Source organism: Jaculus jaculus, chromosome 17, assembly GCF_020740685.1.
Source record: "Jaculus jaculus isolate mJacJac1 chromosome 17, mJacJac1.mat.Y.cur, whole genome shotgun sequence".
In the NCBI taxonomy this organism is placed as follows: domain Eukaryota; kingdom Metazoa; phylum Chordata; class Mammalia; order Rodentia; family Dipodidae; genus Jaculus; species Jaculus jaculus.
In genome coordinates this window covers 41661568-41733656 of record NC_059118.1, presented here as the reverse complement: position 1 = coordinate 41733656, position 72089 = coordinate 41661568, and positions in this window count along the sequence as shown.

The following is a 72089-nucleotide window of genomic DNA, read 5'->3' as shown; positions in this document are numbered from 1 at the left end:
CTGGATTTCCTCCATTTTCTCTACCATCCCTAAAATATAACAGATTCTCCAAGTGTGAGAGCAGTTTGGGTTAAAGGGGGTATATAAAGTTCTTTAGGAGATTTTTAGTGTGCCAGCCCACTCTTTCCTGACCATGAGATTCTGACTTTGGTTTCTAGTACCAGATATGATTTCTCTCACACTCAAATGGCCTCATGTCCAATCAGGGTGCTAGGGGTCCAGGAAAGCCCTTGAACCTCACATCCTAGGATAATTTCTAATTTTAATCAAATTATTAAACAAAAAGAAGACACAGAAGGATAGTCATTAAATTGCTGTATTTATTGAGAGAAATACAGAGCCATGGAAAGACATCCATGTGGCTAGAGATCCCATGTGGACAGCCTGGGGAAAAGCATGGAAAGAAAAGAGCAAAGAAAGTTCAAGGAGTTCCTGCCACGAGGGAAGCTGGAAGAGATAAAGAAGCCCATGTGGAAAAATAAGGTCTAGGAGGCCCTCCCAGCCAAGGGAAAAACACCCACAGCTGGAAGTTCCTAAGTGGTCAGGAAGCCTGGCCTCCTCTTGCAAAAGTATTTATAATCTTTTAGTGGTAGGTTGTATTCAGGTTCAGGTGATCTAGAAGGACAGTTGGTTGGTTAGGGTTTGGGGCTTTCTCAGGAAGAGGCTAGCCTTGGCACCAAGTTCCAGGGGCTGAGCTTGACCAACCATAATGTTTAAATCCTATGAAAGACATACCTCCAAGGAGGAGTCCTTGTTTGAGGAAAATCGGGTCTAGGAAACTAGGCAAGAGATAAGAAGCCAGATCATCTTTGATTTCCAGAAAGTTTAAACTTTCCTGCCATTTTTACCTTCAGGGGTCCATTCACCTTAACTGTTTCCCCCTCCAACCCTCCTCTCATGACAAGACACTCTAGCTGTTGTTAGAGGACAAGGACAATGACATCAGGTCATGAATTATTTTTTGCTGAATGGGGCACAAAGTTGTTGCAGTCAGGGTCTCTCCCAGAGAGGGTAATGTCTCTAAAGGACCCTGAAAATTTAGGAAATTAACTTTAGGTAAAATTTGGTCTTTTTAGATCTAAATCCATTTTACATACATACAAGCTCATCCACATATTTTCATATTATGATGTAAGTTCTACTCAAAAACTCATTTTTAACAAGCATTTTATGCCCAACACTGAAAAATTCATTTCCAGTTTCTTCAATCATCTCATTTCAACCCATAATTAACCATCTTTGTTTTCTTTAAAATTTTTTTGTTTATTTTATTTATTTATTTGAGAGCAACAGAGAGAGGTAGAGAAAGAGGCAGAGAAAGAAAGAATGGGCATGCTGGGGCTTCCAGTCACTGAATACGAACTCCAGACACATGTGCCCCCTTGTGCATCTGGCTAATGTGGGTCCTGGGGAATTAAGCCTCGAACCAGAGTCCTTAGGTGTCACAGGCAAGCGCTTAACTGCCAAGCCATCTCTCTAGCCCTAACCATCTTTTTTTATAAGACTATTATGAGAAACTACATAAAATTGATAGAAATTTGTAGAGAAACAGCCTTAACAGATAGAGTGTGGGGCAACACACACTGTTAGAGACTTTGGCTTTACTAAGTTATCTGTTTAGTTTAATCCCCATGCTTGTATAAATACTTTGCTGGTTTTGGTTGAATATCTATATTCCTCAATTAAATTATAGATTTTGCCAGTAATTGGCTTCACCCAGTCACTTGAATAGCAAGCAAACTCAACACCCAGGGTTATTTCTGCTGTTTCTCTTGGAGTACAAAAGCTATACCTGGCACCTTAAACCTAAACACTAAAGATATATAACCTCGGATTTACATGGCTAAAAACACTGCAGATAATTAGAAAATCTAAGCATCAAATTACTCAAGATGTGAAAGTCTCTAAATTATAGTACAAGAAACACACACACACACACACACACACACACACACACACACACACACACAAATCAAGACAATACAATTCCACCAAAAATTATAAATCCATCAGAAATGACCTTCAGTGAGACTGCTTTAGCTGAAATTCCCAGCAAAGATTTCCAAAAAAATGATATATCTATGTTCAAAGAAATCAAAGAGGAAAACCAACTCCTAAAGGAGTCTCAAGATAACACAGGAAACAAAGTTAATGAAATAAGTAGGTTAATAAAAGAACATGATTAACAAAATGGAAATAATGAAAAACTACCAATCAGAAATACTAGAGATAAAAAACAATGTAAGTAAAATAGAAAACTCTGTAGACAGTCTCACCAGTAGAATGGATCTAGGAGAAGACAAATTCTAAACTAGAAGTCCAAGTGGAATATCTAATACAGTCCAACAAAGAGAAGGAAAAACTAATAGGAAGGAATGAATGGGAAGTTCAAGATAATTGGGACAGTATGAGGAAATTAAATGTAAGAATTGAGGGCATAGTAGAAGGAGAAGAAATTCACTCCAAAAATATAACAAATATTTTCAACAAACTCATAGAAGAAAACTTCCCCCAGGTAGGGAAAGTGATGCCAATACAGATACAGAAGTCTATAGAATTCCAAACAAACAAAATCAGGAAAGAACCTCTCACCACCATGTTATAATTAAACTTCAAACACACAAGCCAAAGAAAAAAACAGTTAGACAGAAAAGTCAAATCATAAACAAAGTCAAGCCCATCAGGATCACAGCAGATTACTCAACACAAACATTAAAAGCCAGAAGGGCTTGGAATAATGTATTCCAAGTTCTGAAAGATAGCATCTTTTAACCAGTATTACTTTATCCTGCAAAGCTATCCATTCAAATAGGTGGAGAAATAAGGACATTATACAACAAAAGCATGCTGAATGACCCAAAGAGCATTACAGAAAATACTTGAAAGGATCCTCCATGCTGAAGAGAAAGAAAAGCAAACACATAAGGAACCTTCTAAAAACAAACCATACTCAAATTCTAGTTAATACAAGAGAACAAAGGTAAAACTGGAAGAATTACAAAACAAGGAAAATGGAAAAAATAAATACATATGTTTCAATAATAACTCTTAATATCAACAACCTCACTGCCCCAACCAAAAGACACAGGTTTGCAGACTGGATTTAAAAGGAGGATCCTGCAATTTGTTGTTTCCAATAAACTCACCTTTCCACAAAAGAAGGATATTATCTTAGGGTGAATGGTTGGAAAATTATGTTTTAAGAAAATGGGCCTAGAAAAGAAGCAGGTGTCAGTATCGATTTCTTCATTGATCCATTTATCATTTAGTAGTGTATTGTTTTCCATGATTTTGTGTATCCTATAAAGCTGTTCTTGCTATTGATTTGTTTAATCCCATTGTGATCAGATACAGTGCAAGGAACTATTTCAATTTTCCTGTATTTGTTATGATTTGCTTTGTGTCCTAATATAAGGTCTATTTTAGAGAATGTTCAATGTGCTGCTGAAAAGAATGCATATTCTGCAGCATTTGGATGAAATGTTCTGTAGATTTCTGCTAGAACCATTTGTTCTATGACCTCATTTAATCCAGATGCATCTCTGTTTATTTTTTGGTGGGATGACCTGTCAAGTGATGAGAGTTGGATATTGAAGTCACCCATTACAACTGTGTTTGGTGCTACCTGTGCCCTTAGTTCTAATAGCATTTGATGAAATTGGGAACCCCCATGTTAGGTTCAAAGAGTTGGTTCTTTTAGAGGATAAACAAGATTGATAAGAATTTAGCAAATCTGACCCAAAGATAGAGAGAAGAGACACAAATTAATAAAATTAGAGATGAAAAAGATACTCCTTTAGCTGGCCCAATCTCAGTGATTGTAATTTCTCATACAATTGCAGCTTCAGAGGAAACAGTTTTGGCCCAATGATTTCATTTGCTCTGTATAATATCCCTCTGCTCACACTAATCCATTTCCATGCAAAGCAATCCTGCATGAGTTCTTGGGACACAGGCATAACAGCAAGCCTCTCACACAAATGGCTTCTACTCCAGTCCAGGCAAAACTCTCTCTCACCCTCACAAACCAAACCTCACAATCCATAGTTCTTACTGAAATCAGATCTTTCAATTCTGACCAGAATAGTCCATCAAGCTGTACTTACAGCACTGCAAGCCATTTCTTAGGCCAATGTTTCAAATCCTTCCTCATTTGTCTTTAAAATCAACTCCAAAAAGGCCCAAACCACATAGTCAGGTGTTTAGCAGAAACCACACCATCAGTATCAACTTTTCTGTTGCAATCAGGTTCACATAACTTGCAGAAAACACTGACCAAGAGTAGTTTGTGGAGAAAAAGGTTCATTATGGCTTATAGACTTGGGGAAAGTGTCACAATGGCAGGAGAAAATGACAACATGAGCACAGGGTAGATATTACCTCCTCACCAACATCAGGTTGACAATAGCAGCAGGAGAGTGTGCTGAACACTGGCACGGGGTATACTGGCTATAATACACATAATCCCACCCCCAAAATACACTACCTCCAGGAGGCTTTAATTCCCAAATTTCTATCAGCTGGGATCATAGCATTCAGAACACCTAAGTTTATGAGGGACACATAAATCAAGCCACCACACCAACTATTAATAATAACAGAAATATAAACATTTTATTACAATTCTAGTACTTACCACAATGAAGATCACATTACCAGTTATCCCTGATGTCATTACTATTTTGATACTTGTAAATATTAACTGAGAAATAAATTTCAGGTTTCCAATGATGAGTATTGAAAAATGTTTCCCCAGGGCTGGAGAGATGGCTTAGTAAGCACTTGCCTGTGAAGCCTGAGGCCCCCAGTTCAAGGCTCAGTTCCCCAGGACCCATGTTAGCTAGATGCACAAGGGGGCACACTCATCCAGAGTTTATTTGCAGTGGCTGAATGCCCTGGTGCACACCCATTCTCTCTCTCTCTCTCTGCCTCTTTCTCTGTCGTTCTCAAATAAATAAAAATAAACAAAAATTTTAAAGAAAGAAAAATGTTTGCCTAGTTAAATTTCAGTTTCTATGTACTTTTTTTGAAGTACCCTTTACTCCTTTTCCCCTCCCTCTTTCCCTTCTTTCTAGACTTCCACTTATGGTTGAGATTTTGTTTAGGAAATACATTTCCGTGGTTCTACTTTTAAGATAAGTGTGGTACTCATAAGTTTGGATACTATGTGCTGATGTTTCCTGTGGTTGACTACAAATAGGCCTATTCTATATGACTGTTGTTATGAAAGACAAGTGTAATTAAAAAAGAAAACTTTTGTTTTATTTTATTTGTGAGAGACAGAGAGAGAAAGAGAATGGGTGCACCAGAGGCTTCAGCCTCTGCAAACAAGGCGCATGCACCACCTTGTGCATCTGGCTTATGTGGGTCCTAGGAAATTGAACCTAGGTCTTTTGGCTTTGCAGGCAAGCACCTTAACTCCTAAGCCATCTCTCCAGCTGGAAAATTTATATTAGATATTTTCAGTGTCTAAGACATTTGAGTCTTAATATTTTTTTTCTTTAAAACTTCACAATCCATTACTGAGGTGATAGATCTTCATAGAAAGTTTAAAAGGAAATATCCTAGAATTAGAAAAGTGAAAAAGTTTCCACAGTTCATATATTACCCAAGTGTCTCTCAGACCAAACAACAAAAAAAAGGAGCCAATAAAATAGACAGAGCTGAAATATAGAGATAGAAATGGACAAAGATAATTTAAGAAATTGGCTCAAATAATAATTGGCCCATATAATTGTAGAGGTGGGCCAAATCCAAATCTTGTAGGGTAGTCCAGCAGTTTAAGAAGCAGGAAAAAGATGATTCTAAAATTTAGTTAGGAAACAGCTTGCTAAAGGACACTGTGAATAGATCAAAGAGACAGAATGGGAGTAATTTTTTGTCAATTACACATCTGACAGAGGATTAATATCCAAAATATACAAAGAATTCAAAAAACAGAACAATACTAAATCAAACAACCCAACTACAAAATGGGCTATGGAACTAAATAGAAAGTTCTCATTGGAAGAAATATAGATGGCGTATAAAAATCTAAAGAGGTGTTCTACACCCTTAGCCATCATGGAAATGCAAATTAAAACTACTTTGAGATTCCATCTTTCTCCTATCAGAATGTTTACCATCAAATAAACAAATGACAATAAATATTGGCAAGGATGCAGATAAAGGGGAACCCTTCTACACTGCTGATGGGAATGCAATCTGGTACAGCCATTATGGAAATCAGTGTGGAGGTTCTTGAGACAGCTAAAAATAGATTTATCATATGATCCAGCTATAGCACTCCTAGGCATATATCCTAACTCTTCTTACTACCTTAGAGATACTTGCACAACCATGTTTATTGCTTCTCTATTCACAATAGCTAGGAAATGGAAGCAGCCTAGATGTCCCTCCACAGATGAATGGATAATAAATATGTGGTACATTTACACAATGGAGTTCTATTCAGCAGTAAAGAAAAATAAAATTATGAAATTTGAGGGGAAATGGATGGATCTGGAAAGGATTATATTAAGTAAGGTAACCAAGGCCCAAAAGCCAAATGTTGCATGTTCGCTCTCATATGTGTATCCTAGCTACAAATGCATAGGCATGTATATGAGCTGGAACCAAAAATTGGCAGCAGAGGTCAGTAGGCTAGAGAAAGCCTATAAAGGAGGGAGGAGAAGGAAGAACTTAAGGGATAGTATTGTATATATGTAAGTAGAAGAACAGATTACATGGAAGGCAAGTACCTAAGTGAGACCAGGGGAAGAGGCTGTGTAAGAGAAGGGTGGAGGGGAGGGTTAATCAAAATCCAATATATTTTGAACAAGACATATGAAAACCTACTTTTTTGAATAATGGCACATCCAGAAGTCACAGATTATTATCAGAAAATTTTCAGTGCCAGGGATATGATACCTTCTAGTGAGTTCTTAGCCAGGCCAACATACTACAACATTCTAAGTATTATATACTGATTAATTTGAGTCTGTCTAAATTCTTCCATAAAGTACAATCTTTAGTTGGGAAATCAAAATTTGAAAACTTTTGACCACATGGGAAAGAGAAGTTCTATGTTTCAGCCAGTTGTTGACCAAGACATTATAAGCTATTGCCAATGTCCTTAGCTTCCCTTGAGAAACAGATGGTAAGACCCTATTGCCGAAGACTTCACATTCCTGAGCAGCAAAATTGCTGAGAAATTAAGCTGGTGCTGAATAGAAAACCTCTTCCCTAAAGACCACCTATCTGAAAGTTGGAAAAAGTTGCACTATTTGCAGCCCTATGAGAAACAGAAGTCATCAGTGGTGAAAACAGTGCACACTGGAAGCCTCAAGTTTGGCTACATAGGCCAAATGACCGAATGAGTGCAAAAGTGGCACATCTGCTCTGGGGAAAACCAGCTGCACTCTAATTGGACTGAAGGCCCGCTCTGTGGGAGGGAATACATACCTGGTACTGAAAACCTAATCAAAAGCCTGTGGCAGGGGAGGTCATAAGCTTCGGGGGTATAAAGTCTGCTTTTGTCAGGCTAAATGCACATGTTATTCTCACCAAACTGTCCTGAAAGCACTACACTTAATGTTCATATTCATATATTGATGCTACTCTTACTTTTGGTTAGAGAAGCTTCTCTTTTCAATGGGTGATGACCACTGGGTAACCCGAAAGGCAACATAGTGCTGAGAAGGCATGGAAGAGTATCCAGCACTGAAACATCTCTATCACACCCTCCAAGGCTCAGGGTCCATTGTGCAAGAGGTGGCAGAAAGAATATGAGAGCCAATGGGAGGGTACCACTCCTTACAATGTAACTGTCCAGACAGAAATTAGCCTCAATATCCATTCCCTCACAGTGCCTAGCAATACCTATGCAAGACCCTCCTAATAAATAGGATAAAAAGATGATGACATCAAATTAAAAGAGAGACTAATGGAGAGAGGGAGGGGATATGATGGAGATCAAAGTTGTGAAGGGGAAAGTGGGGGAGGAGAGGGAAATATCATGGTTTATTGTCTATAATTATAGAAGTTGTCAATAAAAAAATTAAAAGGAAAAGAGCTTACTAGCTGGAAACCCCCTGTGTTTGCAGAGGTCAGTATTTTCCTGTTAAGGTTTTCCATTAATTGAATGAAACCCACTTGTGTTAGGGAAGGCAGTCTGCTTTAAATAAGTCTCATGATTTAAATGTTAAGCACATCTAAAAAATGTCTTTACAAAAACATCTTAAATAATGCGTGATTAGTTATATGGGTACTATGGCCTATGTTGATACATGAAACTAAATATCCAAGTTCACAGTTCAGTTCTCCATCCCTCCCCAATTCTAAAATGCATAAACAGTTTTTAAGTGCAAAACTATTATGAAAACATTGGTTGGGGATCTCTTTCTCAAGAGTAAGGAATATTCAATGATTAGGAGTCAAAATTCAATATCAATAACTTCTGTCATTAGCTTAGAATAGACTGTCATTGACTTGTATGAAAGTAGTTACACATTTCAGTTGTTCTAAAGAAGTGTGTGTCAGTTTTCCCATTATTAAGATATAGTATGTAGCTCAGATATAGTAAATAGCAGATACTCTGTAGCAGATGGTCATCCCTTTGCCAGATGACTTCTAGGCAAGATGCAGGGAATCTGATATTGAATATAATAAATGGAACCCTGGAGAGTAGGAGCTAGTTCTAAATTTACAGAATAATAACTAAGCAGGTTATAATTTGATCAAATGATTACTATTTGTTTTCAACAACATTTAGTCCTAGAAAAGCCATAATCTACAAACATTATGCAGCATTCTTTGTTATATTCCTAAGTATTAAACACCAATTAATTTGAGTCTATCTAAATTCTTCCATTATGTGCAATCTTTGATTGGGAAATCAAAGTTTGAAAACTTTTGTCCACTGGGAAAGAGATGTTCTAGGTTTTGGCCCTGTGCACAGACAGGTGGCCATCTGAAAAGGGTCCATGTATATGGACCCCATGTATATGGACATGAAGTGAAAGTCCCCCAACCTATTGATAAACAAAGTACTGAAAATACTTGTTAAGGAACAGGTGAAAATGTGGGTCATATGCTCATAACCCTGTACATGAAAGATGTTACACAGATGGTTGCATTCTCTCATTGAGGCCTGAGAGTGCTGTTCATGGGCATAGCATGTTCACTTGCAGAAGCAGAATGCTGTGTGAGCTGCATAGGAAAAGAAAAGGTATGATATTTCAAAAGAAAAAAAAAGAATAAAAAATGATAGGAAAGAAACCAAAACCATTTTGCTTCTCTCCTCCTATGGTGATAATAACGATTGCAATGCTAAAAATGGAGGCACACACTTTTTAAAGAAACTAAATGTGGTTACTTGCCCTCCCACTCATGAGTGAGCGCAGGTTCAAGAGCGTATTTGAAAACTGGTACTTGAGATACTCATTTTATGAAACAGTAGTTACAATACATGGGGTGTTACCTTAACTTTTTTCTTTTAGTTATTTTTAATGAGTTTAAGATATTATAACTTTGGAAATTAATTCAAGTGTATAATCATAAATGTTTTATGTACACCATTACATGTAGTAACATTTAGATATCAAATATACTTCACTTAAAATCAGCAACCACAGGTAGTATTTGAATACTTTTATAATTGAAATTTTAGGCATTGACAGAAAGATAATTTAGTTCTTGATAAAACAGAACATCAAAAATTCAAATAAAGATAGCACTACTTTGGTGCACAGAAGACATTGTGAATGTTGTAAATATTTTGAATTCCTACTGTGAAGCTAACTATGAATTCCTAGCATGCATCAAAATCTTGCAAAGAAATTCTGACACAAGAGAAAATATCCCAGAAAATATTGAGTTAGTCCCATAAAGGAAATAACCATACTAGAAATAGAAATTGGTTTATTTCCAAGTCAATTCATTTTTGCAAGAGACATGGTGATCTAATGTCTTTTCTGCAGTGATAAAAAAGTATCTTCAATATAAATGACGAATTGAACCGTTACCAATAATAAATATTCCCTAAATGATGGTTAATTTTCATAACAGAAATAAATGTGGTTTCTGCAATATAATTTAATCAAATACCATTATTTTTTTCTAGTTTTAAAAAACTGACCAGCATCCAATTATCCCTGTGTGGGGTGTCTCTGCACAAAGGAAAGATCGTTTCTCTAACACATTGCCACCATGACCCCTGGGGATATAAGAACTATTACAATCACAGCTACTACTTGGATTAGCCTGGGAAAGTAATAATTTGGGAACTTGTTATCCCACTGGATAAAATTTTCAACATTTGAATAACAAAGTTGATCAGGATAATTATGAAGATGACTCTTATTGTATGCTCTGCAGCTATTACTGTCCCTTTCCGTAGTGATTCTGATATGTCTTCACAGTAAAATGCCTATCACAGATGAGGCAACTTGACCAAGGAAGTTAACTAACTTCTCTGAAATCCCATAGTTAACCATTGTTTGTATTACTAAGAACAAGTGTCTGTGGTCTAAGATTATGTTCCTGTTTTCTGTTTATAATGCTGTTTATATAGATAAATGCTCATCATGTATCAAAAATTGACTCACTCTATATAAGAAATTATAAAATATTTTATATTATATAATAAGTAATTTGATGAAAAAGGGGAAATTAATTAAATTAAAATACTAAATAGCATCAAATTGCTATATTCTTTTATTTACCTCAGCCATTCTCTAATGTCATAACTAGAAACAATCAATGTGTCATGGTGGGCAGTGTTCTCAGGTATCTATTTCCTGAGCAAGTGATCTGCATTTTAGAGAGTTACATACTAGTGATAAATATTAGTAACTTTTTATAGCAAAATAGATGTTAGATGCTTAACCACCATCCAGTCATCCCCACCCCCCAAGAAGTGTTTGAAATACTAAAGAAAACTTCCTTCTGTTTGATTCAAATTGGTTTTCCAGATGTCCAGGGTCAAAGGTGGGAAATAAAAGTGTCAAGTTTTAGCCTGCTGTGCCCGGATGACATGCTTTTCCAGAGGCTATCCTTTTGTACATTTTTGTTTTCTTGCGCCTCCTGGTAACAGGTCTAGTCAGCTCTGCTGAGTTTGAATTGTGCTTTTTTAATTCTACCTTGTGGGTAGCCTAAGCCTCTAAAGCAATGATTGAAGTATAACCCTTAAAATACCTGTTATAAATGCACACATTTTGCATGCTGATCATTCTCTTCTTTCTGAGTTTGATGTGCTATTAAGTAGTCAGTTAAATATTACCAGTCATGGAGCACCTTGGGGCTGGAACCCTCCTTCATAACCAAGAGCCTGTAAAACAAAGTACTAGAATTGCCAGACTGTAATCACTATTAAAAAAGTGGGATAGCTCTTTTTCAAATGACTAGGTAGTTACTAATAGATGTCTTCCAGAAGCCCTGAGCTTTACAAGAAGGCTCTACAGCAGGAGGATTTCTGATCAAGAACAAGCAGATTTCACTGCTCCTCATATTAATCAACCCACATTGGCCTGTCCCTCAGGAAATACACTCCTCTCCTGAGAGTGCATCATACTTCATTCTAATAAACTTATGCCTGTTTTCAACACTGTGCTGATGCATTTCATCAGAATTCTTTCAGCAGAGATAACAAAGACTAGGAACACTTAAAAAACCAGTGGAGTCCACAGCATGTTCCCAGTGACATTATCAGTTTTCATTAGGTAATATAATTGTCCTCCTCTTTGTTAATACTAGTATAAAATGAGAAAGAGAGAATAAATCAACTTAATTTTGTTTTGTTCTGTTAAATAGTTGAGACTTAACAGTTGCTTTATTATGCATTTATTTATTGCTGCCTATATTATATTAGTTACCTTTTCAAAGACATGACTCATTGATTGATGTTGAATATTCTTTTTGTTTCTATCTCATTAAATGCTCTCTTAAATTTTTATTTTTTGCTATCTTCTGCATTTTTGGATTGGTTTCTTATTTTTCTAGTACCTTAAGTTGCTTTATTAGGTTGTTCACTTGAACTGTTCATGTGAACACTTATATCTATTAACTTTACTCTTAGGTTTGCCTTGATAATATGTCTAAAGATCTGGTAGGCTGTATTATCATTTTCCTTCATTCCTAGCAATTTTTGGCTTTTCTCCCTGATTTCATTCAAAAGTGTGTGTCAGTCTCCAGTTATTTGTGTAGTTGCTAAAGTTTTACTTGCTATAGGTTTCTAGTTTTATTCCATTGTGGTCTGATAGAATACAAGAAATTATCTTCATTATTTGTATTTCTTAGGGCTTTCTTTGTGGCCTGTGATGTGGTCAATTTTTGAGAAGTTTCCAGGCACCACATAGAAGAATGTATATTCCTTCTTAGGTAGAACATTCCATAGATATTTGCTAAATACAGTTGGTCTATGGTATAATTTATCTCTCAAGTATTTTTACAGATTTTCAGTTTGGAGGACATATCTAAATATAGAAAGATTTGCTAAGATCCCCCAATATAATTGTTCTGGGCCTATGTAACATTTAATGCCTTGTTTTATTTTTTTAATTGGGAGGCCCACTATTTAGTGCATAAATGTTCCTTTGATTTAGTTATCCTTTTTGCCTCTTCTGGATAATTTTAGTTTGAGGCCTCCAAAATACCAGATGTAAGATAATATAAGCTATAAAAATAGATATAAGAATATATAAGATATATAAGATGGGAGAATATGTAAGCTGCAAGAATAGCTAAACTCACCTTTTAGATGGGATATATTATTTATACTTAATAAATATACATGATAGCCCAGCATATAAAGCCTAGGATGTAGTTGTTATATGAATGAATTCACTGAATAGAAGCATAACAACATATATTTACAATTTTAACAGTTTGTCTTTAGTATAACACATGTTTGGTTTGTATTGCTGAATAGTGAGAGTCTGAAATAGCTTATACATAAAAATTATTTGTTAGTATTTTTTATTACTTTTATAAAGGTAATTTATGTTGTTTTCCTTATTGTATTTCTTTTTAATGTTTATTATTATTAAGATGTTTAGTATGGATACATCATGTGTTGGTACGTTCTTTTCCCTAGTACCTACCTACATTCCACTGGGGACACTCCTCAGTAGGGTTGCAGGTATTCTCCATGGGGTTGTAGTTTATGTTTTGTAGGAGCAGTTGTCAGTTACTTTTTCTAGGAGGGAATGCCACTGGACATGATGTTTCAAACTGTTGCTCTTAAAATCTTTCTGCCCCTTCTTCCACAAAATTCCCTGAGCCTTGATAGGTGAGTTTTAAGTCTACTTCAGTGATGAGCTCTTAGGAGCCTCTGAATCTGGGAGTTACAGATCAGAGACAGAAGAAAGAAATTTCTTTTAAGCATAGGCTTCATCCCACACTCACCAGAGCCCTACTTTTCAGGTGGTCCCAGCTTACACTTTTTGAGGATTATATCTTTTAGGTTATCTCCAAAGATAAAGATTTCTATGCTATAAGCTCATTTTGGGTTTAATTTTGTGTTTGGTTTTCCTCCTTCTCTTCCCCTCCCATTCCCCCAAACCCTTCCATCCCTATTGTTTGGGCATTGATTTGACTATAAGGTATTATAGCAACTCAAGCAGGTCTAGGTTAGGAACCACAGATGAGTAACACCATCAGAGTTTGTCTTCCTGTGATTGTGTGAGTTCCAAGTCTGTCCTTTTTTCTACAAATTTCATTGTATCATTTTTTCTTACTGTAAATGTATCATGACATCCATTATCCATTCATCCAGTGATGGGCATCTGGGTTGATTCCAGTTCTTAGCTATGATCAATTGAGCAGCTATAAACATGGTTGAGTAAATTTCTCTGTATTGATGCATGGAGCATTTAGGATAAATGACCAGTGAGGGAATGACTGGGTCTGTTGGTGGGTCTATGTTCATCCTTTTCAGGAATCTCCAGATTGATTTCCATAATGGTTGTGCAAGTTTCCATTCCCACCAACAGTGGATGAGTTTATAATTCTTCCTCGGAGAACTTCCTATTCACTTCTCTGTCCCACTTTTGGAGTGGGTTGTTTGAGTTTTTATTATTTAGTTTTTTGAGTTATTTGTAGATTATTTATTATTAAATTACCATCCCTAATTTTATGAAAATAATAATTGCTTCCACAGCCCACTAGCATGTTTTGATTTTAGGTATGCACTTCGTTTTTTACTGTATTCTTTTGTTTTCCTTCTCTCTCTTTTCTTTATATTTTTTTTGTTCTTTTTTTTTTTTTTTTTTTTGAGGTAGGTTCTCATTATAGCCCAGGCTGACCTGAAATTCACTCTGTACTCTCAGGCTAGCTTCATACTCATAGGGATTCTCCTACTTCTGCCTCCCAAGTGCTGGAATTAAAGGCATGTGCCACCCAAGCCAGCTATTTTTTTGTCTTTCATCTGTTATATTCTTTTTTATGTTATTATTATTATTATTATTGACAACATATTTTGTATGGATTTATTATGTGTTGGTACCCTCTTTTCCCTCATCCCTGTTCCCACTCCATGGGGACACTCCTTATTGGTGTTTTAGGTATTCCCCATGGGGTTGTAGTTTATGCATTGTAGAATCAGTAGTCAGTTATTTTTAGGGTGAGAGAATGCCTCTGGGCATGAAGTTTCAACCTGTGGCTGGCTCTTACAATCTTTCTGCCCCCTCTTCCACAAAATTTCCTGAGCCGTGGTGAGTTTCAAGTCTACTTCAGTGTTGAGCTCTTAGGAGCACCTGGATCTCTGGTAGGGGTTGAATATCCTCAGGTGCTGATTATCAGGTTCAGCATGAAAGCATCACTCATGCTAGTCTCCCCAGTTCCTCTGTGGTTTCAACTGAGGCTTGGCTGAAGTGTGTGTGTATGTGTGTGGGGGTGGGGGTGGGTAGTTTATCTCCTCTGGTCTTGCTACATTCTTAAAAATAAAAGATTATCTAACGAAGAGTAAAGTCAACATAGTTTTAGCTGGATAAGCTTCATTAATTTAGGGGGATATAATGTATGAAACCCCTCATTTAGCCAAAAACTAGTGATAGCTTGACACTGGAGAACATAATCTTTGTCTTTATAGGATTCTAATATAATTCCCAATTCCAGATATGGGATGCTTTACACTGCAGGGATCTCTTATCCAATCAGAAAGTTGTTGGTTACCCACTAAGGCTGTGGCACTATTGCATTAGTGTGCACATCCTGTCAGGGTGATTGGTTCTGAGTAGCTTAGAGTTCTTATTGCTCAGACCATTGTTGACCACTTTCCCCCAGTAGCTCATGTAGTGCTTTCTGTCTGGGGACTGGTTTTCTTCTGAATTCAAGCCAAGTCACTCAGTGCTCTGTGTCAGCAGCATGTGGTGTCTTCAGCAATAGGATCTTAGCTTTTGCCTCAGGCAGGTCATCAAGTGCTTTGACAGAAAGTTGTCTTGATTTGGGGACCTCATAGGTCTCTCCCATCAACAGTTCAATGTGTGTAGCAACCAATCTCTGGTATGGGAGTTACAGGCCAGAGACAGAGAAAAAAATTTCTTTTAAGCTTAGACTTCATCCCACCCTTATCAGAGCCCTACTTTTCAGGTTCTACCCCTTTACTCCTTTTGAGGGTTATATCTTTTAGTTATCTCCAAGAAAAAAAAAAGTTCTATGGTATCAGCTCATTTTGGATTTAATTTTGTGTTTATTTTTGCCCCTGAATTGCCTGTCAGGTATGTTAGCAACTCAAGCAGGTCCCGGTGAGGAACTGCTGATAAGTGACACCATGTGGCATTTGCCTTTCTGTGATTGTGTGAGTTTACCAAGTATTATCTGTTACAATTCTGCCCCCCTCTTTTTTTTTTTTTTTACAAATTTTATTTTATCATTTTATTCTTATTGCTGAGTAGAATTTCATTATGTAAATATACCAGAACTTCATTATCCATTCATCCAATGATGCACATCTGGGTTGATTCCAGTTCTTATCTATAATGAATTGAGCAGCTATAAACTTGGTTGAGCAAATATTAATGTATTGATGCATCAAGCATTTAGGATAAATGACCAGTAAGCAAATAATTAGGTCTGTTGGTAGCTCTATGTTTGTCCTTTTCAGGAATTTCCAAATTAATTTCCACACTGATTGTACAAGTTTACTTTCTCACCAACAATGTTAAAGAGCAGTGGTGAGATTGGACATTCCTGTCTTTTTCTCAATCTCATTTGGAACTCCTTTTGTCTTTCCCCATTAAGTTTCATGGTGTATTTTGTCAAAGGACTTCTCTGCATCAATTGAAGTGATTATGTGCTTCTTATGGTTAAGTTTACTTCTGTGGTGACCAACTTCTGTATTTTTTTTTTTTTTACTTTTTATTAACATTTTCCATGATTATAAAATATATCCCATGATAATTCCCTCCCTCCCCACCCACACACTATTCCATTTGAAATTCCATTCTCCATCATATTACCTCCCCATTACAATCATTGTAATTACATATATAAAATATCAACCTATTAAGTATCCCCCTCCCTTCCTTTCTATACCCTTTATGTCTCCTTTTTAACTTACTGGCCTCTGCTACTAAGTATTTTCATTCACACACAAAAGCCCAGTCATCTGTAGCTAGGATCCACATATGAGAGAGAACATGTGGCGCTTGGCATTTCTGGGCCTGGGTTACCTCACATAGTATAATACTTTGCAGGTCCATCCATTTTTCTGCAAATTTCATAACTTCATTTTTCTTTACCGCTGAGTAGAACTCCATTGTATAAATGTGCCACATTTTCATTATCCACTCATCAGTTGAGGGACATCTAAGCTGGTTCCATTTCCCAGCTATTATAAATTGAGCAGCAATAAACATGGTTGAGCAGGTACTTCTAAGGAAATGAGATGAGTCCTTTGGATATATGCCTAGGAGTGCTATAGCTGGGTCATATGGTAAATCAATCTCTAGCTGTATTAGGAACCTCCACACTGTTTTCCACAATGGCTGGATCAGATTGGCATTCCCACCAGCAGGGCAGAAGGGTTCCTTTTTTTCCACATCCCCGCCAACATTTATGATCATTTGTTTTCATGATGGTGGCCAATCTGACAGGAGTGAGATGGAATCTCAATGTAGTTTTAATCTGCATTTCCCTTATGACTAGTGACGTAGAATATTTTTTTAGATGCTTATATGCCATTCGTATTTCTTCCTTTGAGAACTCTCTATTTAGCTCCATAGCCCATTTTTTGATTGGCTTGTTTGATTCCTTATTATTTAACTTTTTGAGTTCTTTGTATATCCTAGATATTAATCCTCTATCAGATATATAGCTGGAGAAGATTTTTTCCCATTCTGTAGGTTGCCTCTTTGCTTTTTTCACTGTGTCCTTTGCGGTGCAAAATATTTGTAATTTCATTAGGTCCCAGTGGTTAATCTGTGGTTTTTTTTGCCTGAGCAATTGGGGTTGTATTCAGAAAGTCTTTGCCAAGACCAGTATGTTGAAGGGTTTCCCCTACTTTTTCCTCTAGCAGTTTCAGAGTTTCTGGTCTGATCCATTTGGATTTAATTCTTATGCCTGGTGAGAGAGAAGAATCTATTTTCATCTTTCTGCAGATATATATCCAGTTTTCAAAACACCATTTGCTGAAGAGGCTGTCTCTTCTCCAATGAGTATTTTTGGCATTTTTATCGAATATCAGGTGGCTATAGATACTTGGGCTTACATCTGGGTCCTCTATTCTGTTCCACTGATGTACATGTCTATTTTTGTGCCAGTACCATGCTGTTTTTGTTACTATGGCTCTGTAGTATAGGTTAAAATCAGGTATGGTGATACCACCAGCCTCTTTTTTGTTGGTCAGTATTATTTTAGATATGAGAGGTTTTTTGTGATTCCAAATGAATTTTTGGATTGTTTTTTCTATTTCTGTGAAGAATGGTTTTGGAATTTTGATAGGGATTGCATTAAATGTGTAGATTGCTTTAGGTAAGATTGCCATTTTCACAATATTGATTCTTCCAATCCAGGAACAGGGGACGTTTCTCCACTTTCTAGTGTCTTCTGCAATTTCTCGCTTGAGTGTTTAAAGTTCTTATTGTAGAGATTCTTTACTTCCTTGGTTAGGTTTATTCCAAGGTACTTTATTTATTTATTTATTTATTTACTGATGCAATTGTGAATGGGAGTGATTCTCTGATTTCATCCTCTGTGTGTTTGTTGTTAGCATATATGAAGGCTACTGATTTCTGTGTATTTATTTTGTATCCTGCTACATGGCTGTAGGTTTTGATCAGCTCTAACAGCTTGCTAGTAGAGTCTTTAGGGTCCTTTATGTATAGAATCATGTCATCTGCAAATAATGATAACGTGATTTCTTCCTTTCCAATTTGTATCCCTTTTATGTGTGTCTCTTGCCTTATTGCTATGGCTAAGACTTCCAAAACTATATTAAATAGAAGTGGAGACAGTGGACACCCTTGTCTTGTTCCTGATTTTAGTGGAAAAGCTTCCAGTTTTTCCCCATTTAGTAATATGTTGGCTGTAGGCTTGTCATAAATAGCCTTTTTTATATTGAGATATGTTCCTTCTATTCCCAGTCTGTGTAGGACTTTTATCATGAAGGGATGTTGGATTTTGTCAAATGCTTTCTCTGCGTCTAATGAGATGATCATGTGATTTTTGTCCTTCAACCCGTTTATGTAATGTATTACATTTATAGATTTGCGTATGTTGAACCATCCCTGCATCTCTGGGATAAAGCCTACTTGGTCAGGGTGAAAGATCTTTTTGATATACTCTTGTATTCTGTTTGCCAATATTTTGTTGAGAATTTTTGCATCTATGTTCATGAGGGAGATTGGTCTGTAATTTTTTTTTTTTTTTTTTTTTTTTTTTTTTTTCCTCTTTTTTTTTTTTTTTTTTTTTTTTTTTTTTAATTTAATTTATTAGTTTTCTTTTCAGTAAATACAGGCAGTTTGGTACCATTATTTAGGCTCATCTGTGATCTACCCCCTCCCATTAGACCCTCCTTATTATTGAAAATGGGTCATGCATTGTGGAGTTAGCCCCCAGTTATTAGTATGATAAATGTCTCTGAAAATCATGGACCCAACATGTAACTCTGACATTCTTTCCGCCCCCTCTTCCGCAAGATTTCCCTGAGCCATGTTGGGAGGGCGGGGAGGGAATCAAAGGGTGGAAAACAGTAATCCGGACCCAAACGGCAATGGTACCATAAAATTCTACTTCCTAAAAGACAGACCAAATGACTGAACCTTCACTAGTCCCTTACAGGAAACACCTGAACCACAAGACACTGGAGAGGGTAGGATCAAGACTGACCTAATTTTCTTTTTTTGTTCTATCTTTGCCTGGTTTTGGCATCAGGGTGATGCTGGCCTCATAGAAGGAGTTTGGTAGGATTCCTTCTTTTTCTATTTCCTGGAAAAGCTTAAGAAGCAATGGTGTTAGCTCTTCCTTAAAAGTCTGGTAAAATTCAGCAGTGAATCCATCTGGGCCTGGGCTTTTTTTAGTTGGGAGATTATTGATAACTGTTCGGATCTCCATGTTATAGGTCTATTTAAGTGATTAATCTCATTTTGATTTAATTTAGGTAGGTCATATAGATCAAGGAAATCATCCATTTCTTCCAGATTTTCATACTTTGTGGAGTAAATGCTTTTATAGTATGTCCCTATGATTTTTTGAATTTCTCTGGAATCTGTTGTGATGTTACCTTGTTCATCTCCGATTTTATTAATTTGTGTCGGTTCTCTCTTTCTTTTGGTCAGATTTGCTAAGGGTTTATCAATCTTGTTTATCCTCTCAAGAACCAACTCTTTGTTTCATTAATTCTTTGGATTGTTCTTTTTGTTTCTATTTCAGTAATTTCTGCCCTAATCTTTATTATTTCTTCCCGTCTACTGATTTTTGGTTTACCTTGTTCTTCTTCTTCCAAGGCTTTAAGGCGAAGCATTAGTTCGTTTCCTTGCAACCTTTCTAATTTGTTAATATAGGCACTTAAGGCTATAAATTTACCTCTTCAAACTGCCTTCATTGTGTCCCAGAGATTTTGGTATGTTGTGTTCTCATTATCATTTGACTCTATAAATTTTTTGATTTCCTTCTTGATTTCTTCATTGACCCATTCATCATTTACTAGTATATTGTTTAGTTTCCATGATTTTGTGTATGCTCTATAGCCTTTCTTGCTACTGATTGGTAGTTTAATTCCACTGTGGTCAGATAGAATGCAAGGAATTTTTTCAATTTTCCTGAATTTGTTAAGATTTGCTTTGTGTCCTAATATGTGGTCTATTTTAGAGAATGTTCCATGTGCTGCTGAAAAGAATGTATATTCTGCAGCCTTTGGATGAAATGTCCTGTATATATCTGTTAGGTCCATTCCTTCTATGACCTCATTTAGTCCAGATGCCTCTCTGTTTATTCTTTCCCTGGATGACCTGTCAATTGATGAGAATGGGGTGTTAAAGTCACCCACCACCACTGTGTTTGGTGTTATCTGTGACCTTAGTTCTAATAGTGTTTGTTTGATGAATTTGGGAGCCCCCATGTTAGGTGCATATATGTTTAGGATTGTAATGTCCTCCTGTTGGAGTGTGCCCTTAATCAATATAAAGTGACCTTCCTTATCTTTCTTGACTAACATTGGACTAAAGTCTACCCTGTCTGATATTAGGATAGCAACCCCTGCTTGTTTTCTAGCCCCATATGCTTGAAACACCGTTTTCCAACCTTTCACCCTAAGATAATGTCTATCCTTTGTAGAAAGGTGAGTTTCTTGGAGACAACAAATTGTAGGATCCTGCTTTTTAACCAAGTCTGCAAATCTATGTCTTTTCGTTGGGGCATTGAGGCCGGTGATAATAAGAGATATTATTGAAAGGTGTGTATTTATGTTTGCCATTTTTTTTTTTTTTTGTGGTTCTGGTTCTACCTGTGCTCTCTTCTGTTAACTAGTATTTGAGTATTGCTTGTTTTTTCTAGGTTCCTTATATGTGTGCTTTTCCTTTTCTTTACCATGGAGGATCCTATCAAGTATTTTCTGTAGAGCTGGTTTTGTCTTCAAATACTCCTTTAACCTGCTTTTGTCATGGAATATCTTTATTTCTCCATCTATTTGAATGGATAACTTTACAGGATAAAGTAACCTTGGTTGACAGTTGTTATCTTTCAGAACTTGGAATATATCACTCCAAGCCCTTCTGGCTTTTAAAATTTGTGTTGAATAATCTGCTGTAATCCTGATGGGCTTGCTTTTGTAGGTAACTTGATTTTTCTCTCTAACTGCTTTCAATATTTTTTCTTTGGTTTGTGTGTTTGGAAGTTTGATTATAATATGGCGAGGAGAGGTTCTTTCTGGGTTTTGTCTGGCTGGGGTTCTAAAGACTTCCTGTATCTGCATTGGCACCTCTTTCCCAATTTGGGGGAAATTTTCTTCTATGTTTTTGTTGAAGACACCTACTATGCCTCTGGAGTGGAGTTCTTCTCCTTCTACTATGCCCTGAATTCTTATATTGGATCTTTTCATAGTGTCCCGAATATCTTGAAATTCCCACTCAAACTTTTCTGTAAGTTTCTATAAGGGAAAGCTCTGGCACCTTGCTTTTCTGCTGCTCGAGCTGAGTTTGGCTGGTTTCTGGTTTGCCGTGGCCGCGGCGGTTGGCCGAGCTGCCGGAGCCGCTTTTCCCGCCTGTACAGGCTCTTGATGCTCTAGATCTCTTCTACTTCTCCACTGCCACTTCAATTTCCTATACACCTCACTTTTTAGTAAAAGTGTGTATTTTGCTGAGTTTTTTTTTGGTCTTTTTCCCCCCTAGGCTGCTTTGGCGTGGTACCTATGCCGCCATCTTAACCGGAAGTCTCCAATTTCTGTATTTTGAACCATTCCTGCATCCCTGGGATGAAGCCTACTTGATAAAGTTGGATAATGCTTTTGATGTGTTGTTGAATTTGGTTTGTGAGAATTTGTTCAGGATCTTTGCACCTAAGCTCATCAGAGATACAGGCCTATAGTTTTCTTCTTGTTGCATCTCTGTCTGGTTTTGTTAAAGGAATTTGGGAGAATTCCATAGTCTCTGATTATGCAAAGCAGTTTGAGAAAGATTATTTCAGTTCTTCTATGAAGGTTTGATAGAATTGGCTGACAAGCTATCTGTTCCTGTAGTTTTCTTTTTTAGGAAGTTTTTGATTACTTTTTCAACCTCCATGGATGTGATAGGTTTGTTTAGGAGAATAATCTGCTTTTAGTTTTGGTAGATAGTATGTGGCTAGGAATTCATTCATTTCTTTCAGATTTTCCCATTTAGTGTATTAGAGGTTTTGGAACTATGCCCTGATGATTCTTCTAATTATAGCGATTTTGTTGAATATGTTCTCTGTACCTATGGCCTCAATTTCCTCTGCTTCTGGTGTAGCTGTGTTCTAGATGATTGCTCATTTTAGGGCATCCCACCGTTCTCTCATAGTCTGTTCTTTGTGGTTTTTTTTTTTGAACTTAGCAAAGTCTTTGGCCTCCCAATCAATTTCTCCTGCCTTGTCTTCCAGGTCAGAGGTTCTGTCTTCCACATGTTTGTGAGGGGTTCTAGAGAGGATTTTATAAACTCTATTTGAGTTTTGTTTTATGTTGTGCTATTTTGCATCATATCTTATCTCTTTTGTGAGGTACAATTTCAGTTCTAATTCTGATTTTCTTAATGTTTCCTGGAATTCATTGTTGTATATGATCATGTTTTCATTAAGCTTAATCAATTGGTTATTGAGATCTTCCATTTGTTGACTCACCTTCAACTCATTTATATCTCTTTGGAGGGTTCTAGTGTTTTCTTCAATCAAGTTAAGCCTAGTATAATAAGCTGAATGCTCTAAGAGACAATTCTACTCAATTTCATTGATATGATTGCTGGTTTGCTTCCAGTTCAGTGATTGTTTTATCAGGGACTCATTGGCTATTTTGTTTTCATTTTGAGATTGAATTTCTGTTGATTTCTCTATGATTCCATTGGAGGCTTCCATTGTGGAATTAGGCATCCCTGGTGGAGATCTCTCAGTTTTCTGACTTTTGCTGTCTTGTTTTTCATCGTGGTCTACTCATCTTGGGGAAATGTTTTATTCTATTGAGGACAAAGCAACTATTTGTCCTAGTAAGGTCTTCAGAGAGTCTTCTATTTTAAATGTGTTTCAGGTTGGTGTCCCATTGTACAATGGGGTTAAAACCATAGATGCAAAATTTGTGGGGATTGCAGGTAAATCAAAGGTAGCTGGGGAACTGGGAGCTCTGGTCTATTTACTCTACTTGTACTTATTCTTCAGCACATGGGGATCATGGATTGGGGAACCAGGAGCCATGGAGCTGGAGAGCCAGGGGCAAGATGCCAGCTCCTACAGTGGCCTGTCCTTCCTCTGACTCAGTGGAATAGGTATTTGGGTACCCAGGGGACAATCAGGATACCAGAGTAAATGGCCTGCTTCCATAGTCCACACCCAAGTCCAAGTCTCCCCAAAACAGCATCAGGGGTACCAGAACCAGGGAACTGGGAGGTGAGGACCCAACCAGGAGCTCTGGCTTACTCTGTGCACACACCCTCTGGAACTGAGGATCCAGAAATTGGGAATACAGGGGCCCTTCAGTAAAGAAGGTGGAGCAAGAGCCTGCTTCTGTAGCAAGCTCTCAGGGTCCAAGCAGCCCCAAGCTAGCTACAGAGGAACTTACCAGGACTGGGAACTGGGAAGATAGGGGGGGGAGAACAGGAAGATCTGGCTTATTCACTCCTGCACACCCTCCAGTGCAGAGTATCCAGGAACGGGGGCCCCTGGGCACTTCGAAGAGGGAGGCAGAGCAAGAGGCCTGTTTTTGCAGCAAGCTCCCAGGTTACAGGCAGCCCCAAGCTAGCCACAGGGGAATCTATTAGGACCAGGGAACCTACACTCAGTTTTTTATGGCTTTCATTTGTTCAGTAAGTTGATTTTCATCTTGGGAGATTAGCTCTTAGCTAGTTATCTTTCATGGATGCAATAGCTAGCTGAACTTTTAAAAAATTTCTTTTTATAATCCAGCTACTTGTAATTGGTGAGTTATGACCATCTATGTTTAAAGTTATTACTGAGGAGATATTTTCCATGACTGTGTTAGGTAGTTTTCTGTTTGGCTTGCTTGTTGGTAATCACTTTCCATCCTCCACTAGCTTTGAGAGTTTTCTGGTTTAAGTTGATTCAATTTTAGCTTTGCTTTATTTGTTTGTATTTTTGGCCTGGGTTCTTTCTTAGAGAGAATTCTTACATGTATTCTCATGGGTGAGATTTTCCTCTTCCTCCTTTAAGCATTTCTTTAAAATTTTTTTTAGTTCTTAGGTTGTCATGTATTACTTTATTTTGGGTTATTCTTAAAAATCCTTATTTTTTTCATCAATTTCATTGGTTTTAATACTGAATTTTCTAATAGATGAAGAAATATTTTCTTTCAAAACTATGTATGTAGTGCCACATGATTTGTAATTGAATTGTCTATGGAAAAAAATCTGTAATAGCTACAATTTTTTTTTTTTTTTTTTAGAGAGAGAGAGAGAATTGGGATGCCAGGACCTCTGACACTGCAACCAAACTCCACATACTTGTGCCACCTAGTGTGCATGTGTGACCTTGAGTTTGCCTAATCCTTTGTATGTCTGGCTAACATGAGATCAAGAGAGTAGAACATGGGTCCTAAGTGTCACAGGCAAGCCCCTTAATTACAAAGCCATCTCTCCAGCACTAATAGCTACACTTTTACTTAGAACCAGCATTAGTTACAGAAATACATGAGATTTTTTTTTTTTTTCCGGGAACTTTTTATGTTGTTTCTTCAAGTTAGGATCTTGTTCTCTAGGCCAGGTTGATCTAGAATTCACTATGTAGTCTCAGGGTGCCCTTCAACTCACAGTATTCCACCTACATCTGCATCCTGAGTTCTGAGATTAAAGGCATGTGCCACCACATCCAGCTACATGGAACTTTTAATAAAAACAAAAAAGTCTGAAAATGACTATGAAGACATACACTTTTGCAAATTTTAAGGGATGTTCATTTATGATGTATGCTGTTGAAACACATCAGTTTCTTAGGTTATTAGATATATTAGTGATTTTCTTTACTAGAATTAGTAAAACTATGAACAAGCACAATTAGTGATTTACTACAAACTATTCGGTATATTTTTAACTAAAATCCATTGGGCACAAACCAGTGGCAGTCACTATTCTCTTTAGTCAGCCATTTTAAGTCATAAAATAAAATTTAGATGAGGAAAAAGAAGCACAGAGAGGAAATTGACCTGTTGCTAAGTCACACAGCTAGCAAGTGCAAAACCTTTAGGACTCAGCTGAGAGCCCACGATCTTAGCCAGTAATACCATCAGCCTGGAAACAATCAATGTGGTTTCATTCAGTGTTGTTTATGTATTTTCTAACTTTTAAAATTTATGTTTGTGTCTTTGGTATACAACATACATGTGTGTGTATGTGTAGTGTGGTAGTGTATGGGTGCACAAGTGTATAAAGACTGTTAGTTTTCTCCTTTGTTGTTGCTGCTGGATAGGCCAGTCCAGCTAGCCTGCAGCCTTCAAATTCTTCTGGTTCTGCCATAGGATTTCTGGGATGACAGGTGTTTATACGACCTTGAGTTCATGTTTTTTTGGGTGCTGGGGAATCAAATTTGGTAAAGCAGGCTTGAAAGCAAATGGCTTTAACCACTGAACCATCTCTCCAATCCTAAGTGCTTATCAGGAAAGAGACAACCTGATATCAGTTTGGGTGGAGAAACTGGCAAAAGTTCCAGCAAAGATTCAAGAAAAGCAGTTATAACAATACATTCATTAGCTGAGGATGTATGTGAGTCAGAAAAACCTATATTAGCATCTTAGAGTCAAAAGCTTCTCAATTCATATGAATAAATGTAATTACAGTAACTTAACCGTGATGCTTTCCCAGATTCCCATCTAATTTAAGTATTTCCTTTGTTTCAGTATATATTCAATATTACACACCATTTCCTTCAGAGTAATTTTATTTTTTTTATTATTTTATGAATAATAATAACATCAAACCCTCACAGAATCTGAATGGAGTAAAAATAAAATTGAGCTGCAGGCTAGACAAAAGGCTTGTATGAATTATTCACTATCATACAAAAAATTAGAATGTAATTTTTCAAAAACAAAAACTTCCTACTTTCTTATAATAAATTCTGAGCTATGAATAAAAAGAGAAAAAAAGAGGATGAGAAAGATAATGGTAAGTGATAATACTGGTGGCTATGAAAACTGACCAAATATTGAATTTACCTGTCTTTTAAAGGATTTTGAAAACTCATTTAAAATGTTTTACATGGATTTTAAACAAATTCATTATTCCATTTCCCACACTACTGTATTTCTGATGGTGGGAGTGTGCATGCACTTGATTGTTTTATGACTATAGTTTCAGTTGACTATAATCTCTTTGAAAGCTAGGAGGAGCCAAAATAAATTATCACGTGTGTGTGTGTGTGTGTGTGTGTGTGTAAGCACTGAAAGAGTTCTAAATTATGAAAAATTATTTTTCTTGACTGGGAACCAATAAATAAGATTTTTTGTTTTTCTTAAAGGTACATATTTACTTTCTTTCCTAAACTCTAATTATTTCAACTCCATACATTTCTAGGATTGAAACATTAGTCTTTGCATATGTATTTTAGATATTCTTAAATAATCAATTTAAAATAAAAATTAAATATTTTATTTACATTGACAATTCTTAAATAATTTCCACTAAATGTATGCTTAAATATAAGCCATAGCTAATAAATAATGAATATCTTTAAGATATATAATAATAGAATCAACTAGTTATTAGTTCTCATAATTGGAACAACTAGAATATGGAAATTGCAACTGATGTCACTGAAAACCTCGTATTTCTATTCTTCTGGCTCACTTTCTAATCTTCAACATTATCAATAGTGGTGAAAATACTATTTTAAAATATTTGCTTTTTGTTTCAGAAATATTAAGAAAGCAATGTACAAAAGTGGTCATTTATCATGGGTATTGCACAAGAACATTTCCTTGCATTTGAAAAATACTTATGAAGGGTCTGGGGAGATTGCTCAGTGGGTAAAGACACTTGCTTGAAAAGCCTTCCAGCCTGGGTTCAATTCTCCAACTCACAAAAGACATTCATTTTCTGTAGCAACAGACCTTGACATACACACACATGGGCACGTGCATGTGCACACGTACACACACACACACACACACACACACACACACACACACACACACACACCTGCCTATAAATGCATCTGCCAAAAAGCAAATAAAAACTAAAATTAAAAAAGGTCAGAAAAGAAAAATACCTATGAAATCAAGAAAGGAAAAGTTATTTCATTGGATGCTGAATTTGAATTGCTACTATGGCATCTCAGGTGAAGTGTTTTACAAATTATTACCCCTGCCCTTTGAGTTAGTTTTCTGATATCTTCCAACAAAAGCTTCTGATGATGTTCCCCCTTCCTGTTTGAGAATTCTTCATTGGCTTTACTTACTCGTTCTGCCTTTGGAGTCCCAGGACTCCATTCTGAGTTCTATTCTGAGTAGTGACCCTTTCTCTTTGATTTAAGGGGTAACCAGGCACATTGTTGCAACAGTACCCAAACTTAGAGCTCCCATCAATACTGAACAGTCCAATTCCATGCTTAAATGCTCAATTGTAATTGTGATAGCTCCAATGAGGTTTTTAACAGTCATTGGCAATTTAGCATAATCAAAGATGAACATTTGTTCCGTCTTCCCTAAAGCTCTTGCTGCAGCACCTAACATTTGGCACTGCGAGCTCAAAACCAGGGAACTGTATCCTCCATGCTTTCTTTCATACCACACTTCTCATCTCCAGGCTTTTAAATATATTCTGTCATTCAACTGCTTATCACCTTGCTTACTTGGCCTTCTTAGTCTCTTACTGTGTTAGCATAGGAGTCCCTTAACTAGTCTTTTCTGCATTTATACCCATGTCTCTGGATCCTCTAACACATCTTTCTCCCCATAGTCTATATCATCCTTTTATTTTTATTTTTTTAAATTATTTACTTATTTATTTGAGAGAGACAGAGGCAGAGAGAAAGACAGATAGAGGGAGAGAGAGAGAGAATGGGTGCGCCAGGGCTTCCAGCCTCTGCAAACGAACTCCAAACATGTGTGCCCCCTTGTGCATCTGGCTAACATGGGACCTGGGGAACCGAGCCTCGAACCGGGGTCCTTAGGCTTCACAGGCAAGCGCTTAACTGCTAAGCCATCTCTCCAGCCCTATATATCATCCTTTTCAAGTGTGAATCAGTTCATCTCTTAAATTGCCATAATTATTCCTCATCCACACAGAGAAAAAAGTGAAGGCTTTACAATGGTCCACAGTGAACCACATTACCTGTCTCTACTCTGCCATTATTTCTTATTACTATATCTTGTTTCTCCTTATTTCTGTTCACACCAAGGAATTTGACATTCACTGATAGAATAATCTATAACAAATCTAGGCAACTAAGAAGTGGATAGTTTGACCACTACATTATGAGAATTCAGAGCTGATATGGACATTTGAAGTTGTCTACTTCATTTTTATTCACTTATTATTGACAATTTCCATAACTGTAGACAATAACCCATAGTAATTCTCTCTCCCCACTTTCCCTTTTGAAACTCCACTTTCTGCCATATGCCCACTCACCATAATCAGCCTCTGTCATCACCTTTTCCTCCTATTATGATGGTCTTGTGAAAGTAGTGTCAGGCACTGTGAGGCCATACACATCCAGGCCATTTTGTGCCTGGAGGATCATGTTGTAAGGAGTCTTACACTTCCTTTGGCTCTTACATTCTTTTGGCCACCTCTTCTGCAATGGACCCTAAGCCTTGGAAGATGTGATAACAGATATTTCAGTGCTGAGCACTCTTCTGTCACTTCTTCTCAATACCATAGTACCTTCTGAGTCATCCCAAGATCAACATCATCTGAAAAGAGAAGCTTCTTTAACTAAAAGTGTGAGTAGCATTAATATATGGGTATGAACATTAAAAGAGGTGTTTACTGGGCAGTTTGGTGAGCATAGTATATATATTTATGTAGGCACTAGCAGACATTACATCCTTAGGGCTCATAGCTACCCCTGTTGTAGGTTTATGGTATCGGCACGTATTTCCTCCCATGGAGCAGTCCTTCAGTCTAATTAGAGAGCAGTTGGTTTCTCCCATAACAGACACTCCACTATTGTACTCATTGGCTTATTTGGCCTGGCTGGCCAAATTTAAGGCTTGCAGTGTCCACTGTTGGGTATATCCACTGGTGATTTCTCTCTCTCCTACTGAATTTCATGCAGCATAGGTTTTTTCCAGATTTCTGTCAGCTGGTCTACATGGAGGAAGTTTTCAGCTCAGCTCCAGCAGATTTCTCAGTGATCTTGCAGCCGAAGTATGCAGAGTCTTAAGCAATAGTCTTATCATCTGTTCCTGTTGGGAAACTAAGAGCCTTGGAAATGTTTGTTTTGTAATGTAATATTTTAGAAGTATCAGTGACCACCCTGGCCAACAACTCACTGGAAGGTATCTCATCCCTGATACTGAAAATTTTCTGGTAACAATCTATGGCTTCTGAGTATTACATTGTCAATAAAGGTAGCTTTCCATATGAGTTATTTATATCCTCTTAGATTTTGATTAGCCCTCCCTCCAACTTTCCTTACTCAATCTCTTCCCCTGACCTCACTTAGGGATTTTCATCCCCATTAATCTGTTCTTCTGCGTACATATAAACAATATCATCCTATTAAGCTCCCCTTCCATCTCTATTCTCTTCATATCCCCTGTATGGCTTACCGGCCTCTGCTTCTGAGTTTTATCCCTACTCACATAGAAGTCCAATTATTTGAAGTCATCTACTTTAACTTCAGTGTAAAATTTTTAAAAAATGACCTATGAAACTTTATTGAATGATTCCATGCTGGTATATATTGTGCAAATCTAAAAGGCCTTAAACAAAGATGAAAATATCATATTCCATCATGTATTAATGTCAGATTAATTTTTAAATATAAAAAGTGGGAATTTTGCAGAAAAACCACCATGACTTTTTAAAAGAAAACCACAGAGCCTTTAGTATTTTCTTGTGAGAGATCTTTGATAATCATCTTCCCATCACTTCTTGAGTATTATGTAGCCCTTCTTCACCTTAACGAAGTGATTCAAAAGCAAAACTCCTCTTTGATGATTCATGTGTGCCTATGTCCTTAAACAAAGTAATGCATTTTACAAAATGTATTACATTAAATATGATTCTTTACATATAGTATCATAATATCATTAAGAGAAATTTGAGATCACTATACCACCAGCTTCTTCTTACCATTTCCTTTCCTGCTGGGTCCTCCAAGGTCTGTGATATCTCCATTTATATGATTGTTAATGTGCCCTTTCAATGCAACATAACCTAAATTTGTGTCTATGCCCAAATCCTTCTCCTTTCCAAAGTTTGCTTTCTCAGCAAATTGACTTAATATTTATACAAATATATGGATATCTTTCTTGACCTCTCACATATTTTTGCCCATTTTTTCCAACAGTGATGCTAACCTTAAACCTAGACCGTCTCACAAATCACACTTGTCTCTTTCATTGTCACTGCCACCACTTCAGGTTTATGTCACTGCCATAAACACAGTAGAGATTTCCCATCTAGTTTCCACTCAATTATTCTTGCCCTGTGCCCTCTCAATTTATTCTTCATATTGAAACTGAAAATAGTCTATGCAATAGGCATATAATTTAAACCTCTCCAAGTCTTTTGAATTCGTATATAATTAAAATCAAAGTCACTGGAGCAGCATCAAGTCTATGGATAATCCTTATCTTTCATTTGTTTTGTTATCCCCAACCTAGAGTTTTATAAATCCTTCTTCACCTAGTGGATGTACTTCTTCCCACTTATCCACTTAACAGACTGATGCAGATGGCCAATCCCAAGCTCACCTGCTTGTTAGCACTCATATTTCTTGTCTCATCTCAGCTGTCTGTCTTGAGGGAAGTCTACCTGAGTCTTCAGAATATGCAGTGTTCTTTATGTACCTTTCTTAAAACTCCTGTCCTAGTATAATTTATAACTTTCTCTTTAACTAATTATCCATGGCTTTCTATACCACTACCTTCACAATAACAGGCAATATCTGCACATAGCATTATACCCCAGGTACCAAGAATAAATCTGAGGGCTGGAGAGATGGCTTAGTGGTTAAGACATTTGCCTGCAATCCAAAGGATCCCATGTAGGCCAGATGCATAAGGTAATGCATGCGTCTGGAGTTCATTAGCAGTGGCTGGAGGCCCTGGCATGCCCATTCTCTCTCTCTCTCTCTCTCTCTCTGCCTCTCACTTTCTCAAATAAATAAATAAAATTAAAAAAAACATTTAAGAAAAAAGAATAAAGCTGAGAAAAGCTCAGAAAATGTTTGATAAGTAAAAACAAAAAGAAAAAAAGTATGGAGAAAGCAGAGTCAATAATGAATGCCACTAAGAAGCAAAAGGATACTCATTTCCTAAGGATTTGGCTGTTAGGCACTAAAATGTATAGCAAAAATGAAAATGAAAATCTTAAGAAAATGAAAATCTCAGTATGGAATAAACAAAATTTCCCTCTTCTGACTTTGCCTAGGATGCCTCTGATACTCTTCTTAGTGTCCAAGAGGGCCTTCAATTGATTTGTGCAACATAAATGGCAAATCACTTTCATCCCTTAGGATACATATGATTTACATCATAAAAAAATAAGAAAAATTTCAGTGTCATAAAGTTGTGACTAAGAGACCTATAGAAGCTTATTTTTGAGACTCAAAATGCTTGTTTAAGAAAATTTGAGTGATGATAACAGCTTGATAGATCAGGCTGCAGCACAAAGCTCATGCACAGGTGGAATCTATTAAGATACACTTTGGGGGTGCTGGACGTTTTCTTTTTTGAAATGTGAGATCTAATATAACTTTGTTTCTAGCCTCTTGCCACTGTTCTCACTCCACACTGCCATTTTATATATGATTATTGAGTTGACCTGAAGGCTTTATACTAGTGGGCTGCAAGGTCAGTGCTCCTGCTACCTCTCAGTCTCTGCAGCACCCTCCTCAGTCGTGTCTTTGTACTATCCCTGCTGGACACTGTACCTTTACATAATTATAAATGTCTGTTTTCAGGCACTTCAAAGGTTTTCCAGCACTGGGAGTCCTCCTTCAAAGCCTCCACATTACTAAGGAAACTTTGCCATTGACAGGAGGTCTTGCTTTGAAGTTTTTCACACCATTTATTGATCTGCACTTTTAAAGATGTTCAGAGTAGAAAATCTTTCACCCCCTTTGAAAATGTACATATTTTCACGATGTTGATTTACATTTTATAGCATTGTCCTATGTGGAAATATGATATCAAATATAACACATGCTTTATGGAGCATTCTTCTTAGCTATATCCTTCAAGATTAAGAACTTCTCCACGGAGAATGTGGTTTACCTTTTGGTATGTTTGTCTTCCATGTATAATGCAATCAAAGACTTCAATGAATGCTTTCAATCAAAAGTTTGCATAACTTAGAAATAAGCTTTATTATCTGGTTGTTTACATAAGTCTACTTAAAATGTGGAGATGGTTGTTTCAAAGCATTTACAAAGTTTTCTGTATCTTATTACCATATGCAGTATCCTAATGTATACATAACCATCAATAGCATGTAGCTTCCAGAAGTAGCTCTTGTAGTTATTAAACTTATGCTTCATTCATATTAGGCTTTGCTTATATGGTATTTTTAATCTTTTTGGTGAAGTATCAGGAGTTAAATAAAATAAACATCAATTGAGTTTTCTCTAGCACATTGCACAGAGTAAGTCACTTTTTGGCAACTAAGTTGTCCAATCCTGCATATCAGACTCTAGAGTGTTATTAGTATGAGCTTCATAACTGTTTCTGCTACTTACAAGCATACCACTGTTCTCTTTTTAACTTATTACATTCTGTGTTATCATATGGAATTTCTGTTATTTGATATAAGTATGATTATAGTTTGTACTGTTAGGAGAAGCAATACTTTAAATTATGAGAACACTGGAGCATTTGATTGGATAAAAAGGCCAAAGAGAGGAAACAATAACCAACTTGTAAAGCCACTACAGAACTCAATATAGAAGTTTTCTAACCTTTGGCACATCACCAAGGGCTCTAAATCCTGCCACAGAGATGTGTGTGCATCCATGCCTGCTGCTGTTCTATTCACAGAAACACGAAAATGGAATCAGATTCACTGTCCACCAACACAACAAAATTCCACTTAACCACAAAGAAAAATAGAAACATAATTTTTAAGGAAAATATATTCATTTGGAAATTATTATATAAAGTGAGGCAAATTAGATTCAGAAAGACCATATTCTCTCTTATATGCAGATCCTAGGGAACATAAATGGAGAAAAAGTCATTTTAAGTAAGTGGGAGTAGGAAGAGAAGCCAAGTAATATAAAAGTAAAAAGTTGATTATTGGTAGTAAAGGTAAAATGAGTGAGAGGTGAAGAGGGAAAAGAATTACAGCTACAAAAAACCTCTATCAAAAACTAAAATATCTATAAAAATATCACAATGAAACTATTACTGTGTATGCTAATTAAAGCAAACTACTAAAAATAAAATGAGTAAATAAGATTGGGAAATTTAAGGCTGATAGGGTAAAGTAGATGTGGTAAATATGAATATTTATAAGATGTATAAGATGTGCATGGTATGCACTTGTGCATGCACATGTGCACACACACACACACACACACACACACACACTCCATGCTGTAGGTTTAAATGTAAAATGCTCTCCATAGGCTCATGTGTCTGAACATTCACTCCCCAACTAGCAGCCAGTTTTTGAATGAAGTGAAAACTTGGTGGAGGAAAAGTGTCACTAGGGTAGGCCTTAAGGTTTTGTAGTCTGGCCCTACTTCCTATTCTTTTTCTGGGTTGATCATGGGATAAGCTGACTTCCCACTCCTACTATGCCTTCCAGTCTATGGTAGACTCTTACCTTCTGAAACTATACGCTTCATTTTCTTACGTTAACTTGCTTCTGGTGACATATTTGCTCACAGCAATGGATATAATCCTCCAATGTATAAACCTAATTGACAATTAAAACAAATAGTGCTGTGAGTCACTAAATAACAGATAATAAGTCTACAATGCCACATACAGAGAAGAAAAATAAATATAAATGAGGTTTGATATCTAGTGTGCCTATAAAATCATATTATATGCAATCCAGATGTTAAGCAGAAATTATATATGACCTCTGTGCATAATAACAATAAAGCAATTCTATTTAATTTTGATGCATGACATTATGCAATTATAATGATAAAGCAACGGAAATACTTTCATTTTCTGAGTGTCAGTGATTATCTTCATTTCTGTACTACTCTAATGTATTGTTTCAGTCAATAATTTAATTATCCATTTATACAATATTTATACAGTGCCAAAGAACTACATCCAGCTAATAAACACATTTAAAGACACTCAGCTTCACTGTTTATGAGGGCACTGTAAATGTTGATGACAATAAAGTACACAATGTATGCATTTATACTTTTAGTAATACCAAGTGTTAGTAAGGATCTGCAGGCACTAGTAATGATCTACAATGTTGAAGGAATATAATTTGATTTACTATTTAGAGAATAATTAGAAAATATTTGTGAAAATGGAAATATGGGGCTGGAGAGATGGTGTAGCGGCTAAGCGCTTGCCTGTGATGCCTAAGGACACCGGTTCAAGGCTCAATTCCCCAGGACCCACGTTAGCCAGATGCACAAGGGGGCACATGCAACTGGAGTTCTTTGCAGTGGCTGGAAGCCCTTGCGTGTCCATTCTCTCTCTCTCTATCTGCCTTTCTCTCTCTCTCTGTCACTCTCAAATAAATAAATAAAAATAACAACAAAAAAATTTTAAAAAAGAAAAGAAAAACTTTACTTTGGCACAAGGATAATATTTTAAAAATAAATGTAAATATGAATAGCCTTCCATCTAGAAGTGTAGAGACATCATAGCTAATGCTGCATTGTCATAGTATCACATAAATTAATGCTCAAAATAGTTTCAGACATCTTGAGGTTTTCTGTGTTTCCAAATGAATTTTAAGATAGTTTTTTTTTCTATTTCCGTGAAGAATGCCATTAAAATTTTGATGGAGATTCGATTAAATGTGTAAATTGCTTTTGGTAGGATTGCCATTTTCACAATATTGACTCTTCCAATTCAAAAACAAGGGATGTCTTTCCACTTCCTAGTATCTTTTGCAACTTCTCTCTCTCTCTTTTTTTTTTAAATTTAATTTATTAGTTTTCTTTTCAGTAAATACAGGCAGTTTGGTACCATTATTTAGGCTCATCTGTGGTCTACCCCCTCCCATTAGACCCTCCTTGTTATTGAAAATGGGTCGTGCATTGTGGAGTTAGCCCCCAGTTATTAGTATGATAAATGTCTCTGAAAATCATGACCCAACATGTAACTCTGACATTCTTTCCGCCCCCTCTTCCGCAAGATTTCCCTGAGCCATGTTGGGTTCATTTTTGGTCTGCTTCAGTGCTGAGGTGTTGGGGGCCTCTGAGGCTCTGGCTCTCTGATTTGGTAGGAGTTGATTTTTCTCTGCATTGATCTCCTTCCCCTTTGTGCTGGTATCCAGTTCACAGGAAAACATCACCCTTGCTTATTTCGCCAGTTGTCCTTAGTTTCAGTTGGGCCCCTTCTGAGGTATGTTGGGGCAGCTCTCTTCTTAGGATCTGCATCTATCTGGAAAAGAAGCAGATTCTCCAACGGAGAGTAAGTTAGCACCCAGAAAATTGAGATAACACTTACTTTTTTGATAGACAGTTTGATAGGTGTAGGCCCTCTTATACCCCATGATTGATGGTAGCTTGATATTGTAGAGTGGGCTTGTGTTTGGGTATGGTTCTGACTTGTTTCCCAGCTCCAGCTAAGGGTCTAGTACCACTGAGTGGATCAGTTAGCCAAATCAAGAGCAATTGATTCCTCACCATGGCTGTGTACCACTATTGCACTTGTGTGGGTATCACATCCGGTTAATTGTTGCTACTTAGGTTAAACAATGTGTTGCTTGGACAACTTCTCTCTTGAGTATTTTCATTTTAGAGGTTTCCTTCATTTTCCTTGGTTAGGCTTTTTCCAAGAAACTTTCTTTTTCTTTTCTTTGCTTTTTTCTTGATGCAATTGTGAATGGGATTGATTCTCTGATTTCATCCTCTGCATGTTTGTTGTTAGCATATAGAAAGGCTATGGATTTCTGTGTGTTTATTCTGTATCCTGCTACATGGGTTTAAGTGTTTGTCAAATTTAATAGTTGGCTGGTAGAGTCCTTAGGGTCCTTTATGTATAGAATCATATCATCTATAAATGATGAAAATTTGATCCCTTCGTTTCCAATTTGTATACCTTTTATGTATGTCTCTTGCCTTATTGCTTTGGCTAATACTTCAAGTACTATATTAAATATAGGTGGGGACAGTGGACATCCTTGTCTTGTTCTTGATTTTAGTGGAAAAGTTTCAAGTTTCCCTACATTTAGTATTATGTTGGCTGTATGTTCGTTATAAATAGCTTTGATTATGTTGGCTGATGCCCAGTTTTTGTGTTTTTTCATGAAGGGATGTTGAATTTTGTACATGTTTTCCTGAATTTAATGAGATGATCATGTGATTTTTGTCCCTCATTCCATTTATATAGTGAATTACATTTATCAATTTTCATATGTTGGACTTCCGGTTAAGATGGCAGCATAGGTACCATGCCAACGCAGCCTAGGGCGGAAAAAGACCAAAAAAACCCAGCAAAATACACACTTTTGCTAAAAAGTGAGGTGTATAGGAAATTGAAGTGGCAGCGGAGAAGCAGAAGAGATCCAGAGCATCCAGAGCCCGCACAGGCCAGCAAAAGAGGCTCCGGCAGCTCCACCAACCATGGCAGGGCGGCGGCACACCAGAAAGCCACCAGACTTGGCTCCAGCTCCAAGAAAAACCAGGTGAGGGGAGCTTCCACTCACACCACTACTCTCCACAACTCAGGAAATGTGAAGGGAGAGTGGCAGTGAGCAACAGAGGAGCACATCACAAGGTAGAACATGTGGAACAGTGAGAGAACCAGAGCAGCTGCAGCTCCCTCCCTTACCCCACCGCCTAACTCCAGCTCCAGCGAACAGAGCAGCGGTCCCGGGACCCAGCCATGCCACCTTGAGACGACAGCGGGACCCAAGCAGGAGCAGAGTCTGGCAACAACATCAGTGGCTCTGGCACCGGTAACAGAGGCCCCAGCAGCAGCAGCTTCAGAGGCAGGAGCAGCAGATCCAGAGGCAGCAGCCTCACTGGCAGCAGTGGTGGTGTACCCAGCAGCAGCTTCAGCAACAGCAACAACAGACCAAGCAGTGGCAGCTTTAGCAGCAGCAGTTCCAGCAGCGGGTGTGCTGATCTGCAGGGCCACAGTTGCCAGGCTTGGTTTGCCCCACAGGAAAAGCCAGTGCCCAGCTCCAGAAATCAGGATAGTAAACCAACGACCCAGGCAGCAACTTGACTGAGACCAAAATCATCCAAGGTAAGTGGGATTGTACCAGGGAAGGGTCTCACTTGGTCACAAGCTGACTTGGATCCCTCAACAGACCAGAAATCTTAACCTCTTTGTTGACAGAGGATCTGGTTGTTATAATATAACTACTCTTGCATGCATACTTGGGGCTGTTTTTGATTGAATGTGTACAGTGTTTAGTTAACATTTAGAATCTACCTGTATTTTATTCCACTCAGCTTACTTGAATACCCCCATAGCAGGAAACTCAACACCTAGGAACACCTTTGTAGATACTCTGAGAGTCTTAAGAGCCACACCTGACATCTTAAGCTCCTACCCTGAAAATATATAACATCAAAACAATTGATACAGCTAAGAATACCCAACAAGCTATAAGATCCAAGTATTAACTTAATCCAAGATGCAAAAATATATACATTATAACACAAGAAACACTAAAAAGCAAGATGATATAAATCCACCTAAAAGTATTAATGCATCAGAAATAACCTCCAGTGAGAACGAGTTATTGGAAATGCCTGAGAAAGATTTGAAAAGAATGATTGGAAATATGTTCAAAGAGGTCAAAGAACAAATCAAAGGAATCAAAGAAGAAATCAAAGAGAAAATCAAAGGAATCAAAGAAGATGCAGGCTACCAATTTCATGAAATAAAGAAGGCAATATAAGACATAAATAAGGAAATATAAATAATAAAGAAAAACCAGTCAGAATTACTAGCAATGAAGAACACAGTTAATGAAATAAAAAAACTCTGTAGAAAATCTCACCAGTAGAATGGATGACGGAGAGGACAGAATATCTAAGCTAGAAGATCAGGTGGCAGATCTAATACAGTCCAACAAAGAAAAAGACAAAGTTATAGAAAAGTGTGAATGGGAATGTCAAGGTATTTGGGACACCATGAAATGATCAAATATAAGAATTCAGGGCATAGTAGAAGGAGAGAATTCCACTCCAAAGGCATAGTAGGTGTGTTCATCGAAATCATAGCAGAAAATTTCCCCCAAATTGGGAAAGAGGTGCCAATGCAGATACAGGAAACCTTTAGAACCCCAGCCAGAAAAAAATGTGGAAAGAACCTCTCCTGGCCATATTATAATCAAACTTCCAAACACACAAACCAAGGAAAAAATATTGAAAGCAGTTAGAGAGAAAAATCAAATTACCTACAAAAGCAAGCCCATCAGGATTACAGCAGATTGTTCAACACAAACTTTTAAAGCCTGAAGGGCTTGGAGTGATGTATTCCAAGTTTTGAAAGATAACAACTGTCAACCAAGGTTACTTTACTCTGCAAAGCTATCCATTCAAATAGACGGAGAAACAAGGACATTCCATGACAAAAGCAGGTTAAAGGAGTATTTGAAGACAAAAACAGCTCTACAGAAAATACTTGAAAGAATCCTCCATGCTGAAGAAAAGGAAAAGCATACATATAAGGAAGCTAGAAAAAAACAAGCTATACTTAAATACTAGTTAACAGAAGAGAACACGAGTATAACAGAAACCAGAAAAAAGAAAAAAAAATGGCAAACATAAATACACACCTTTCAATAATATCTCTTAATATCAATGGCCTCAATGCCCCCATGAAAATACATAGGTTTGCAGACTGCGTTAAAAAGCACGATCCTACAATTTGTTGTTCCAAGAAACTCACCTTTCTACAAAGGATACATTATCTTAGGGTGAAAGGTTGGAAGATGGTGTTTCAAGCAAATGGGCCTAGAAAACAAGCAGAGGTTGCTATCCTAATATCTGACAAGGTAGACTTCAGTCCAATGTTTGTCAAGAAAGATAAGGAAGGTCACTTTATATTGATTAAGGGAACACTCCAACAGGAGGACATTGAAATCCTAACCATATATGCTCCTAACATGGGGGCTCCCAAATTCATCAAACAAACACTATTAGAACTAAGGTCCAGATAACACCAAACACAGTGGTGGTGGGTGACTTTAACACCCCATTCTCATCAATTGACAGGTCATCCCAGGAAAAAATAAACAGAGAGGCATCTGGACTAAATGAGGTCATAGAAAGAATGATCCTAACAGATATATACAGGACATTTTATCAAAAGGCTACAAAATATTTATTCTTTTCAGCAGCATATGGAACAATCTCTAAAATAGACCATATAAAAGGACACAAAGCAAATCTTAACAAATTCAGGAAAATTGAAATAATTCCTTGCATTCTATCTGACCACAGTGGAATTAAACTACCAATCAGTAGCAAGAAAGGCTATAGAGCATACACAAAATCATGGAAACTAAACAATATACTAGTAAATGATGAATGGGTCAATGAAGAAATCAAGAAGGAAATCAAAAAATGTATAGAGTCAAATGATGATGAGAACACAATATATCAAAATCTCTGGGACACAATGAAGGCAGTTCTAAGAGGTCAATTTATAGCCTTAAGTGCCTATATTAAGAAATTAGAAAGGTCGCAAGTAAACAACCTAATGCTTCACCTTAAAGCCTTGGGAAAAGAAGAACAAGGCAAACAAAAAATCAGTAGATAGGAAGAAATAATAAAGATTAGGGCAGAAATTAATGAAATAGAAACAAAAAGAACAATCCAAAGAATTAGCGAAACAAAGAGTTGGTTCTTTTAAAGGATAAACAAGATTGATAAACCATTAGCAAATCTGACCAAAAGAAAGATAGAAGAGACACAAATTAATAAAATAAGAGATGAACAAGGTAACATCACAACAGATTCCATAGAAATTCAAAAAATCATAGGGACATACTATAAAAGCATATACTCCACAAAGTATGAAAATCTGGAAGAAATGGATGATTTCCTTGATCTATATAACCTACCTCAATTAAATCAAAATGAGATTAATCACTTAAATAGACCTATAACAAACATGGAGATCCGAACAGTTATCAATAATCTCCCAACTAAAAAAAGCCCAGGCCCAGATGGATTCATTGCTGAATTTTACCAGACTTTTAAGGAAGAGCTAACACCATTGCTTCTTAAGCTTTTCCAGGAAATAGAAAAAGAAGGAATTCTACCAAACTCCTTCTATGAGGCCAGCATCACCCTGATACCAAAACCAGGCAAAGACAGAACAAAAAAAGAAAATTACAGACCAATCTCCCTCATGAACATAGATGCAAAAATTCTCAACAAAATATTGGCAAACAGTATACAAGAGTATATCAAAAAGATCATTCACCCTGACCAAGTAGGCTTTATCCCAGACATGCAGGGATGGTTCAATATACACAAATGTATATATGTAGTACTTTATATAAACGGGTTGAAGGACAAGAATCACATGATCATCTGATTGGAAGCAGAGAAAGCATTTGACAAAATCCAACATACCATCATGGTAAAAGTCCTTCTGAGAGTGGGAATAGAAGGAACATAACTCAATATAATAAAAGCTATTTATGACATGCCTACACTGAACATATTACTAAATGGGGAAAAACTGGAAGCTTTTCCACTAAAATCAGGAACAAGACAAGGGTTTCCTCTGTCTCCACTTTTACTTCTGGAAGTCTTAGCCATAGCAAAAGTGCAAGAAACACACATAAAAGGGATACAAATTGGAAAGGAAGAGATCAAGTTATCATTATTTGCAGATGATATCATTCTATACATAAAGGACCCTAAACACTCTACTAGCAAACTGTTAGAGCTAATAAAAACTTACAGCCATGTAGCAGGATACAAAATAAATACACAGAAATCAGTAGCTTTCATATATGCTAACAACAAACACACAGGTGATGAAATCAGAGAATCGCTCCCATTCACAATTGCATAAAAATAAATAAATAAATAAAGTACCTTGGAGTGAACCTAACCAAGGAAGTAAAGAATCTCTACAATGAGAACTTTAAAACACTCAAGCGAGAAATTCCAGAAGACACTAAAAAGTGAAGAAATGTCCTCTGTTCCTGGAATGGAAGAATCAATATTGTGAAAATTGTAATCTTACCAAAAGCAATCTACACATTTAATGCAATCCCTATCAAGATTCCAAAAGCATTCTTCATGGAAATCGAAAAAACAATCCAAAAATTCATCTGGAATCACAAAAAAAAAAAAAAAAACTTGAAATACTAAAATAATACTGAGCAACAAAAATTTTCATATGTTGAACCATCCCTGCATCTTGGGGATAGAGCCTATTTGGTTAGTGTGAATGATATTTCTGATAAATTCTTGCATTTTATTTGTCAACATTTCGTTGAGAATTTTGCATTTATGTTCACGAGTGATATTGGTCTGTAATCTTTTTTTTAATCTATCTTTTTCTGGTTTTGATATCATAGTGATGCTGGATTTGTAGGAGTTTGGGAAGATTCCTTCTTTTTCTACTATATGGAAAATTTTGAGAAGCATTGGTGTTAGTTCTTCAATGAAATTCTGGTAAAATTCACTAGTGAATCCACCATGGCACTTTTTATAACTACTTGAATCTCTGTACTTCTTATGGGTCTATTTAAGTGGTTAATCTCATCTTGATTTAGTTTTGAAGGTTATATAATCAAAAAAATCAACTATTTCTTTCAGATTTTCAAACTTTGGGGAGTATATGTTCTTATCATATGTCCCTATGATTTTTTTTTTAAATTTCTCTTGTATCTGTTGTAATTGTTCCTTTTTCATCTCTAATTTTATTAATTTGTGTCTCTTCTCTCTGTCTTTTGTTCAGACTTGCTAGGTGTTTATCAAGCTTGTTTATCCTTTCAAAGAAGCAACTTTTTGTTTCATTTTTTAAATTTTATTTCATTAATTTCTGCCATAATATTTATTATTTCTTCCTATCTATTGAACCCAATTTAAAAATAGACTATGTGCCTGACACTACCTACACAAGACCATCATAAGAGGAGGGAAGGATCATGGCATCCAAATGGAGGAGAGACTTAATGAGATGGAGAGTGGATGTGATGGAGAATGGAATTTCAAAGGGGAAAAGTGGGGGAGGGATATCAAGGCCAATTTTTTGACTGGAGGGAGACCTTATTCGTTTTAGAAATATTTTTAATGGGTGGGGGGAGGGAGGGCATTACCATGGGATATTTTTTTATAATCATGGAAAATGTTAATAAAAATTTTTAAAAAATAAAAATAAAAAAAATAAAAATAGACTATGGAACTGAACACAGAGATATCAAAATAAGAAATACAGATGGAATATAAGCATCTCAAAAAATGTTCTACATCCCTAGGATTAGGGAAATGCAAATTCAAACTACTTTGAGATTCCATCTACTTCTGTCAGAATGGCTGCCATCATGAAAAAAAAAAATGACAATGAATGATGGCAAGGATGCTATAAAAGAGGAACTTTTCTACACAATTGGTGGGAGTTAAATCTGGTCCATCCATTGTGGAAATCAGTGTGGAGGTTCCTGAGACAGCTTAAACTAGATTTACCATATGACCCAGCTATACCACTCCTAGGAATATATCCTAAGGACTCATCTCACTACCTTAGTGATACTTGCTCAACCATGTTCATTGTTCCTCTACTCATAATAGCTAGTAAATGGAACCATCCTAGATGTCCCTCAAGTGATGAGAGAATAATGAAGATGTGGCACACTTATATAATGGAATTGTACTCAGTGGTAAAGAAAAATGAAATTATGAAATTTGCAGGAAAATGTATGGAACTGGAAAGGATTATACGTAGTGAGGTAACCCAGGCCAAGAAAGCCAAATGTTGCATGTTCTCTCTCATATGTGGATCCTAGCTACAAATAATTGGACTTCTAACTGAGTTGGAATTAAACTCAGTAACAGAGGCCAGTAAGCTAGAAAGGGGACATAAAGGAAATAGAAAGAGAAGGATGAGTGATTTATAAGGGTGGTATTTTATATATGTAATTATAAGCACATATTAAAAGGGGAGTGTGAAGGCCTAAGTGAGGTCAGGGGAAGAGATTGAGTAAGAGAAAGGCAAGGCAAGTGCTAATCAAAATCTAAGAGGGTATGAATAAATCATTTGGAAACCTATTTTGTTGGACAGTGACGCACCCATAAACCATAGATTGTTACTAGAAAATTTTCAGTATCAGGGAAGGGATACCTTCCAGTGAGTTGTTGGCCAAGGAGGTCCCTGATGTTCCCCCAAATTATAGGCTATTGCTGAGGCTCTTGGTTTCCTACCAGGGATAGATGGTAAGACACTATTGCTGAAGACTTCACATACTTGGGCTGTAAGGTACTGAGAAACCCTGCTGGAGCTGAGCTGAAAACCTCCTCCAAATAGACCAGCTGGCAGAAAGCTGGAAAAAAACCTATGCTGCATGTAGTTCAATGGGAGAGAGAGAAATCACCAATGGAGGTACTCAGCAATGAACACTGCAAGCCTTAAATTTAGCCAGCCAGGCCAAATGAGACAACAAGTGCAATAGTGGCATGTCTGTTATGGCAGAAACCAACTACTCTCTAATTGAAATGGAGGCCCACCCCATGGGAGGGGATACATGCTTGATACTAACAACCTATGACAGCGGTAGTCATAAACCCTAGGGGTATAACATATGCTGGTGCCTAGCTAAATGTGAATGCTGTGCTCACCAAACTGTCAAGTAATTACTCCTCTTAATGTCCATAGCCATATGTTAAGGTTATATATCACTTTTGGTTATAGGAGCTTCTATTTTCAGATGTTGGTGACTTTGGGATGACTTGGAAGGCAGCAAAGTTCTAAGGAGAAGTGGCAGAGGAGTGTTCAGCACTGAAACATCTCTATCACATCTTTCAAGGCTCAGGGCCCATTGAAGAAGAGGTTATAGAAAGAATGTAAGAGCCAAAGGTAGGGTAGGACTCCTTACAACATGCTCCTCCAGACACAAAATGGCCTAGATATCCATGACCTCACAGTGCCTGACGCTACCTACACAAGACCATCATAATAGGAGGAAAAGATGATGATATCAGACTAAAAGAGAGACTGATTGAGAGTGGAAAACATATGATGGAAAGTGGAGGTGACAAAGAGGAAGGTAGGGTTAGAGAGGGAATTACTATGCATTATTGTTTATAATTATGGAAGTTGTCAATAAAAAAGATAAAAAATAATAATAGTAAAAGAGGAGTAGAGTGAAAAAGCTGTTTTATAATTAATAGTGGCTTGAGTATTTTAGGGAAGTTTTCTCAGAAGCAGATTATAATGTGAAAATGAACATGCAAATGACTTACTCAGAAATTGTTCATGGCACAAACAAGTGTGTGAGAGAAGCAGGACAAAGAAGAAGAAAACATCAAATTAAGATATAATTTTAGTTAAAATTCTGACTTTTATCTCAATATTTTTCCAAAAGTACTACAATGTGAACTGGAGCTTACATTAAATCTCAGCTTCTTTTTTACTGCTATGATAAAAGGCTGAAAGACATCCATTTTGAGGTCTGTTCTAGTGATAAATCTCTGTGCCTGATGTCACAGTACATCCAACAGTCTTAAGCAAGTCCTGGGAAGAAGGGTGCAGATGGCAGCTATTACTAGCACAGAAGAACAATTTTGAAAAGGAGTCCATAAGGTAGATGGAACATCTGTGCTTTTGCCCCACAGGGGTTTTGAGAAATCTAAGAGAAGAGAAAAATTGTGAGCCAGAATATTGAGACAAAGAATAAAATCTAGACTGTAATAAAGGAACTGAAGACACGCATGGAAGATAGAAGAGAGTCCATCTCTCTGTTTTATTGTTGAGATATTTAATATATGAATATATTGCAAATTGGTCATGTTTACATCACTGTATACGTTTATGTTCCCTCTCCCCTGCCTCCATTCTACTGAGAGCTCTCTTCAGTAGAGTTATTGTTATTTACTGTTGGGTCATTCAGTCAGTCTCTGCAGGGGGCAATGTCTCAGAGTACACCTTCCCACCCTGTGGCTCTTACAGTCTTTCCACCGCCCCCCTTTTCCACAATGTCCCTTGATCCTTGAAGGGCATGTTATTAAGTCTACTTTAGTGTTGAGCTCTCAGTAGTTTCTGATTTTCTGCTTTAACGAGTTTTGAGTCTCCTTAGTGTCCATGACCATTTCCCTGGAGGAGTTTCTCTGGTTAGCAGTAAGAATAGCACTCATATTAAATCCACCACTGCCTCTGTAATGTTTCCTGGTCCCTGGCAGATGTGATAGAGATGAAAGTCCAACTCTTGGTTAATTCAACCAGTTTAAAAGATCAACATATGGGAATGGTATTGGTTAGGACAGTGAGAGGGTAGTAACAGTAGCTGAAAATATGTTTGCTTTGAGTTTCCAAGAAAATAAAAAATAATAAATAAAAAATATTTAAATGAATAATGAAAGTCATGGAGGCAAAGAAACAATAAAATGCAAATTTCTCAGCATTGATAGGACCAAGTAAAGACTTTGGACCCTGCCTGAAATCTTTTACATGATGCTTATATGATTATAAAGTTTTAAAAGCACAACTTTAGAAACTTGTAGAGAAACCCAAAACTTTAGGTCTCTTTGAGAGTGATAGGAAATCAATGGGGGTTTTGAGGAGAGGTATAGCAATGAGAATATAAAAGACATACTGGAATTGTAAACTTAAATATATATATCAGAAATTGTTCATGGCACAAACAAGTGTATGAGAGAAGCAGGACAAAGAAGAAGAAAACATCAAATTAAGATATAATTTTAGTTAAAATTCTGACTTTTATCTCAATATTTTTCCAAAAGTACTACAATGTGTATATATATTAATATAGTGGTGCCAACTGATGATTACTCTCAGTGAATTTTGAAGGAAGTATAATTTGATGGACTCTTCTCACCTCAACAACTCAAATCTGTTATTAGGATACCTAAAGTAAACGAAACATCTTATTTAAGGGAAGAAAGATGATAGGGCCTACTGGACTGTCTGAGACTCGAATATGTTTATAATCTGAATTTAATTCCAATAGAAATTTAATAAAAGGTCTCAACAAAACTAATTGAAAAATGCATATACAATATTATGCTTCCTCAATACTCATTTTTCAGTACTTCTATATATGCTGTATATATATACCTTCTTAAATATTACTACATCTTAAAATATCATTTCAAATTCTTTACAGGTCAATTGGGTTTTTAATATGTAAACTCCTCATGCTTTTTAAAATACAGATTCCATATTAATTCCTATTCTGCATGTTTTTGCATCAGCTCCTCTACAAAACTTAAGGCATTGCTAAAGGCAAACCAAAAAAGCATGCCTTCTGTTTCAACCTGCACAGATATTCAAACACCTAGCCACTGCTGAAAGGCCCTTTATATAGTTTTGCTGATTTTAATTACTACTAATTGTAGAAAATAAAATATATTTTGTTCTATTTATATATTTTCATAATAAAAACAACTTTGAGACTACACTAAATACTCTCATCCAATGTCCAGGTCAATTGTGTAAATTACTTTTACTATTGAATATGTATTGATATAGTTTGATATAGAAAAACACATGGTGTTGTGATGACTTCTTATACTTTCTTTATTAGTTTCCAATTGTTGCTAAAACAAACTACCACCCATTTAGTAGCTTAAGCCAGAACATATTTATTATCTTTGTTATTTATTTATAAATGAAATAAATTCATTATTTTGGAGAATAGCATACTGAAATATATTTAACTGAGTGAAAACAGAAGATATTATCAGGTTGTTGCTCCTCTGAAGAAGTTAGGGAGCAGTCACCTCCTTGTCAGTTCCTCATTTGGCAAATTGTTTATTGTCTCGATGCAATATCAGTTCTCCCATTTCTATATTTGAATCTTCTTGTCTCTGACTTTGATACCTGGATATTAAAGACACCTGGATAATAAGGACAGCTTACATGATTATTTGCTGTGAAAGTTAGACCATTTTATCCCTGCTAAATATACAAAGCACAAGGCCTCCCCTTTCTGGTTTGAATTACTGAATTCTCATATAGCTTTAAGATAGAAAGCCTTGCTTGTACTATGATGAACTAACTGAATAAATACTCCTTTTCCCTAGTACAGGGCAAATAGTGAAATTTGAACAAGTCACTGGGTCATGGAAAGATGAATAAGGTTCTCTAAGTTCAGAGGCTTGGGAGCTAAATTCAACTGTCAAAACTGTAGAGAATGTAGTCCATATTTTACCAGAGTTAGGTTTTGTTATCTATTGTTTCAATGAAGAATGAGCTAAGCACAGATATTTGACATATTTTTACTTTTTACAATTTACTTTTAAAATATTTAATCAAACAATCATGCACACAGTCTAAAACAATTAATTTTCAAGGATTATCAAGAAAAATAACATATCTTTTCTTCCTCATCTCACTTGTGGTAATCTCTTCAGAGCATTTTGATTTTTCTCAAGACTTCCAATCATGTTTCTAAAGTATTTGTAGTAAAATTTCTGCAAAATATGTTTCATATATTAGCTTTTATTGTCTTACTATGCAAAATATCTTTAATGTGGTATTCATATGTTTTAGTACACATACACAAAAGTCCCTTTCCCACCATATATATAGAAACATATCTCACATATACACACACATACATACATCATTATTTTGGGAAAAGACAATGCCTCTGAGCAAGATATCTCAACCTGTGGCTCTTACAATCTTTCTGCCTTCTCCTGTAAATTTTTTTGAGACTTGATGGGTATGTTTTAAGTCTACTTCAGTAATAAGCTTTTAGGAGCCTCTGGATCTCTGCTTTGGTATGTATTGAATATATTCACATGTGTTTGGGAGGGCATATAATTTGGCATGGAATTTCATGAATTATGTGAATATTATTCACAGGAAACATATCTGGAAATTTCAATTGATCTTGGATATATATATATTTTTTTATTTGCTTAGCTTTCTATGAATAGGTGACTACCTTATTTGTGCACTATGAATAAATTATAAATTTAAATGTTTTCCAGGTTTGATGTGAAATGACTCCTCTGTGCAACAATCATTAATCACTTAGGAATAATGTGATTTTTACATTAACTTGATTGCAAAATCCCAGAGCTCTAACTCTGTTGTAGTCAGCTCCTTATTACTGGGAGAAATATTTCAATTTAGAAATTTAGAGCAACCTCCATCATGGGGAAGAAGCTGGCTCCATTTCATAGATCTCTGCAGAGAGAAACCACCAAACACCCATTACTGTAAGCAAACATGATCTGTTAGAACTCAAAACTGCTCTCTTCACACTTTGGGTGGAATCAGATTTGCTCCAGTGACACACTTTAGGATTGGACTCCAGAATCAGCCCCTAGTGACACCTCCCCAAGCCTGACAACTGGAGGCACAAGTTACAAGTTAAATTTTAATAAAACACCTGAGTCTGATCAAATTGGTCAAAGGTTTATCAATCTTGTTTATTTTTTCAAAGAACCAACTCTTGCATCACTTTTCTTAATTGTTTTCTTGGTTTGCAATTCATTAATTTCTGCTCTGATCTTGATTATATTATTCCACCTGGAGCTCTTAGGGTTGGATTCTTCTTGCTTTTTCAGTGACATTATGTGGATGGTTATGTTCTTAGTTTGAGATCTCTCCATCTTTGTTATGAAGGCACTTAGCACAATGAATTTTCCCCTTAGGACTGCCTACCTTATGTTGCATAAGTTTTGGTAAGTTGTGTTTTCATTATCACTCAATTCTAGAAAGTTTACAGATTTCTTTTTTAGTTTTTTCAAAGTATATTCATTGTTTGAAAGTGTGTTGTTCAGTCTCCAGAAGTGGTGGAATTCCTGATATGTCTGTTCTTGTTAATTTCAGCTTTAAAGCATTGTGATCTGTTATGAGGCAGGAAATAATATCAGTTTTGCTGAATTTATGGAGGAATGCTTTACAGCCTAATATATATTCTAATTTGGAAAACATTCTGTGGACTGCTGGGAAGAATGTGTATTCTGTAGAATTGGGGTGGAATGATCAGTAGATGTCTGTTAGGTCCAGTTGATCTATAGTCTTCTTGAACTCTATTATTTCTCAGTGGATTTTCTATTGTGATAGTAGAGTATTTAAGTTCCCAACTATGATAGTGTTGGTGTTTATTTCTTTTTTTTTTAATCAAGTAAGTTTTGTTTTATAAGGCATGGTGCATCTGCATTTGGTGCATATAGATTTATGATTGTGATGTCCTCTTGTTGGATAGTTACCTTGATGCATAAGAAGTGGCCTTCTTCATTCTTTTATATTATTTTTTATTTGAAGTCTATTTCATCAATAATTAATATAACAACACCTGCTTGGTTCTTATTTCTATTTGTTCATTTCCATTTTCCATCCTTTCACCTTAAGGAGGTGTCTGTAACGACTAAAAGAAGTGAGGTGGGTTTCTTGAAGAAAGCTGAAAGAAGGTTCTATTTTTCTGACCCACCATTTAACTTGTGTCTTTTGATGGGTGAATTAAGACTATTGTCATTTGAGGTTATAACTGTGGGGTTTTATTTAATCCCTGCCATGTGGGGGTGCTTTATTGGGTTTGGTGTTTTCTTGGACTTTGTACTTTTTTGAGCCTGCTTTAGTTTTGGTTATTATTATTAGTTGGTTATTGTGATTTTCTTCTTATAGGTTCTTGAGATTGGTTATTTGACTCTTGTGTAGAGAATTCCCTGAAGTATTCTATGTAGGTTTAGCTTTGTGTTCAAATAATCATAGAACTAGCTTTTATCATGTAAAGTTTTCCTTTCATCATGTATTATGAGAGATACTTTCACTGGGTACAGTAGTTTGGGTTGGAAGCCTTAGTTTTGTAGACTTTGAAATGCTACATTCCAGGCCTTTATTACTTTATCTGTTTCCATTGAGAAATCTTAGTTTAGTCTGATGGCATTGCCTGGATAAGTAATATGTTGTTTCTTTCTTGCTGCTTTTAGCCTTTTTTCTGTTTAGAATTTCAATAAGGATGTGCCTTGGAGATTTTCTTCTTTGGTCCAGTCTGTTTGGAGTTCTGTTATCTTCTTGTATCTGGATGGAACTCTGTTTTGAGAGAGTGGGAACGTATTCTTCGATAATTTTGTTGATTAAGTTCTCCATGCCTTTGTTCTGAATTTGTTCCCCCTCAAGTATACCCATGATTTGAATTTTAGGACATTTAGGGTATCTCACAGTTACCTCATGCTCTCTTCACAAGATTTTTTTTAACTTATCAAAATTTTTGGGCTCTTGAATTGTTTCTTCTGTCTTATCTTCCAGCTTTGAGCTTTTGTCCTCCACATTATTAACTCTGTTCTTGAGGGTTTCTCGAGAGGTTTTCATTAGTTCAATTTGTTTTCTATCTTCTGATGCTTTTTTCTGTATAGTATCCATCCCTTTGTCAAGTTTCAATTTCAAGTCGAGTTTTGGTTTTATTAATTCTTCTTAGAATTCATTCTTGCATTTACTTATGGCTTCAATAATTTTATACAGCTGGTTAGTGAGATCCTCTATTTTTTTTGGCTCACCTTCAATTCATTTATCTCTGTCTTGAGGTCTCTCTGTGTTTTGTCTATTAGGTTAAGCATAGTCAAGGCACCTGTGTGGATTTCATTTATGCAATTGTAGTTTTTTGTTTATTTGCTGCCAATTTTGCAATTTGCTTGGTCAAGGTCCCCTCTCTCTCTTTTTTATTATTTGGATCATTTTTTTTTTGTAAAATTATCATTTTATTAGCAAAATGTTCACACGTTTACCACAAACTTTATATATAATGACTTTGCATGTCATACTCTATAAAGAGTGTATTTTAGAGTACTCAAGCTGAAACAGTATTGTTGGATCATTTTTTTATAGTTTTTAAAAATTACATTTGTACTCAGTGCATACAGTCAGAGAATATCCACGTGTTCAGTCTTCTGTAATTTACTCATTTATTTAATATCACATGAGAAGATCACTGATATGCTTTCTATATTTTTAATTTTAAAACTTGTTTGTGGCCTGCTATGTGGTCTCTCATGGAGCATAATCCATGTGCTCTTGAAAAGACTGTGTATTCAATTATTGTCAGCTGAAATGTTCTTTATATGCCTTTTCATTTTATTTAGTCTAATTATATAGTTCAATTTCAGTGCTTCCATTGTTGATTTTATTTGAAGAAGATCTGCCCATTGTTGAAAGTTGAGTATGATGCTCCAACTATTATGATGTTGTGGTTTCTCTCTTCAGTAGGTGGGGTTGACTGCATGACTCCCTCTTTGGAGTATCCCACTGAGGATGGGATTCCATTGTTGATAACTGATAATAGCACCCTATGTGAAAGTGCTGCCACATTTCAAGATGACTTCTACAATGTGGCTAAAACAAATATTGTGTATGTTTTTCTTTGTGGTTTCCTATTTCTTGGCATCTCCGTAAACTTTTGATCTGGATATTCTCTGATTTTATTTTTTATCTTTCAACTGCATTGCTACATGTAAATATAAAATTACTATATTTTTTGGTTTATATTATATTAGAATACAAATCACTTGTGATGAGATTCATCCATGCATTAAAAAGATTACACAATAAAGCTGGTTACTTAAGTTTCATAAAAATTTTTCAATTCAATGAATTTTATATTACAATTGAGACAGAATTTCTAATAATTTCTGAATTGCCATATTGTGCTACATATATATATATATATATATATATATATATATATATATATATATATATATATAAATATTCCATATATGTGATATAGAATTAAAACATAAATAAATGCTGAGAAAGACTGAAGAATGTTTACATCCTCCCATTTGCAATATTCATCATGTTTTAATTCTGTATGTAGAAATAAAAGCATTATCTCAGTATAGAAATTTGCTTTCATCTTAATAATTTTAAAATTATTTTAAAATTCAAGAATTGTTTAAATGATTCCTTTATGATTTGTTATCCATAAGTTCTTGATTTATATAATAATTTTGTATACTTACATATGTGGAAGTTTCTCAGCCCCAAATGGTTGTCAGTGGGAGAAAATTAATGAGCTCTAATCTAAGAGCGTATGATTTGACTATGATATTCTAAGCAAATAGAACTTTGAAAAACAGTGAAATTATGTACATATTTGAAAAAGCAGAGTTTTTAAGAAAAAATTAGATAAGATACGGTTACCATATATTAATGTAGGTAACAATTTTATTAAGAAGATATAATTACCATAAATACATAGTACAGAATGTTGATATACCTAATTTCATAAAATGTTTATTGGTCTAAAAGGGACAGAGTTACCCAAAATCAAATATTAATAGGTAAATTGAGTATTCTCTTCTCATCAACAGACAAAGGACAACAATATCAATGCTTCTGATTTATGGGCATCACATATAATACTGACTTAGCAAACATCAATGGATTATTCCCCCTACCAGCTACGAAATATACATCCTTTTCAGAAGCTTTTTAAACATTTTCAATAGGTTGTATTTGAGCTCACAAAACATATTTTCATAAAATTTAAATAACTTCTTGTATCTTGTATCTGATTAGATTATAACACATAAACAGATGATGATTAAATAAAACACTTTTGAATGGTTACTGAGTCATTAAAGAAATCAGCAGGAAAACTGAAAAATTCCTACAACAAATAAAAATTAAAACAATATACCAGAACCTCTAAGTAGTAATAAAGAGGAAACTTTATCATTATGAGTGTCTACATTAAAAAGTCAGTTCATACATAAATAACTTAATGATGTATCTGAGAGTCTTAGAAAGGCAAGAATGATCCAAATTCAAACCTGACAAAGGAAATGATATAATAAATAGCAGGGTTCAGAATAATGGAAGGAAGGCAAAAACAATACAGAAGATGGTTGAAACAAAGAATCAGTGCTTGAAGAAGAGACTCAAGACTAACAAACAAACTAACCAGAAGAAAAAGAGAAAAGGCCAAATTAATACAACTAGAGTTGAAAAATATATATTGTGACACTATTGAAATCCAGAGAATCATTAGGGAATATTTTGAAATTTTATTCTGTCTTGAATTTGGATAGTCTGTAGAAATGTATAATACACAATATGTGACTTTGTAAAACTGAAAAAAAAATTGGCAATCCAATCATACCATTAGTAATCTCTAAGAAAGAAGCAGTAATATTACCCAATAAACGGAGGCCCTGAATTTCTACCAGCTTTTGAAAGACGAACACCAGTGTTTCTAAACTAGTCCATAAAATATAAAGGTTAGGAATGTTTCCCAATTCATTCTAAGAAGCCAGCATTATCCTGATTTCAACAACACTAACAATATAACATAAAAAGAGAACTGTAAAAATTTTCCTTAACAAACCTAGACACTAGCAACCTCAATAAAATATTTGTAAATAAAATTTGACAGCACATTTAAAAGATTTTATACCATGACGTAGCTGTTTTCATTCTGATAATGCAAGCTTGGCTCAGCATAATCCAAATTTATAAATGTAATACAAGTACATAAATCAAATCAATGACAAAAGGTACATAATCCATCCCATAGTTTCAGAAAGAGCCTTTGATAAAATTCAACATTGCTCTATAATAAAAGCCCTGGGGAAAATAGGTGTAACAAGACCATGTATTTATGTAACTAACCTATTTCTAGTATTATATTGAGTGAGAAAAGTGAAAATATTTCATCTCAAATCAGGAATCCAATCGAGTAATCACTCTCATGTATCTTCAATAATATACTTAAATTATTTGCCATAGCAATAAAGCAAGGTATGAAATAAAATTGGAAAATAATAAGTGAATTGTCCCTCTTTTCATATTATATGATCTTATTCTTAAAAGACCTTGAAGGATCTGTCAGAAGACCTTTAACCATAATAAACAATTTTAACAGAGCAGAATTAAAGCAGTTATGCAAAAATAAGTAGTTTTTTTCTAAACACCAATAATGAAATAGCTGAGAAAGAAAATAGGTTGACAATCACATTCATAAAAGATAAAAAGAAAAATACCTGGAAATAAACTTCATTAAAATGATTACTAGAGTCCTCTGCATTGAAGTCTATAAAACATTGAAAAAAGAAGTATTATAATAAATGAAATAGGGAAAGACTGCTCATGATTATGGTTTGGCAGAAACCAATATTGTTTCAGTGGCCATGCTACCAGAAACAAAAATTTCAGTGCAATTCTTACTAAATTTTCAGTGACATTTGTCATAACTAAAATAAATTTTAAAAATCATCTTACAATTCCTATAGAAGCATGAAAGACTCCAAACAGCCAAAGAAACCAAACCTGAGATGAAAGGTATAATACTTGACTTTGAAGTATACTACAGAGCTTTAGTAAAAACAGCAACATGGTGCTAGTATAGAAACAGCTACATATATCAGAGATATAAACAAAACAGACACTTCTCAAAAGAAATAGATAGGAAAAGTATGTCAATTTGTCATGAAAGAAGAAGAGTATTTTACCAAGAATGAGAAAACAGGGTCAATTTTGAGACTGATTCAAATCTCAAATAGTTCCTAGTGGATATATGAGGTTAATCTGTGAGGTTTTATATCTAATTGATCATAAAATCTTGTTCTCTTCCTTCAACACTTTTTATTACCTAGTGTTGCCATACTTGTATAAATTTAATCTTTGTATTTAAAAAGGCCATAGTCTTCTTTTTCAAAAATCATTTAGAGTCCTGCATGGTGGCACACACCTTTAATCTCAGCACATGAGAGGCCAAGCTAGGAGGATCACTGTGAGTTTGATGCCAGGCTGAAACTACATAGTGAATTCCAGGTCACCCTGGGCTACAGTGAGATCCTACCTTGAAAAACCAAAAACAAACAAACAAATAAATAAATCAAATAGTCACTCCAGACATTCATGAAATCATATCTACAGATCTGCATGAGTTTATTTAGGAACAAAATGTCATATGAGTTGTGATATTTAACAAAATCATCATTATGGGTCTATTTGATATTGGAGAATTTTAAATTTAAAGTGAGCATGCTCAGGAGAAAATAAAATGTTCCACATTTTAAATGTCTGTGGGGGACTGTTCCCATATAACAGTTAAACTTCTTGAAATATTAGCCATCAGTTATCACAAACATGATGCATAATCATTGTTTTGTGTGTGTATTTGTTTGTGCAAATGTATGCGTGTGTGTAGTATATGGTATGGATGTGTGTGTGTGTGTGTGTGTGTGTGTGTGTGTGTGTGTGTGTGTGTAGCTTGTATGTATATGTGCTGATGCAGTGTACTGTTTGCTTGTCTACAGTACCCTGTGTGATGCCTGTAGCAACTGAAGGAGAATATCAGGTGGCCCCTCCTTTACCCATCTTCCTGTATTTCCTTATGACAGAATGTCTTTCTGATTCTGGAACTTGTAGTTCTTGAACCCCAGCAATTTTAGGATCTCCACTCTGCACAGGACTGGAGTTACAGACATGTGTGTCCATATGCAGCTATTTAGATATTATTAGCTATTCTGGAGATACAAACTCAGGCAGCTTCAGCCCTCCTAGGGCCCTCATGTTGGCACATGAAGTACATTTAGCCACTAAGCCATCCCACAACCTCTATCAGTTGTTTTTAGATAACATTTAAAGTGCAAGATGGAGGATGAATGGCATTGAAGCTGCTCCTTTTAAAATAAAATTAAAAAATCAAAGCTACAAAACAAATCACATCCAATATTGTAGTTACGTTCTAACAACTTTTTCATTTAAACTCTTGAGTAATGTTTAGTTTTCCATAGTTGCCATAAACAGTTGACTGGACATGTCAAATCACATCACTGTTTCTGTCATTAGTTTGTAAAAACTTTTGGAATTATGTCACTTATACCTTCTCTTCTGTCTTCTTTTTTTTTTCCTTCCAACGTTTAGACTTTTAAATCTGATTATCTTGACTTTGAATTACATCAATAGCTATGTGTCATTGCATGACTGGCATTATGCCATAAGTAAAGGGAAGAGCAGAGGGAAAACACTTGAAAGCCTTGGCTTCTTGCTCTCTTCTTATAAGTGATGCTTCTTTTCCAGTAGGTGGCAAATCAAGCAGAATGTCACAGACTACTATCACTTAAGGCAAATGGAAACAGAATGTATTGGCATAGTCATTTATTTAACTCCGTTTTAGAAACTTTCCAATATTAAGTGAAGCCTCAGAAGAATAATATTATCTAATAAGTAAGGACAGATTTCTTAAAATTTACAGTAATGTGCTTGAAATGTTATGGAATTGTTTGCTACTACCAATTTTATATAGTCCGTGAAACTAAAAAGTATCTTTAAATCTATCCTCAAGACATCTTTCATATAGTGCTTAACAAGAAATAAAATACAAATATTTCAATGAGAAAGGGAAATTAAGTGTAAAATCAAATTAATTATAATTTATAGTAATATGATATGTAAATATAAGGTAAGTTAGAATAGCTAGTGAAATATTAAAAAGAAGATGGTATAATAATCTGCCACTCATTCACATTCATTATTACTTCTATGATTTTAATTATCTTTTTATTTTTTGGATCTTCTATAAACATATATGTGTGTATTGTTTATTTATTTGAGGGTGACATAGAGAGAAAGAGGCAGACAGAGCTAGAGAGAAACAGAGAGAGAGAAAGAGAATTAGTATTGATATATTGATGTGACAGGACCTCTTACCACTGAATCTAGTTTTATGTGGGAACTAGGGAATTGAACCACAGCCATAAGGATTGGAAGCAAGCACCTTTAGCAGCTGAGCCATGTCTTCATGCCCATATGTTCTTTATATGTATCCTTAAGTATAAACCATTCATTTATTTCTACTCAACTGTTTACATTGATTTCTGTCTTGGCTAATTAATTTCCTGTTCAAGAGGTCATGACTACAAAACAAAATTCCTGTTACATAAATATTTAAAAACTACAATTATTAGGCCCTTTCCTTAATATAGAGAATAAGGGACTTTTTTAAAAAAGATTTTTATTTCTTTATTTGAGAGAAAAAGAGGCAGATAGAGAGCGAAAGAGAGAATGGGCGTGCCAGGGCCTCCAGCAACTGCAAACAAACTCCAGATGTGTGCACCCCTTTGTGCATCTGGCTAATGTGGGTCCTGGGGAATCGTGCTTCGAACCGGAGTCCTTAGGCTTCACAGGCAAGCACTCAACAGCTATGCCATCTCTCCAGCCCGAGAATAAGGGACTTTTGCATGGCAATTAAATTAAATCAGTATCAGAGTGTTTTTGGAATCTAGTGGCATATTCAGTTAAAACTATCATTTCTAAAATCAAGCTTTCCCACTGTGTGGTTATATTAACACATGTGTGAAAAGAAAAGATAATGTATTGTAATGAAAAATATGTCTGAAAAATTAAGAAGTTACTGTTTTGGGAAGAATTCTTTACTGCTCATCTGTATCCATCACATGACACTGACCTATCATTACACCATGCAGCTATCATAGTTAATATCCAATGCATAAAATTTTCTTCAGTCAATCTTTTCATTTGATCCCTGCTATGACTTGAGTCTGATAGACCCCTTAGTCTCATGTGTTTTAAATCTTGGTCCCCTGATTATAGCACAGTTTTGGAAGGTTGTGGAAACCTTGACATTCAAGACATAGCTGGAAGAGGTGAATCGCTGAAGCAGACTTTAGATGGTTAAGTACTGTTCCAATTCTAATCCCTCTGTTCTCTTTGTTCTAGTCTATCAGAGGTGATAAATTCATGCTGCATGCATGCTCAAGTTGTCATTACTTCCCTACTACAATGGATAACAACAACCTGGAAATTTGTGACCCTGACTTCGCTCCTTCCAGTATAGTAATAGGAAATGCAACTAATACAGCACTTAACTAACAATAACTTGAATATATTGAAATTCACATATATTACAACCCTGGAATCAATATCAAAGAATGGAATATTCAGGTAGACTAAAACATAAACTGGCCATTTTTTTTATAGTCTTCCACTTTTCCAAACTTACATTTGCCATCACTTAGCCCAAACCACAGAATATTGCTGAAAGTAATAATTAAAAGAAATAATAAAATGACTGTATTTCTGGCCCAAGATCTTTTCTTGAAATCATAAACTCAAAGAGTATGGATTAGGCAGTGTACTGCGGTCATCACTGCTATAAAACTGAAATTCAAGCTTGATAATAACCCTCTTCATTTTGTTACAATACATATCAAGATAAACATAGCATTTCCATTTTAATAGGATGTACTTTAATAGGGAGATTAGAAAAGAAGTGTTTTTCTCTGAGTGTTACAGTTAAAGACAGGAGCAAAGAAATGAGTCTAACATTAATGATGTTAAAACATCAGTGCTCTTAATTGACATAGATTATATAATCATTCTATGAACTAGGCACACAGTTAAAATAATGTGCATTTTTTGCATGGCTGTAACTGCTAACAACAATTATGATTAAAAACAAAGATATAATACATCTAGGGGGTGGATGAAACAATTTCTTCTTGTCTTAATTGAATCAGTATTTGGCTATTGTGAAGTAGTTGATGTGTAGTCAAATTAAAAATGTAATTAACTTATTATTGGTTGAAAATATACTTAGTAATTCTAGAACCTTTGGAATTCTGTATCCACGCAGCTCCTTCATTCATTACTTTCTTGGATTTCCAATTCCCTAGAATTTATTCCTGTTAAATTTAACAGCTGACACTAAAATCTCCTTACAATTAATGACAATTACATTTTCAGGGTCTTAAATATGAAGAATAAACAGCAAAAAATTGAAACAAAATGATGATGAGTACAGAAATTATTAGCTGAAATTTTCAAATATTTTTTACAGAATACACAATTGAACCCAGGTAAAAGCTGTATCCTCAACCCTTCCAAATTTTGCTGGGTTTTTATAGACTTACTTTTATCCCAGGAGTGACAAATGAAGATTAAAAGAACCAAATAATAAAGGAAGGACACAGTTTTCTTTGCTTTGGATAATATTTGTGTTCAGAGGCTAATTGCAACAAATGACAATGTTTTGCTTGGTTTTTAACCCATTTCCCAGAGGCAGTAAATATTTTCTTTCATCATATTTCAAGTTTGTTTTTAGAGTTGTTTGGCTGCTATGAACATAATAAATGAAAAGCACAAAATTCTCTTCTGGACATTATCTAATTGGTAGGGGAATACCGACATTCAAGGAGGAAAGCATGCTCTCTATAGTCATCCACTGTAAAACTCTTTAGCATCACGGAGAAGGGCAGATCTAGAAGCATCTCCACGTCTAACTTCTTTATACAGGGAAAACAATCCTTTTTCTAGCTTTGTTTAATTGCTATAGGTGGTATGCAGCATGATTCCAAAGAAATGTATAACTTTAAGATACATAGTCTCTTCTTGGGAATTAACAAGGTATCCTCTAAACATACAGCCAACATACATATGAATGTTAACTTTTCATGGTTCCCTAAGATCACTGATATGATATTGGGCCCTCATACTGACCAAACATAAGAATTATGATAGAGACAATGCTTAGCAACATTTAATTTTTCATTGAAGAGTAACAATGAGAATTTATTAAAATAGAGATTTGTTAAATATTATGCATGGGTAGAATATTCTTTGTTCAAACAAATGTGAGCAAATATATTCCAGGAAATGTTTATGTGACATAAAATTAAGATTTTCAAACCAAGAAAAGAACACACACTAAGAAACCATTACAGGAAGCAATAGCTTTAGAAAGTAAATACATTATTTTCTTCAGTAAAACTACTCCTATTCAACAGGGATGAAAGACATCTTAGCAGCTGGCTGTGGTAAAGAATTAAAGATGGCTGGAGAAGTGGCTTAGCCGTTAAGGCATTTGTCTGTGAAGCCAAAGGACCCAGGTTCAATTCCCCAGGACCCACGTAAGCCAGATACACAAGGGTCACATACATCTGGAGTTTGGTTGCAGTGGCTAGAGGCCCTGGTATGCCCATTCTCTCCCTCTCTCTCTCTCTCTCTCTTTCTCTCTCTCTCTCTCTCTCGATCTCCCTCTCTCTGATTGCAAATAAATAAATAAAATTAGAAAAAGAATTCAAGATGACAAGTAATGTTTCTCACAACGTGAGATATGTATTCAAAGTAGATTTAAGGAGGAGAAGATGAAACTGATACTTAAGAAACTGATATTAAGATATAACTGATATTAAGAAAAGTAATTTATGCCATGGTACATAAACTCAAGGACCCTTCCAGAACATAAAAGTACAAAAGACAAAATCAATGATAGAGCACACAATGGTTTTTAAAAAGTCTGGGGTTGACAAATGGCTCACCAGTTAAAGATATTTGGTTTCTAGGAAGAAAAATTTGGTGATATCTGGCCCAAGAGGGCCTCATGCTTAAGCAGGCAACACTTGTAACCACTGAGCCATTTTCCCAGCTCTTACAGGCATACTAAAGCCAGTAAAATATAAAAAAAAAGAAAAATAAGGAGGTAGGAAGAGGAAAAAAGGAAAGAGAAGGTGAGAAAGAAGTGAAGCAAAAACAATGGAAAATATATATAATCTATGATTTATCTCTTTAGAATTTGAGGCTGTTGAATTTCATTAATTCAGAATGTTATATTTTATATGTACAAAGCTTTAACATTAATTTATTGATAAATTTTTATTTGTCTTTTAACTATCATTATTATTAACACTATATACATGACTTTCTACTGAGTAAAGTAATTTAAATGGCTGGAGTTTGATTGCAGTGGCTGGAGGCCCCGGCATGCCAATTCTCTGTCTCTGTCTCTCTCTCTCTCTCTCACATGCACACACACACATACACACAAACACGCTTTTGCTCTCTTGCAAAGAAAAGTCCAGTCTGTTGGACTTGTCTTAAAAAAATCAAATAAAGAGAATGGCATACATGTTTCATTAAATGTTCTTTTTAATTTCAAAGGTCAAAATTTGTTTCCATAAATATTATTCTGCTCTTGATAGTTTTTACAAAGTGCCTGATTCCCTTTATAGCAATAGTTCTCCTACATATTGCTCCACTTTTTTACTAATGGGCACAAAATAATTTACAAACAAAAATGTTGCATTAAATGAGATACTTAAATATATAACTAAGTTATATCCAAATGCTAAGTTTATATGTTTTCCATCAGATGACGCCTTCATTTTGTTTGGGAGAAGATCTGCTTCTCTGTTTACAACAATATATTTCTTACATATTCCTGTTATGGCTTCCCATTAGGTAAATAATTGTTTGATAAGTAATTTATTTCAATAGATAAAAATTAGGCCTCGTTATATAAAATTTAATTTTACTTATGAAATAAACAACTGATAACAATTAATTATCAATATCTAAAGTTTCTCACTTTTCCAGCCTGATATACTTTCAGTGGTGCTTCTAAAGGTATAACCTCTTTTGATTTTTGTACTAAGTAACAAGTACAAGCCATTATTATTAAAAACTTACATGCAAAATTATGCATAACTGATACAAAATTCCCTGAGACTTGGTGGGTGTGTTTTAAGACCACTTCAGTGATGAGCTCTCAGGAGCCTCTGGATTTCTGCTTGGGTATTGATTGAGTATCCTTAGCATCTGTATCCTTCATCCTGGCACTGAGAAAGCCTCCTAGCCACATGGGGCAAAAGCCTGCCATGTTCACCAATTATAAAGCAAGGTTTGACAAATGGGGATCCAAAAGTTAAGGATCCCAGAAGCCATGCCTGTTTTATAAGAACTTCAATTATGAACTGTAGCAACTGGAAAGGAGTAAATTATCAATCCAAGTTGTTTGGGCTATATTAGCCTTTGAAAATAGCCAGTTTATTTTTTGTTTCTGTGTGTCACTTGACATGTTTGTGACCAGCTGAAATGCCTGTTGTTTTGGGTTATAGTTCTGATAAACATATTCATATTAAGCTGGACCCATATGTGAGGCCCTGTTTATTTCTTCCAAGGTAAAACTTATTCTTTTGTGTGCCAGGGCTCACTCACAACTATTGTATTTCTGTCTTCCAATGTCATGAGTCAGTCATTTATTTGCCTACCTATACAATTTGTTTCAACAATTCCAATTCAAAATGGTATCAGACAGTATACTGTTAATTGAAACTCTGGGATTGCCTCCTAGTATGGTAGGCCTCTTACTACTCGCCTTCTACCTACATTCAACTGTCCCAGTCTCCAGACTATCCACTCTTCCCTCAAATGCCAGTTCCTGCCTGCCTCAGTGATACCCACTTCACTATAGCTCAGATGCTAACCCTCCATCCATATGGGAGACACTAAAATTACTCTGATTACTACTCCCATGGAAACTCCAGGTAGATCTCAGTGGTTTAAATTCTTCTCACTAAAGAAAAAGGAGCCTCCTAAAGCTACTACCTCTTTCTACCCTGCTTTGTCAGTTTTTCCTTTGTGAGTAACCTCTTGGGACCAAATCAAATACACACTCATACTACAGTTCTGATGTGCTGCACATTCACCTTGACCCCAGCAATCAGAACCATCTGACTGGAACTGGTTCCTGTAAAACCTGTTTCTTTTCAAAGTGTAACTGGAAAACTGGCCTTGAAAAGTAGCTTCTAGCCCATTCTCCAGATTCCACTGTTTTCCTCATTTGTGCCTTATGAGTTCTACCTTCAATATTTTTAACATGATTCTTTGTACCATGACTTGGTTTCTAGAAAAGTCTGTGTATGTTCAACATATACATGGTGTCTTCTGGATGTGTGGAACTTTAACATATATATGTCTTCCCCACTAACTGCATTGGCATATGCACTCTTAGCCTTCTGTCTCCTGTATGTCTGCTTATACCCTCTGACTCTCCTATCGCAATTCCCTTAACTACTAATATAAAACCTAAAAGGGATTGAGTTGTTATAATTGTGAACACACAGCCTTAGGAATCTTTACAGGTGTAGCCAATGGAGCAACTGGACTGGGAATGCCAATACATGAATTAACAACATTCCTCTCATGTCAGCTACTAGAAAGCTAACTAAAAGAAATCTTGGATCAGATCAACTCCATCCAAGATCAACTTGGTTTCCTGGCTGCCATAGTGCTATAAAATCACAGAGGACTCAACCTCTTGAAAGTATCCAATGATGAGAGCATAGGCCATGGAATATGTGTCCTAATGTAAGAACAATATTACTTCTACACCAACAAGTCCATAGTGATAATGGGATGGGGTCCAGAGACTCAGCAACTAAACTCTGGAGATGGAGCTTTGGGTCACTTCTAACCTGGTTACTCCCTATACTCATGTTATCCCTTCTAATTATACTCCTGCTTACATTTTTACCTTGCCTTCTAATTTTTTTTAACAGAGATTTCTTCTGGAAAATTTTCATCCCATCATCTGATCCACTACTTGGGTCAAAATAAAGATGATGCTGCTCTTCCAGTCACTTCAGACCCCAAGCTCTCAAACTGACCCCCATCTCAGCTGGAAGTAGTCAAAATATAACTGTTGACCCTTTCCATATAGAAAAGAAGAATCTGGAAATTAAGGAGTCAGCACACAGACCCTAAACAAATGCCAGGGGACTTTCTTGGAGATTTCAGGCTTACAGACAAATTTGGACCACAGTTTGTCCAAAGATACCCAATTACCGCCCTCCCCCCCATCCTAGACCACAAGAATATATTTTCAGACTTACAAGCCAGGTAAACTAAAATAACCCTAAAGACAGCTTACAGCTTAGACAGCTTGAAGTTCCCACATCCTCAATTCCTACTTCCTAATTTTGCAGCCAGAATGCCCCTACCTCCCATCCTAAGGATAACAAAACCTAGTCATATGCCACCCAGAAAACACTCCTTTTTCCAGGGTCATAGTGACTGCCACATCAAACTCTAAGGTCCTGTGCTTGGAATAAAGCCTGTACTTTGCCATTGAGATTCCTAGCAATTTCTTTCTTCCAAATTTGCCACAAAACATTTTCCTTATAATAATTATTTTGCTGGAAATATATAATCTAATATTGTTTTGCATTTTGCTATCATCACAAGTGGACATTTCTGTTAGTGACCTCAATATTCAAAAGTTTGATCATTTTCTTTCTATTTTCAAGTGTTTTTTTGTGATAGCATGTTTTGGTTTTATTCAATTTAGAATACTTTGTGTTTATATGTTGACACTGGAGTTGTTCAGAATATTTTTACCCAAAAATATTGGGACTCTTTTAGATATGTTACTGAAAATGATTTCTTTTTTTATTAATTAGTTTTTTACTCAGCGAATACAGTCAGTTTGGTACCATTATTAGGCTTATCCGTGACCTACCCCTTCCCTTTGACTCCTCCTTGTTGAGATATATGGGTCATGCATTCTGGAGTTAGCCCACAGTTATAGGTAGGATAAATGTCTCTGCGTATAATGACCCACGTGGGGCTCTGACATTCTTTCCGCCCTTTCTGAAAAATTTCCCTGAGCTATGTTGGGTTCATTTTTGGTCTGCTTCAGTGATGAGGTGTTGGGGGCCTCTGGGTCTCTGGATCTCTGATTTGGTAGGAGTTGGGAAACAAGTCAGAACTATATCCAAACATAAGTCCACTCTCCATTATCAAGCTACCATCAATCATGGACTACAAGAGGGCCTACACCTATTAAATTCTCTATAAAAAAAAGTAAGGGTTATCTCATTTGTCTGGGGCTAACTTACTCTCTCCATTGGAGAATCTGCTTCTCGTTTTCAGATAGATGTAGATCCTAAGGAGAGATCCACCCCATCATACCTCAAAAGGGTCCTGACTGAAACTAAGAATAATTGGTGAAGCACGCAAGGGTGCTGTCAAGGGTTAAGGAAATCTATTTTCAAGTTTTAATTTATTTTTTAAGGTTTTATATAGCTATATATTATATGTTGAGCACATTCTCCTCATGTCCTCTATCCTCACTTTTCTTGCCTATCCCATTTGCCCCTTTTGTTACCTTGGAAAGTTTCACTACTATTTTTATTTCCATAAATGCATATTTGTCTTTCTGAGACTGGCATAATTCACTGATATAATATTTCAAAGTATACCCATTTTCCTCTGAATGATTTCCTTAAAGCTAAAAAAAATCCATTGTATATTTACATTAAATTTTCTTTACCAAGTCCTCTGGTGCTAGACATTTAGGTTGGCTCCATAACTTCTATATTGTAAATAATGCTGCAATAAACATTGGTGGGCAAGTACCTATGATATGCTAATGTGTGTCCCTCAATATCCAACTTCATATTTTTTTCAAATACTCAGATATCCAATATTCTTTTCCTGATTTTTGTCCTTTTAAGGTTTTAGTAGCATCTGTATTAAAAAATATATATATCTATGGCAATACCTCAGCTAGGGCAGTAACAGCATAATGGGAAAGGGTGTTGTCTGCCTTTACTCTACATCTGGTAGCATGCTTAGTAATTCGTACCCATAGAAGGTTATATTAGTCTTGACTCATAATTTATTATAGTAGTTTTCAGGGCTATATTTTAATTCCTTAGGAATTCATTTTGTATATAGTGTAATAATCTATACCATTACTGTATACTAAACTCCAACAATTTTTCTTACTACCTTGAAATAGTTCCTTTGCCATTTACTTAATCTATGTTCATAGGAATATTTCTAAATTTTATGTTCTGTCATAACTGAATTGTAAACTTTCTCTATTAATATATCATTAGACAGATGGTAAACTTACATACCAAGGATATAATTTTCATGCCAAAATGCTTTTTACAAAACTTGGTTTCTAGTTTATACCAAATGAATTTATAAATCATTTTGCCAAACTTTAAAGAAAATCTTGTTGGTATAATGATAACATTTTTTCACATTTATGGATTAACTCTTTCTCTCTCTCTGTTTCTCTCTCATATATGTGTGTGTGTGTGTGTATGTGTGTGTGTGTGTGTGTGAAATTTGTCTTACTAAATCCTCCATCTAAGAACTGTAATAATATTTGCATGTTTGAATCTTGTTAAATTGGATATCTTAGTAAATCTTTTAATTTTATTTCTTTAGATTAGTACTGAATTTAAAAGTTCTTTTGTCAGTATGTATTTTAATTATATTTGCTATTTTGAGTAAGATAATTTTCTCTAAGACAAGTTCTGGATAAAATGTGTTATATAGTTATTAATTATTGATTTGTGTATCATATTTCTATCATTGTTCATCATGTTTCAATTGATTCAGATAATTTTGGGGGCTTTCCAAACATAAAACATAATTCATTAATAATAATTTTGTCTCCTATTTTTAAATAATACCACATTTCTTATAACTATGATTATTCAGAAATGTTGAGAATTCAAAGTCATTTCAGGCTTCCATTAAACATTGTGTTATTGTAATAAAATAGCATTTGATTCCTAAAGGGACAATTTTTGCATTTCTGGATATGAGTAATTTTTAATATTTTTTCAAAAGATATTTTATTTTCATATATTTGTAAAAGGGAGAGAGAGAAAAAATTTGGCATGCCATTGCCTCCAGCAATGAATTCCAGATGCATATACCATCTTGTGGATCAGGATTAAGTGGGTCTGGGGGGTTGGGCCCTGAAAGGCCCAGGTGTGAGGCCTAGTGGAACTTCCTGAGGCTAGCTAAAGTTTGGCAACCTGTCTCTGGCCAGCTAGGACTCAGCAAGACACCTAATGGCTTCTTGCCTGCCACCTCTGTGGCAGTTAAAATTAATCATTTCAATAGTCACAGTTTACTATTGGCCCTTACCTCTCCCCCCCACCCAAAGTCCCCATCTTTGTCCCCAACATTATATAGGCAATTGCTCATAGCAATAAAACAAGTTCCTGTGAGTTCCTGCTTCCACAACACTCCCGACTCAGTGTGGTTTTTCTTCGGTGGGTAGGAGAGGTCTGAGTCATCCGACTCTCATTTGCTCCTCAACCCCTTGGGAAGAACCAGCAAGCCTGGTCCTTCCCTCAGCACTACCTGTCCCTGGTGGTGAAGCCTGGCATCTGGCACCTAACATGTGGCTCTCAGAGTCTGACAGACTAGTGCCTTGTGAGAGGCATTTGTTGAGGAGGTAATCAGTGTACATGTGCGGATGAGTGTACCCTCATGAAGTATGAGGTAGTCTTCATATTTAATGTGCTAAACTTTGCTTCTATAACCTGTACTTACTTGTCAACATCTCTTCATTCTCCATTTCTTTCCTTTCACTTTCAGTTTGCAGACAAGCTGCATCTGTGGCTTTTGTACAACATGTTTACCTATCTTTTGGGTCCTTGTGGTTGTATTGTACTCGTGTGTATGTGGGTTATTATTGACCTAATTTTATGGACATTTCTCTCTCAACTTTATAATATGTGACAGTCTACCACTAAATCTAATCCTACCTTAGAATCTCTCAGGGCACTCCTAAAGAGTAGAGGGCTTAATTTGATAATTAAGGTTGACAGACCTGGGATTGCCTTCTCAAGCTGGCGCCATGGCTGATGGAAGGAAATATGTTTGATTGGGACACTTGGGATAGGGTAGAGGCCCTTGTTTGTCGGGCACATGTGGAGAAAGGTCAAATACCCCCCTCCGGGGTTCTCCCTATGATCTCGTTCCTCAAGGACTGTTTCCCTCCAAGGCCAACCAAGCATAAACAAAAGACAGAAGAAAAAGATAGTATACAGCCCGATCTGGCTACTCCTCCTAGAGATACAGCTTAACCCCCCCCCCAAAGGATACATCTTTACACTCCTCACTCAATCCCTTTGAGAGTGCTCCCTGGTCTTCTGGGGACCTCCTCCACCTCCTCCATTGACTAACCCTTTCTGTACCCCCTTGGCCCCTCCTTCATATTTGGCCACCAAGCCACCAGAAAATAAAGCTACTTTTTTATCTACCATCAATATAAATCCTGGGGGCAATAGCCTGGACCTTAAGGAGCTTAAAAAGGCAGTCTCGGAGGATGGACCCAACTCTCCTTGGGCTGAGATCCTATTACAGAGACTTGCCCATCAACCTTATACAACCCAAGATTGGAAAAATGTAGTCAGGGCTGTTTTGCCGGGTCCCCTATACATTAAGTGGTGTGTCTTTTTTTTAGAAATGAGTGCTATGCACAGGCAGAACAAAACTAAAATCAACAGCCCCTTGTGCTGATAACTTTTGGGATGCTCTCTGGTACCTCTGATTAATATGCTACAGGCATGCAACAGGCAGCTATACCTGACCCATATAGGAACCAGGTCAGGGCACTGGGCATGGTGGCATGGAAAAAGCTTGATGAGGGACCCTGTGAGAACCCCCTTATGAGTATTACTCAAAAACCATCAGAAACTTGGCTATATTTATAGATAGGATGGGAAAAAAGTCTCCAAAGAAAATTCCCATAAGGGGCATTATGGTATCAGTTTACTAAAATGTTGGTCTGAGAAGGGATGATGGCCGATCACCATCTCACCTGTGTGGGTCTCAAGGACAACTCCATGGGCAGATGGATTGTAGCCACCAAGGACGTTGACACTATCTCCCATCAGGCTAGAGCCGTGGCTGCCACCCTTCAGGAAAATAAACAAAGAGATTTGGCCACTATGATCTTTGCATTATAGTTAAATCCTAAAAACTCAACATGTTTCAGGTGCGAGGATGAAGGCCACTATAAAAAGGAGTGCCCCAACAAGACAAAGCCTCCCCTGCCCTCTGGGAGGATGACCAAGACCCCTCGCACCCACTGTCCTAAATGCAATAAGGGGTCTCATTGGGCTAGGGAGTGTTGATGGAAGTTTAACATACAGGGAAAGCCTGTAAACTCCTCCCATGGCTCCCCCCAGCCCTGTTAAATAAGGGGAAAGAGACCATCAAAGCCCATTGGACCATCGCCCTAGTCCCCGGCTTTAGACCCAAAATTATTTTAAATATTGACAATAAAAAATTCACACTTCTCATCAACACTGGAGCTGACCGAACGGTCCTGAGAAAGGAGGAAGTGCAACCTTCCTGGCAGCTTGTGCCTGGCCCTCCTTTACTGGGAGTTGGTGAGCAGTCCACCTCCTGGGAGACTGCCACGTGGCCCCCTTGGACTGACCCATGTGGGGTCAGGGGAGAAGTCCGCCCTCTTGTGGTGGCTGGGCTCACTACTAACTTACTGGGGCAAGACATCCTTGGAGATGCTGAGGCTTTCATCACTACTGACCATAAGGCCTTTTATAATGAGTTGTTAAATATATATATATATATATATATATATATATATATATATATATATCAATAGCAGTTTGAGGAAGGGAGGGAATGTCATCCCAATTACTCCAATGAACACCCCCAATTCTATGGGATACTGCCCAGCCCCTCCCCATTTAAAATCCAGTGGAGACCGGGGGACCCTATTTGGGTTGAGCAGTGGCATTTCCCTTCTTCTAAGTTACACCAACTCCACATATTTATTGGTCAACAGTTGGAGGCCGGACATATCCGTCCCTCCACTAGTCCCTGGAACTCTCCTGTCTTTGTCATAAAAAGAAGCCTAATGGGTCCTGGAGATTTTTTACATGATTTAAAGAAGATCAATAAACAGTTGTTCCCCTACAGAACCCCCCAGAGGGGACTCCCATGGATCCCAGCTATTACCAATATATACCATATTACTATCATTAACATTAAAGATTGCTTCTTCTCTATACCTCTCCATCGGTGAGACATGAAAAAAATTGCATTCTCTGTACCTGATGTTAATTTTTGTGGCCCAGATAGGAGATTTGAATGGACTGTCTTACCTCAGGGCATGGCTAATAGCCCACCCATTTGTCAATATTACCTGTCATCCATTTTCTCTTCTCTTATCAACCTCCCCAATACCCTGTTTTATATTTATATGGATGATATTATTCTTGTGTGCCTAGATTCCTCCACCCTCCAGGACCTTACCCGCCAATGTCTAACTATCCTTCATACTCACAGCTTTAAAATAGCTCCTGAGAAAGTTCAAACTGTACCTCCCTTTAAGATCTTGGGCTTCATCCTTACCCTAGATACAGTTTCAACTGTTAGATGCTCTATATACTAGGGTTAAAAGTTAAAACTCATTTGGAATGTCATGTAGATTTTCAGTGGGTTGGTGTTACTTCTAAAAAATATAATAACAGTCAATAGTGTTTGGAGAATGCATTTAAGAGATATTTGGCACAACTATAATATTTCCTTAGATCTGATTCAGTTACATTCAGAGATTTTTGTCTTTGCAAAATAATCATCTTATTTTTGATGCAGCTAAAGCTGCTGATGACTTAATATCTACTTTTAAGTCTGCCTTATCTAGATGGAATTCTCTCACTTCTTAGATAGGAAGATTTTCTACTACAGGTGATTGTCTTTTGTTCATTCTGTGTCTGGTGCTCATACTCGTTAAATGCCTTTTGAGATCCTTTATGGGTATCCATACAGAAGTACATGGAATACAGTTATGGACCCGATCCCGGCTTCCTGAGATATTATCTTAAAGCCCCTACAGAGGCTGGTAGTCAACCAGGTGAGAGTCTTTCGAGTTAGGTTAACCTAAAACAGGGCATGAATGATGGAATTCATGTACCAATGACGGGTAAAGCCTAAAGGACAACCTAAGACAGACACGGTCTTTCTACACCAAGGCCCAGAAGGGCCTGGTTCATATAAATAAAACAGGGGAAATTGTCTAAAACCATTTGGTTGGCCTTGTATCCATAGCTCTGGGCCATTTGACAGCAAGACTTTAACACCTACATGTAAACAAGATTATACACATTCAGTGTTACTGATAAGAGCTGGCCATTCCTTGAGATTTACATTTGTATTGCTGGGATCAAAGGGTTTGTTTGTTTCCCAACCTTTGTGCTGAGAAGTAATTAAAGTACAAAAACTCTGTAACAGAAAGGAGTTTTTTGATAGAAACTTATATGAAGCTCATGGAATTTTTGTCCATGGGAAAACTTTCTATAGTCAGCTTTTTTAGGAGTATCCATATTGCTTTCCAAAGTGGTTGTACCATCTTACATTCCCACCAACAGTGGATTGAAGGATGTTGAGAAATATACTAGGTATTTTAAAAAGATTTCTATCTTTTTCTCTGTCCTAGAACCATATAAAAATAACACAATAAATTATCAGACTATCATATTTGATATCTCTGTACTCCCTGGATGTATAATGTTATAATCTAATTATTTTTCAATTATTGTCAAATCATAATGTCATTTTAAAAAACTTGAAAACATGGCCAAGATATGTAATTAGGAGTATAATATTAAAATCAATACACCTAAGTACTTAACACTATTAATATGATTTTAGCCAAGTCCTTTTGCTTCTCTGTATAGTTTGATTATGTATGTACAGCTTGATTATTCTTTAGTTAGCATAAGAAGTAACTAGTTTATTATAGCATTTTCATACATATATGCCATTATACTTTGTTTTAATTTGTGCCTTCTCCACTTTAGAAATTAATGTCACCCAGATCATAGCATCTATAATGTGCTTCTATAAGATACTTGATTTACTGCATGTTTTAACTGTACAGTATTCATTTAAAGTCAATTTAATATGGTACTATCAT